The 72,089-nt window shown below is 41.2% G+C and overlaps 1 protein-coding gene and 6 non-coding genes across 7 annotated transcripts; all 7 read right to left on the reverse strand.

Moving 5' to 3' along the window:
• Window positions 1-10,714: 10,714 nt before the first annotated feature.
• trnaf-gaa (transfer RNA phenylalanine (anticodon GAA)) lies at window positions 10,715-10,787 on the reverse strand. Its single transcript has one exon. It is a non-coding gene; the product is annotated as a tRNA-Phe (tRNA).
• A 1,030-nt stretch (window positions 10,788-11,817) lies between these two features.
• Window positions 11,818-11,890, reverse strand: trnaf-gaa (transfer RNA phenylalanine (anticodon GAA)). The gene has a single exon. It is a non-coding gene; the product is annotated as a tRNA-Phe (tRNA).
• Window positions 11,891-12,493: 603 nt separating this feature from the next.
• trnaf-gaa (transfer RNA phenylalanine (anticodon GAA)) lies at window positions 12,494-12,566 on the reverse strand. Its single transcript has one exon. It is a non-coding gene; the product is annotated as a tRNA-Phe (tRNA).
• A 2,702-nt stretch (window positions 12,567-15,268) lies between these two features.
• trnaf-gaa (transfer RNA phenylalanine (anticodon GAA)) lies at window positions 15,269-15,341 on the reverse strand. Its single transcript has one exon. It is a non-coding gene; the product is annotated as a tRNA-Phe (tRNA).
• An 8,449-nt stretch (window positions 15,342-23,790) lies between these two features.
• On the reverse strand, window positions 23,791-23,863 carry trnaf-gaa (transfer RNA phenylalanine (anticodon GAA)). Its single transcript has one exon. It is a non-coding gene; the product is annotated as a tRNA-Phe (tRNA).
• Window positions 23,864-24,468: 605 nt separating this feature from the next.
• Window positions 24,469-24,541, reverse strand: trnaf-gaa (transfer RNA phenylalanine (anticodon GAA)). Its single transcript has one exon. It is a non-coding gene; the product is annotated as a tRNA-Phe (tRNA).
• Window positions 24,542-52,972: 28,431 nt separating this feature from the next.
• Window positions 52,973-54,076, reverse strand: LOC114461489 (serine/threonine-protein kinase pim-2-like). Its single transcript, XM_028443631.1, has 2 exons — window positions 53,915-54,076; window positions 52,973-53,749 (listed from the first exon to the last, which is right to left on the reverse strand). The coding sequence occupies exons 1-2, from the start codon at window positions 54,074-54,076 to the stop codon at window positions 52,973-52,975; spliced, it is 939 nt and encodes a 312-aa protein (XP_028299432.1).
• Window positions 54,077-72,089: the final 18,013 nt, after the last annotated feature.

Consider the following 72,089-nt stretch of genomic DNA (forward strand, 5'->3'; position numbering starts at 1 on the left):
TGGCATTCCTCCAACTTTCTCTCCCGTCAGTCTGCACACACATAACTTCCTCTTCCTCCCGGACATGCAGAGTGTCACTCTTCGTTCCCGGTTTTTTTATGGTTGTCTATCATGAGTTCCACACATAGTCTGGTCGAGTATCCGCTGTTGGGAACGTCAGCTCTTTACGTAGCGCCATTTTCTGTCTCATAAACGCCTTTCCTCTCTTCCTCTGAGCTCTGCGGAGCATGGACGATCTCTCATCCAAAGGTGCGCTGCTACCTCCTACATGTCACCTATTATTTAGCTATCTGGCTCACAGGCTGGGGGTATTTTGTACCCCCCTCCACACCACCCCTCCTCCCGACACGCAGGGATGACCCGTTTGGCCCGGTTAGTTGATGGTTTTATCTCACGATCACAACATTATCAATAATCCACTCAGGTCCACACATGTTCTGTGTTAGTATGTGGAGCTGTGAGCTGCTGGATACGTCACAATATCACTCTGTAGCGCCATAATCTCCCTTTTTCCTGCTTTGCTGGGTAGCATCAGTGGCTAATCTCACATCGAAAGGTGCACTGCTGCCATCTTCTGGGCACAGTTGGTCACTAAAACACCCCACAACTTAGATATTGATGAGGGACCTCCGCCAGGGTGTTTTCTCGTAATCCCCGTGAAAAAACGCAAATGACGAGTGTCTCGTCAATGGCACTGGGAGTTTGGATTTGAAATGACGAGATATCTCGTCAATGGCACTGAGTGAGTTAACGTGAAAAAGTTACTTAGTTCTGTTTTAACAATCTTTTTATCGATGAGTTTGTGTTCATCTGCTCTCTGTCCACGTCCTCAAACAAATAAAGTATAAGCTACCATTTTCATCAAAAATTCTATGACCAATGTGTATTGTGTTCGGGGTTTTGAGTTCATATTTGTAAAGGTCATGCCATACCTTTTGCCTGGGAGCAGGCCTGTTGCCTACACTTGACGGCCAGGCACCAGTGTTTGCAAACATTATGATGACCGTGACCGCCACTCGGAGTCGTCCATCACCTTGTGACTCTTCTTTGAAGCCATTTTCTGACACAAAACAAAACTAAAAAATGCTCAACTTTCAGCAATCCCAAATGTGCAACGAAGGAATAGCACACATAAGCTAATTCATAATTTTTTTGTAAATAATGATTTAACAGCAATGTTAAGGTGTTTGAGCTTAAAGGAGTCCTTTATGCGTGCACATGAACGACACTTTTGTCAGGTCTGATCATCAGCATCCTTTCTCTGAGGAAACACATTATCTATCTTAAAAGCAAGAAAAGTCTGTGTGTGCGTGCGTGTGTGCATGTGTGGAGCAAATATCTCCCCGACGCGGTGCGAGTTTGACCTGAAACTTGGTCAACAGGTTCCAAATACCCCAAGTGTGTGAATCTGTTATTTTGGAGTAATTTGGTCATTTCAAAATGTTTATTTTAATTTTATTTCACTTCTGGACGGCCCCAAAATGAAACCTATTCATCTTTTGACCTCAGAGTGTGAGGAGGGCGCTAGCACACCATCTATATCTATTTCACTGCACAGCTCCTCACCCGAGCAAGAGTCACGTGTGTGGCCAGAGCCAATCGCTGCACACACAGCCAAGCAGACACGGACTGTAAACACACGAGCGATAGGGAAGAAGATAGTTTAGACTGAGACACGTAAGCTCTCTGAATAGATCACTTTCCCAACCCGTTCAATACGCCATCTGGAAAACTGCGGTATCTCTGTGCATGGAAGCTAATCTCTGTCCATTCGGTTCAAAGATAAAAAATTACTCACAAAATGCACCACACAACTCACAAAATGCACCACACAACTCACAAAATGCACCACACACCAATACCCAACCCTTGGGGGGCTGGATGGTGGGGCTGGGGGTGGAGGGGGCCGCCACCTGTGTTACTATGTAGTGGCGTGGGGGCGGCCCTCCCACCTCTAGTTGCCCTACTAATCCCTCCAATTTTAATCGCATCTCAACATGTCACCCCCCGGAGGGTGTATCATCATTTACACCCTCCGGCCTATTACACCACATACACATAAATCCACAGAGGCTGGAGGGGGAGCACCGCTCCCCTCCATCCCCCTTCTTTTAATTACACCCCATACATTCACCAAACACACACATTCACACAGGGGATCGGGAAGTGCCTCTCCATTGGGGAATGGAGAGGCACCATAACAGGGTGGTGGGTTGGTACACATATTTGGGCCTCTCCGGTGGGGGCCTGGCCCCTCTGTTGATGCTGGGCCACTGCATAGAGTAAAAGCACATCAAGATGGTGCGGTCGGGCGTGGCGGTGGGTCTCGGGGGGGCTTTGCCGGGGGCTCTCCTTGCGGGGTCTTTCCGGCTGTGTCGGCGGGTGGGGCGCGGGGGTTGCCTCTCCCCCTTGGGTGTGGCTTGGTGCTTGCTTTGTCTCCTGGTGGCCTGGGGGCGGGCCCCGCGGTGTGCGGGCCCGGGGCGGCCTGCCTCGCCGGTTTGGGGGTGGGTTGTGCTGGGGGGGTGCTGGTGTCCTCGCGGGGGTTGGGGCGGGGTTGCTTGGCGCCTCGGGGGTGATGCTGTTTACTGGGGGGCGGCGCTAGCTGTTCCGGTGGTGGAGGTTGCTGTCGGCCTCCTGGTGGGTCTGTCCTGCCGTTTGCGGACTGGTGGGTGGGTCCGGGGCATCTTTGGCTGGGGGCTGCTGTCCCGCACTTGAATGTGTGCCGTTGGGTGCCTCCGTCCCCCGCGGTGGGGATAGCCGGTTGCTCGCGGGCCGGCGGGGGCGCGCTGCTCCGTGGCTGGCGCTGTCCGGGGGGGGCGGCGGGCCCTGGGCTGCTGGCCGTGGGGCTGTCCGGGGCTGTGCGGTCCTGCTGGGCGTGGCCGGGTCCCGGGCTGGGGTGGGGGATGCGTCCCGGGGGGCTTGCCCGGGGGCTTGCCTTTGGGGGGTCCTGGTCCCGGGGGGTGCTCCTGGGGCCCGGGTGCTTGGCCTGCTGGCCGGGCCGGTCCTGGCGGGGGTCTTTCGGGGCGGGTGTCGCGTGCCGCGCCCTTGCGTACCTACTGGTACGGCCCCGCTTGGGCAGTGCCCCGTGAGGTAGGGTGTCGGGGGCCGGAATAGGGGGCCACATCCGCGGGGCGGTCTGGCTTGGCCTTGGAGGGGGCCCTGGCTTTAAAAAAAAAAAAAAAAGAACTGAAGCTCGTGGCGCGGGCGGCATCAGGGAAGGGTGATCTGGGCGCCGTGGGGGGCTAGGTTGGGGTGCCTGGGGGCCGGCGGGGAGACTCCCAGCGGCCCCCTGGTGCCTTATGCGGCTTGGGGTGTGGTCGTCCTCCCTGGGCGGGCTGCTCCTGGTGCTGCATCCGTTCCGGGTCCTTCTTGGCCTGGGGTCGGGCTCCTGCTGGCTCTGGGCTCGCCGGCAGGTGCCCACTGGCTGCCTGTTCGGCGCGGTTCTGGTCGTCTGCTGGGTGTGGGCTTCGGCTCCTCCGCTGGGGCCTCGGGCAGGGAGTTCTCTGGGCCCTCCCCTCGGGGGGCTGGCGCGGGGGTGGGGTTGGGGGGGCGGGGGGGTCGATGGGGTGGGGGGTCTGGGGGTTGGGGGTGGGATCGGTGGCGTGGTGCGCTGGGTCCTTGGCTCCTTGGGGCTTTCTCGGGTGTTTGGGGGGGCGATGGCTGCCTCTCGGCTTGGGATCTTGGGGGCGTTCGGGGGACTGCTTGGCCGTGGGGTGGTCGCCGGGGGCCCTTAGGCTGCCTGCTCTTGCTGCTGGCCTGACTGCTTCTTCGGGCCCGGGGGCGGCTCTTGGGTTTTGCAGTGGCGGTACTTGGAAATACATTGTCATGGATGCACTGGCCTTGGGCTGTGGGATAACACTCATACTGGGCTCAACCTTAGACACGTTGTTCCAAATACCTGTTTTATGGAATTTCCACTCACCTCTTCCTCTGTTCACAGCCACCACCATTATTCCTAACCACACACTGGTCACCAAACTGGCTTGACAACACAACAATAAACACAATATACACAACCACAATTTCACATCGCATCACTTAAAACTATTCCTCACCCATTCCATATCCTATCTTGTATCCCTCTTCCCTGTTAACTTCCCCACCCCCCTCCAACCCCTCACCTTGGTGTAACACTGCCCTCTCTTTTTTACATCCTCCCTTTAATAAAGTATTTCTTACCCTTCCCTAGGGAGGGCTGGTGACGGTCACAATTATGCAATGAAATAAATAAATTTATTTAATTGCAATAATAAAATATGCATTGCTGTCAAAAGATTGCACTTCTTGTAGTGTTAACCTTCGAAAGCATGTGCAGACAAGGTAAAAAAAAAAAAAAAAAAAAAAAAAAAAAAAAAAAAAAGATAAAAAATTATTTTAGTTTTTTTTAAAAAAGACAGCCGAATTGTGCATAATACTTTAATTTACTTACTCACTCATATTGAGAATGAGGAGTTGTCGTCACGGCCTAGAGCCCCTCCCCCCGATCCTCCCCGCCGCCATGTTGGCATAAGTCCCGCGACAAAACAGATTGTTTACATGTGTTTGTAACGCGGTAGTAGCGGAGGTACTTGCTATTCTGCACTGTTTGACCATGCCTGGAAGTCACTGCTGCGTTAAGAACTGCTCCAATACCTCCCACGATAACCATGGAAGACGGAGGAACAATGGGATACAGTTTTTCAGGTTACCGAAATGGACACAGCATCTAGGAGAGCAAGTGTCTGACATGACGAGGAGACGTCGGATTGCTTGGTTGGCTGCAATTAGAAGAAAGGACCTTACTTTCGATCGCACACCCCCTTGGATGAGAGTGTGTTCTCTGCATTTTCACTCTGGAACGTTCTCTTAAAATGTCTTTATGTAGTTGTGTCTTAAAGCTAGGAAGTGTAGGTTACCTTATGTGATTGTGGACGCTGTAGTGCCTTTGTCTCAGACACACTAAAACACATATGTGAAGAAACTTACTTTTGCCAGTACAACGCTGTTTTTTTTTTTTTTTTTTTTTATTCAGTTTATTTCCGACATGGTTGCATTCACTTTTTTTTTTTTTTTTACATTGTTTTTTTTTTTTTTTTTTTTGTACATGCCGAAAAAGGAGACGAGAGAAGCAGTTTGCTTATCTGGGTCCCGTCCCCTGTTTTACCATCGCAAATTTACATGGGTTTACATGTCTCTCTGGTCAAACATTCTTGAGTTGTTCTGAACAGTCCTTTTTTGTGTATTCTCATCTGTAGTCAGTGTTGTCTTTTTTTTTTTCCTCCTCCTCTCTATCGTTGTTCATGTTGGCCTTGTTCCCTGCCAGACGTTGTTAGCATTCCTCCAGTGCAAGAATAGTTCCTCTTTCGAAGGTGTTTGGAAGTTTTTTTCCCTTTTCATCCATAGTGTCACCACTCAGGAATGTCTCTTTTGGACACACAAGTTTGCAGCTTGTTTTGTCTCTACATCAAGGTTAATCCAGCTGTTGTTAGTTCTATTGGCAGTGTTGTATTTTCCACTGTTAGATTTAATTTGTATGAACACATTATTATATCTTAGTTCATAAGCAAGGTATTCATTTCATTGTACAGGAAAACGTGTTTCTAACGGCACATATGACAATGAACACTTTGAATTTAAATTTAATGTAATCCTTAATCACCCCACCACCTAGCAATTGAAATGAATAAATGACAGACCTTTTTTACTCTTGGTTTCTTTAATTCAGTCTCCGTAAAATAATCACAGTCTGAGTTTTGTTTCCAGTGTTTATATAGATCTGGGTCCATATCCATGATTACCATCAGTAATGTTGTTGTTTAGGTGGATCCTTCGTATTTTCCCGTCTTCCATCGTTTTGATGAGGATTGGTTTTCCGTTCTGTTCTCCCAGTGGTGTGATGTAAATTCTGCAGTTCCTTGTCCACGTCTTTAAAAATCTTTCCTCCTTTTTTTATTTGGCGTGCCTTCCATGCGATGCTTGCATTTTTTTTTGTCAGGCTTTCATTAATAAAAACCTTCGTTTCCTTCAGCTTTCTTCCTTGCTTCAGTAGTTCTCCTTTGAATTTCATATTCGTGAAGGTTATTTTTACAGCTCTGTTATCATTTTTCTTTGGCAGGAGATGGCAGGAGTTGATGTTGTCAGGGTTCAGGATAATGTCCTTTGACTCCAGGTAGTCAATGACCTGTTGTTCAATCGATTTTGTTTCTTCGTCACTCGCGTAACTCCTGGGTTTTATCTTTAGGCCTGTGATGATGACATCTTTCTCTCTTTCCTTTTGTTCCAGCTGTTCAACCCTGGCGTTCAACAATTTTATCTCTTCAGCATTTCTTTCATTCTTTTCTTTCAGTACCTTTGCTTCGCTTTGTAGGTTTTCCAGTGAGTTTTCCAGCGTCTTTTCCAACGACTTTATCTCGGCAGATAGGTTTTGTAGACCCTCGCGTATCATCTCCTTGACCTCTTTCAAACCCAAATTGGGTTCTGAAGGGCCTCCCTGTGGTTTTTTCACCATTTTCCTTCAGTCTTGGGCCCAATTTTTCAGGCTGTTCAGCTGTAGCCAGCTGTAGCCAAGGTCGTGTTATCGGAGCAAATAAAAACACATCTGCTCTCTCCAAAGACCAGAGACTTATGTTTTCACCAGCTGGAGGCTTGTAGATGACCAAGTCCTGGACCCAGCCGCAGCAGAAAGTCGCGTAACTTTCCAGAGACTTCTGGCTTTAGAACTCCTGCATTGTGTAGTAACTTACACCAAAAACTAGGTAATTTACGATGTCCATGTATGTGCACGGAGGTAAAAGGTCCAGGTCTCTGTGCCATTCCGCTGCAGGTAGCTCGTACGGGTCGATGTTGCAAATGTCCACTAGCTTCTCCAAATACCTCTTTTTTGCGCTTGGTATCAGTTTGTCCCTGTAAGGTACCTTTTCTTTCGTCTTCTCTTTTTGCATTGCTTTTCTTCTTTTTCCTTGTCGTATTCAGAATCAGAATCAGAATCAGAAATGTTTTATTTGCCATGTACAGTTTTAAGGACGGTACAAGGAATTTGACTTGGTGGTTGGTGCACAAAACAAACAACAAAAAGAAATAGAAACAGTGGGTGACTTGGGGTGTGTTCATGTGGATGGTGGCAGAGGGAAAGAAGCTGTTTTTGTGTCTAGAGGTTCTGGTCCTGATGGACCGAAACCTCCTACCAGAAGGGAGAGATTGAAACAGTTTATGACCGGGGTGGGAGGGGTCGGCCACAATCTTTCCTGCACGCCTCAAAATCCTGGAGGCATACAGGTCCTGGAGGGAGGGCAGATTGCAGCCGATGACCTTCTCTGCAGAGTGGATGATACGCTGCAGTCTGGCCTTGTCCTTGGCCGTAGCTGCAGCATACCAAATGGTGATGGAGGAGCAGAGGATGGACTGATGATGATGGAGCTGTAGAAGTTCACCATCATCTTTGTTGGCAAATGTAAATGCGCAAAAAGTAAAGCTCTGGCAAATGCGTGAAATTCTGGGGGCGTCTACCACCATCATGGCTGACGGGCTCAGACCCCCCCCAAAAAACAACCCAACTCACCACGTGACTCCTCACTCTCAATAGTTTGGAGCTTTACGATTTGTTTTGCGCAGTTTTGTTACTTTTCTGATTGGCGCTACAATGTCTATGGAGTTTGGTTATCAGCGTCTCAAACATTTCACGGGAACACACACACACAAAGTATTTATTTATTTATAATAAAAATAAAAATAGAGACACACACACAGTATTATACTATCTCTATCTATTTGTACTACTATCGTATTATTAGGGTCCGATGTCCCAGAATGGGACAGAGGAACCTATTGTTTTCGCTTTTATTTCCTATTATTATTATACCCCGCCTACCTTTGATCGCTAATTCGACCCCCTGAAAATGCCCGAAAACTCACCGAAATTTGCACGCACCTCAGGCCTGGCGAAAAATTTGATAATTCGGTGTTTCGCCGCCAAAACAAACGATGGAACCACACGACCGCCAGGTCTGACCGATTTGCACGAAAATCGCCAAACGTAGTCTTCGCCCCAGAATGAGCAAAAAGTTACATTGTGACCCCGCCCAAAACCAAACAGGAAGTCAGCCATCTTGGGTCAAAGGTCAAAAATGGCGTTTCGCCCTCGAAACGCATTTGCGCGAACTAGTCTGAGGGGATTTATCCGATTCGCTAAAAACACCACATAGGACCCATTGAAGATGAAAAGTTATCGAAAGAATTTTCGTATCTGTCACGGTTTGGTTGTGGCGCCGCCACAAAAATGCAATGCTAATTTTCGTTAGTACGCAAAAAATTCCAAATCTCCATAACTCTGACACACAAACTTCGATCAGCTTCAAATTTCACTGCTTTGAAACATTTCCAATCATGCCTTGTGTTTTCGACCGGTGTCATTTAAGGTCATGTACACGGTTAGCATTTACAGGACGCCGTTCTAGGAAAAAGCTTATAACTCTAGAATGCAAAGTTCAAACTGCTTCATATTTGATACACATGATGACCGTACAGCCATAAACAAAACTCGAGAACCAATTTACCCATAATGCCTTGCGTTCTCAGAGGGCGCCGCTTCTGTGGTCGTCCTACACGAGCAGCTGTAGACGATATGTCGTGTTGACTTCAAAACACTGTAGGATGAACCTACACAGAGGGTAGCAAATTGCTATGGAAGAAAAAACAGGCTGTGATCAGTGGGAGGGGCCTATAATGACACGGGAGAATCCTTCGCCATCAGCACACTATAATAGGAAAATGCTTATAACGCTTCCATGCAAAGTTCAAACTGCTTCATATTTGATACACACGATGATTGTCCATCCATAAACAACGCTCGATGACCAAATTACCCATCATGGCCAGTGGGAGGGGCCTATAATGACACACAAAAATCCCTCGCCATAACTACGCCGTTATACGAAAACGCTTATAACTCTAGATTGCAAAGTTCAAACTGCTTCATATTTGATACACACGATCACTGTCCAGAGCTAAACAACAAACGATAACCAATTTACCCACAATGCCTTGCGTTCTCAGAGGGCGCCGCTTCTGTGGTCGTCCTACACGAGCAGCTGTAGCGGAGAGACGATATGTCGCGTTGACTTCAAAACACTGTAGGAAGAACCTACACAGAGGGGAGCACATTCCTATTGAAGAAACAACAGACTGTGGCCAGTGGGAGGGGCCTATAATCACACAGGAAAATCCTTTGCCATAACTACGCCGTTATACGAAAACGCTTACAACTCCAGAATGCAATGCAAAGTTCAAACTGCTTCATATTTGATACACACGATGATTGTCCATCCATAAACAATGCTCGATGACCAAATTACCCATCATGGCCAATGGGAGGGGCCTATAATCACACAGGAAAATCCTTCACCATAACTACGCTGTTATACGAAAACGCTTGCAACTCCAGAATGCAAAGTTCAAAGTGCTTCATATTTGATACACATGATGACCGTACAGCCCCAAACAACAAACGATAACCAAAAACACCCACAATGCCTTGCGCTCTCAGAGGGCGCCGCTTCTTGGGCCGTCCTACGCCAGCAGCTCTAGCGGCAAGACGACATGTCGTGTTGACTTCAAAACACTGTAGGATGAATCTTATTAGATGGAAGCACATTGCTATGGCAAATAGAGCAGGCTGTGAAAAGTGGAAGGGGCCTATCATGACACAGGAAAATACTTCGCCATAACTACGCCGTTATACGAAAACGCTTACAACTCCAGGCCAATTCCCAAATCCCCAACAGTGGTATACGTGACCGTGGGTTACTGCCCCCGGCCGCTTCATTGGACCCTATGACGCCGCTCGTGGCTTTAATTATTATTGCTATTACTTAATTATTTGATGTTGTTATTGTTTTTATTGTATTATAGTTACTGGATTTTCATTATATTATTTTGTTATTGTTATTGTATGAAAGTTATTGCTATTCTTTTAAATACCATTATATTCTTTTTCATGATTAATATTTTTTATTATAGTTACTAGTGTTCTCATTGTATTATTAGCATTGCTATATTATCATTACAATACCTTATAATTATTTAAAATTGTTTATTATTAATATTGTTTTTAGTGCATTATTATATTATTTTGTTATTGCAATTATTACCGTTAATATCATTACAACATTACTTTTATTACTATTACTACTTTAACTAATAATATTATATCCCTATAAACATTATTTATTATATTTTACTTTTCCCAAAATGCTATCTCAACACACTGGCTAGATAGCTTAAGCCATACCTTAGCTTGCATCAGTGACCTTGAGCTTGGTGACCGGTGGTAGCTAACATATTTTACTTTTGCTGAGTCACCAAAAGAATTCCATAACAATATACCCAAACAAATTCATACATCTGCCGTAGCCCAGGATCTAACCAGGGAGCCTTTGATCTTTAGTCTAAAGCTCTCCCAACAGAGCTATTCCAGCACAAAAATATATAAAAAAAAATCCAAAAATAAATAAATAAATAATGTTGTAATAACTATAAGATTGCACACCACAAATAGATTATTCACCATGTCATGAGTAATTTTTAAGAACTCAGACGAAACGCAACTCACTGGCTAGATTGCTTCAGTGGTTCCTTGGCTAGCATCAGTGACCGTGAGCTTGTTGACCGGTGGTAGCTAATGCATTTTACTTTTGCTGAGTCATCAGCACAACTCTTTTGTAGAAAACGATGGCATATCTGCCACAACCCGGGATCGAACCAGGGACCTTTTGATCTTCAGTCTAACGCTCTCCCAACTGAGCTATTCCGGCACAAACGGCCGGTAGAAATGTTTGAAAAAAAATATTTTATTAAACTGTGAAAAGGGACACATCAGAGAGTTGAGTCACCGTGTCATAAGTAATTTTTGAAAACTCAGACAAAATGCTATCTCAACACACTGGCTAGATAACTTGAGTGGTACCTTAGCTTGCATCAGTGACCTTGAGCTTGTTGACCAGTGGTAGCTAATTTATTTTACTTTTTTCTGAGTCATCAAAAGAATTCCATAACAATATACCCAAACAATTTCATTCATCTGCCGTAGCCCAGGATCTAACCAGGGAGCCTTTGATCTTTAGTCTAAAGCTCTCCCAACAGAGCTATTCCAGCACAAAAATCTAAAAAAAATGCAAAAAAAAAAATTTAAAAAAAAAAATGTTGTAATAACTATAAGATGGCACAACACAAATTGATTATTCACTGTGTCATGAGTAATTTTTAAGAACTCAGACGAAATGCAACTCAACTCACTGGCTGGATTGCTTCAGTGAGCTTGGTTACTAAAGCTTGCTAATGCATTTTACTTTTGCCAAAATGCTATCTCAACACACTGGCTAGATAACTTAAGTGGTACCTTAGCTTGCATCAGTGACCTTGCGCTTGGTGACCGGTGGTGGTAATGTATTTTACTATTGCTGAGTCATCAACAGAATTTCATAACAATATACCCAAACAAATTCATACATCTGCCGCAGCCCAGGATCTAACCAGGGAGCTTTTGATCTTTAGTTTTAAAGCTCTCCTAATTGAGCTATTCCAGCACAAAAATCTAAAAAAAAATTTAAAAAATGAAATAAAAAATGTTGTAATAACTATAAGATTGCACACCACAATTAGATTATTTACCGTGTCATGAGTAAATTTTAAGAACTCAGGTGAAACGCAACTCACTGGCTAGATTGCTTCAGTGGTTCCTTGGCTAGCATCAGTGAACTTGAGCTTGTTGACCGGTGGTAGCTAATGCATTTTACTTTTGCTGAGTCATCAGCACAACTCTTTTGCAGAAAACGATGGCATATCTGCCGCAACCCGGGATCGAACCAGGGACCTTTAGATCTTCAGTCTAACGTTCTCCCAACTGAGCTATTCTGGCACAAATGGACTGTAGAAATGTTTGAAAAAAAATATTTTATTAAACTGTGAAAAGGGATACATCAGAGAGTTGAGTCACCATGTCATAAGTAATTTTTGAAAACTCAGACAAAATGCTATCTCAACACACTGGCTAGATTACTTGAGTGGTACCTTAGCTTGCATCAGTGACCTTCAGCTTGTTGACCGGTGGTGGCTAATTTATTTTACTTTTTTCTGAGTCATCAAAAGAATTCCATAACAATATACCCAAACAATTTCATTCATCTGCCGTAGCCCAGGATCTAACCAGGGAGCCTTTGATCTTTAGTCTAAAGCTCTCCCAACAGAGCTATTCCAGCACAAAAATCTAAAAAAAAAAATCCAAAAAGAAATCAATAAATAATGTTGTAATAACTATAAGATGGCACACCACAAATAGATTATTCACCGTGACATGAGTCATTTTTAAGAACTCAGACGAAACGCAACTCACTGGCTAGATTGCTTCAGTGGTTCCTTGGCTAGCATCAGTGACCTTGAGCTTGTTGACCGGTGGTAGCTAATGCATTTTACTTTTGCTGAGTCATCAGCACAACTCTTTTGCAGAAAACGATGGCATATCTGCCGCAACCCGGGATCGAACCAGGGACCTTTAGATCTTCAGTCTAACGCTCTCCCAACTGAGCTATTCCGGCACAAACGGATGGTAGAAATGTTTGAAAAAATATATTTTATTAAACTGAGAAAAGGGACACATCAGAGAGTTGAGTCACCGTGTCATAAGTAATTTTTGAAAACTCAGACAAAATGCTATCTCAACACACTGGCTAGATAACTTGATTGGTACCTTAGCTTGCATCAGTGACCTTGAGCTTGTTGACCAGTGGTGGCTAATTTATTTTACTTTTTTCTGAGTCATCAAAAGAATTCCATAACAATATACCCAAACAATTTCATTCATCTGCCGTAGCCCAGGATCTAACCAGGGAGCCTTTGATCTTTAGTCTAAAGCTCTCCCAACAGAGCTATTCCAGCAAAAAAATCTAAAAAAAATGCAAAAAAAAAAATTTTTTAAAAAAAATGTTGTAATAACTATAAGATGGCACAACACAAATTGATTATTTACTGTGTCATGAGTAATTTTTAAGAACTCAGACGAAATGCAACTCAACTCACTGGCTGGATTGCTTCAGTGAGCTTGGTTACTAAAGCTTGCGAATGCATTTTACTTTTGCCAAAATGCTATCTCAACACACTGGCTAGATAGCTTAAGTGGTACCTTAGCTTGCATCAGTGACCTTGCGCTTGGTGACCGGTGGTGGTAATGTATTTTACTATTGCTGAGTCATCAACAGAATTCCATAACAATATACCCAAACAAATTCATACATCTGCCGCAGCCCAGGATCTAACCAGGGAGCCTTTGATCTTTAGTCTAAAGCTCTCCTAATTGAGCTATTCCAGCACAAAAATCTAAAAAAAATTTAAAAAATGAAATAAAAAATGTTGTAATAACTATAAGATTGCACACCACAATTAGATTATTTACCGTGTCATGAGTAAATTTTAAGAACTCAAGTGAAACGCAACTCACTGGCTAGATTGCTTCAGTGGTTCCTTGGCTAGCATCAGTGAACTTGAGCTTGTTGACCGGTGGTAGCTAATAGTGTTGGGGTGGTCAAGACCGGTCTTGGTCTCGAGACCGGTCTCGAGACCAAATTTTAAAGGTCTTGGTCTTGTCTCGGTCTCTGAAGCATTTTGACTCGGTCTTGTCTTGGACTCGGGCTGCCCGGACTCGGGATTTTCCGTCAAGACCGTTCGAGACCAGCACTAATTCCTGCTATTTTTAACCTTTTTTATAATGTGATAATAACACGGAGAAGAACGGGATAAAACAATCCTTTAGTCATTATTTAATCCACCCCGTATAATGACCGCAACCTTCCTTAATGTGACTGTGTGTGTGTGTGTGTGTGTGTGTGTGTGTGTGTGTGTGTGTGTGTGTGTGTGTGTGTGTGTGGCTGCGGTGTCAGTTTGGACCGCGGAGCAGAAGGTAGATATGAACTAATCACCGGTAAAAATCCCAGTAAAACTCCAGAAAACAATCACCAGTAATAAATATTATCTCCCTGGTAAAGACAGTAGCTCTAACAACTGGTAAAATGATAAACTGATGATATTACAGCCTGTGAAGGATGGATAGGTGACGCACTTACTCTGCTTCTGGGTCCTAGTGCCAGCCGAGCGGTGAAGCCTGTTCCTTTTACCGTGTGTACTGAGGTCCGTGTGTGTTTAATAAGTCCTTGTGTGTCCGTGTGAAAGTCTGAATGTTTATGCATCTGTCCATCCACTCTTTTCATTATATCCATGTCTTTTAAGGTTTTATTACATAATATCTGCTGTAGTCCGGGCCGCCGCCATCTTGGATTATGTCGTCACCAGCGCGTCATCGCCGCGCATCACAGAATGAGTCAAATAACTATAAAGAGGTCTTATATTAGTCTATTATCTTTTAAAGTGGTGTTTTTTTTTGTGTCTTTAGACTCCAATTACATGTATGTATACAATATGTTCCCCACAATATAAACAGGTTCACAATATAATTAATTTTTATAGTTTCTGTTTCCAGAATAATAATAATAATTCTCAACAAGAACTATTGATTAATTTGTTACATGAATGTTCCAGGGTTTGTTTGTTTTATTTAGTTTCACATCTACCTGTAGCTCTATGTTTTTTACACTGATGACAACTTGTTTTTAGTTTTATTTCAGAAAGTTTCACTTTTACAGTTACAGTTGGAAACCTTTGTTAATTGAATATCCTAGTTACATTACAGCAACCAAATTAAACTATATCAACTAAGTGAATTAATAAAAATGGCCTGTGTAAAGGCTTTTTCAAACTAAAAAATTATCTTGTGAAATCTGTGACCTGTTAAACCTGAACAACTGAAAGAATCAGAATCAAGAATCATTATTTCTTGGCAGAAATGCTTTTAAACACTTGCTGTACATTCAGCTGACATAAAAATCTTGTTTTCAAATATGTAGAATAATTGTGAATTTATCAGTAGTAGTAGTAGTTTTAATATTTTAGTTAATTTTTTGCAAGCACCTTTTTTGTCCGTCAAATGTATTTAAAATAAACTAAAATTAAAGAGAGATGTTATTTAACTGTTGAACCATGTCATAATTTTATTTATTTATATATTTTTTTAAATTGAAAAAAAAATGTTTATGGTCTTGGTCTCGGCTCCCGAAAGTCTTGGTCTTGTCTTGCTCTCGGTGCATTCTGGTCTCGGATAGTGCGGTCTTGAACACAACACTAGTAGCTAATGCATTTTACTTTTGCTGAGTCATCAGCACAACTCTTTTGCAGAAAACGATGGCATATCTGCCGCAACCCGGGATCGAACCAGGGACCTTTAGATCTTCAGTCTAACGCTCTCCCAACTGAGCTATTCTGGCACAAATGGACTGTAGAAATGTTTGAAAAAAAATATTTTATTAAACTGTGAAAAGGGATACATCAGAGAGTTGAGTCACCATGTCATAAGTAATTTTTGAAAACTCAGACAAAATGCTATCTCAACACACTGGCTAGATTACTTGAGTGGTACCTTAGCTTGCATCAGTGACCTTGCGCTTGGTGACCGGTGGTGGTAATGTATTTTACTATTGCTGAGTGTTATGGTCAATTATTATATTCATCATCATATCGTCAAATGTATGTTCATGTGTACAATTTGTCATGTTTTAATACATGACGACTCCATTACTCATTACACTTTTGAACATCTGATTAAACAGTACAGATCGTATTATTCTCAGTGCAGCACAGTCTCTGCCAAGGCCAGAATCTCTGCTCACATGCAGACATACACTGACGCACACACTTATCAAGACAGATAAAGACTGGAGCCAAACCTTCTCATAACATCTTCATCATCCTCCAACATTTCCACTATGGGCATCTGACTCCCTCCCTTTTGTCTCTCACTGTTGGGACCTTTTCTTATCTGTATAAAAAGCTTAAGCTTTGAAACTGTTGGAGCGGGGCGCGGCACTTCCTTCGGACGTCCGCCTGGACGGACGCTAATTTTGTTTCACTTTGTTCCATCTTGTACCTTTTTACTTAGCAATAGAATAAACTTTTTATATAAAATCATCAATGCTTCTCCTGGATTCCATCATTCAACCAGAGCAATGAATCATGTCACTAAATGAGGTCAACCGTAAATTCTGCCGTAACAATTGGCGTCGACGAACTGAATCCATCTTCTGCTCTGTGGGGCGTCGATCGTGGACCAGCACTGGGTCGACACATTTGAAGCCCCGGGGCTGGCCCGCGGTGGTCCGCCCTCGGACAGAGACTGGAACACGAACCATCGGTTGAACCTCAAACACCAATTCGGACTAAGGTAAAGCTGCCTTTATAAACATATATGTATAAATTTTCATTTACATATATATATATTCGCTCTGTGTTGATTTTTTTTTTGGAACCAGTCAAGCATTGTATTGATTTTCAGCTTTGAGCTTTGATTTTGATCCTCAGCTGTTCTGTGTTTTGACGCAGTGAATAGCCATGAGAAGGGCTCAAATGGTTGAGGTTCTATGCTTTTTAATGCTGTAGGTTCTCTCTGGTTTTCTTCGGGCTCGGATATTTTGTTTAGGCATAAAATACGGCTGGTCATTATTTACTTTGGTTTTGTTCGGACACCCACAGCCTGTGAGGTCCTGACCATAGATAGACGGGCAACCAAAGTTTCCAAAACATCCCAGCGGTGTCATGATCTGAGTTCACCTCTGTACCGAAAGCAAAATAGATTAAAACCCCGAACCTAACCTAAATTGTGTTTCTGTGAATCAAACAGATGAACAACCCAATAAACAAATAATATATGCATACGCATATACAATCTTGGTATGATGTGAACTCGGATCATGCTTTCAGGCGAGTTTTACTTTTTTTTATCTTTGTTTTTATTTTGTTTAAACGTGGAATCAGATTTCTCCCTTTGGCTTGGCTTTAATGCTTTCATTTGGACGAGTGTCAGCTTTTGAGAAAGGGAGAGAAAGACAGAGAGCCAAACACACACACGTCGCTGCTGTGTTTTTCTTTTTTTTGGACGTGTGACCACACACACACACACACACACACACACACACACACACACACACACACACACACACACACAGAGAGAGAGAGAAAGGGAGAGAGAGAGAGCACACACACAGGCACGCGCACGGGCGCACGCACACGCACAGCCACACCCATCCCAAGAGAGAGGTGTCGCCCCTCACTGGCCAGTTTAGTGCACTACACACTTGTGACACAACATTGTGATTTCTCACCTCTCCTGTGCCTACAGAATAGTGCCATTACACACAGACACTATTTTTATTTTATTTTGATTTCATGTTTGATGGGCAACACACACACACACACAGATGAATACAGTATTTCATTTTATTTTATTTTAATATTACTGTTACCATCATTATCATTATCATTTTTTATTATTTAAATTGTTAGTTTCTGTTGGCTTTGTGGTTGTCCCCTGAAGAAACGACATCTTCAATGAAAGAATGAAATCACCTTCAACTCTTACGCTAATGGAATGTCAACATCATTCAAAGGACCAAGCATCAGAAGGAAATGGACAATCAAAGGTGTGTGACCTTTCAGGACTCAAGGACTCAACTCCCATTCAGCAAAGCAATGCTGAAATAACTCGCTCAGTCCCAAGTCAACTCTTCATCGTCTATGAATGGGCCGCATGCCAATGCCCCATCATCAAAGACTGAGAACCTGTGGGCGTCGGAGTGGACACTCCCCCCACCAATGAGTTGCGAGTTAAACGCCACGACTACTGCCTGAATGATGGGCAGCAACTGCAGACTGGTCACACGTCTGCTGGAAATCTTCACCAAAAAGACACTGTTTCAAAAGCCACAAGGATACCAAGCAACAAGAAGTCCACCACAGCCTTTGGTGGTAGTGCTAAATCACTTTAGCCTTGAACTTTGGCATGGAGGGGGACAACTAGCAAATAGCCAACAAGCTTCTCCTTCGCACAATACTAACCCCTCTATCTTCTGACTGTGCACTAGATTATTTTGTTTTCATTTATTCTCTCACACGCAGACAGACCAGACATACAGTCACACACCCACATTCACAACTATGAGAAACACAGGACCACCAGAACTTCACACAGAACCCTTCTGTTTGCCACATGAGATCAAGTGTGCCCATCATTTATCTTTGCTTTTATTCATTATGTTGCTCATTTATTTACACTGCTTTGGCCTTTATGAGAAAACAACAAACAAAGGGGAAGAAAATAGTGTTACTGATAAGGTTGTTTTTGTTTGCTTTTCTTTCATTTATTTTCTTGATTGAGGGGAGGCCCCCCACAATGCAAGATATGGTTACATCCGCTGAAGACAGAGCCCTCTGTTGCCTCAGCTTTTGGAGCTGAAGTTTTAATTTTTATTGGCCATGATTTTTTTGAGCTCACACGTTTTTCTCCTTTGTTATTTCTGAACGATTCTTCTTTTTCTCTTTTGTTTTTACTCAATTTCAGGAAAATTGAGACAGAGATTGAGGACTGCAGCCTCAACAAGTTTAAATTTTGACATTTTTTTGACCGATACCCTCGTAAACAATCTGTACCTTACCCTTTTTGAAGCTGCTTGCGACAGACAGCCTAGTTCAACATTCATTGTTTTCATTTTGCGCGCCTCCCCCTTAACCGCGTCGGACTGTCTGGCCGGCCCAAAGCCACTCGACAGCATGGGGGGGGGTACCAAATTTTTCCTGAGAAAAAAATGTCCCATTAGTTGCTATGAGTACATAGGCAATTACTTTTCAAACAAGAAGTCCTGGTTTAATGTGCAGAAAAAGGATAAACCTTGCTAGGGAAAGCACTCTTCGGGGGATAGCAGTCCACCTGATTTGATACATGCTTGGTAACCGAATACCGTTCTGAACAAATTTCTACGTTCCCTTAGAGTGAGGGTTATTAGAGGTTGCGTGCTCCGTCCAATCTTAGAGGTGCCCAATAAAAGTCCTGACAGTTGTGCGATGTTTTCCTTCAATTTGGTACTGTTGTGAATTATCTCCCAAACTCTTATTTTCAAGAGCGGTGGTTGAGCCCCGCTGATTCAGAGATTCTTTTTATATCTTTGGAGACGGACGGCGGGTGAGTTTCCTTCAGGTTTGGTACCGGAGGTTGTGTTTTCCTTCAGTTTGGTACTGTTGTGAATTATTCTCCCAAACTCTTATTTTCAAGAGCGGTGGTTGAGCCCTGCTGATTCAGAGATTCTTTTTTACATTTCTGGAGACGGACGGCGGGTGAATTTCCCGCGGTTTGGTACCGCGGTTGAGTTTGTTGAGTTAGACACGGCTGTGCTATTCCTGCCTGATCAGCAGATGAGCAGACTGTCAGTACCACGGGCGATAATCTAAGACTCCGCAAAGGCGGAAGTAAAAAGGAGCGTACCTCTTAGTAATCAGATGATACCAGTGAAAAGCAATTAATTAACACTAAAAGGTTGCCAAGCATGGGGGGGCAATAAGAGCTCATTGACCCCGAGAGACGAGGTGGACTGGCTATCGCCGCTGGTGGGTTAGATGAGACCTATATTCTACTTAGACACTATGCAGCAAAACCTTGTGAATGCATGGACGTGAAAATTGAGGCATGAACGTGTGCGGTGTATGAATGACTGAATGATGACACGTTACGTATGCCTGAGAGCGTTGTGAGTGCGAATGTGCCGTGGACGTGTCATTGAGTGATTGACCGATGAATGGCTGTTTGACTACACATGTTCCTCTGTTTCACCTTCCTTTCCTCCTGGGTTTTGATGCACTAGATCTTCTCCCTGTTTTTGCCAATTATGTAGTGGGGTGTTCAGAAAACACTGCTGCTTGTTAAAAGAACTATGGTTTTAGGCCTTGGGCCTTCTAAAAAGTTTACCAGGTTTTAAAGGGTTTTTTCTGGGTGTTTAAAAACACCAAACGACGTTTTTATATATGATACCACTTTCAGTGGAATGACTGGCTTTGACCTTGACTGACCTTACTGTTCATGTTCAGTGTCCATGTTTTTTGTTGTTATATGTGTATACTCGTTGTGGTGTGCACTTGTCTACGTCTTCGTCTTAGTTGTTGTTATTATGTAGCTTTTTCCAAAATACAGGTCGCTGTAAGGAGACGAATCAGATCCAACTAAAGAAAAGAGATATTTTAAATTATCCAGTTAAGTCTTAATGGTTTCCTCTCTTTCTGTTTCTGAGTGTTTCCTAACAGAATGCCACCGCCTTCTCGACTCCGATCCTTCCTCTTCGCCGCCATGCCTGGTCACTGCTTCTTATGATGAAGGATGAGAATTAAAGGGAAGTATTGTCCATAACTGTAACTGGGAAGCAAAGGGGAAATAGATTGAAATAGACACGTGACAATATGACATATTGTGGATGTTCTAACATAATATCTATTCCAGAGACTACAGCGACTTCCAATCCAACTGCAAAAGTGGGGACAGATCTTCAAATTTCCAAAAGGAGCGTACAGTTGACCCTGGCTTTGACCTTTATGGCTGAGGAGAAGGAGGTCGAGGAGGTTGGAGGGCACAAAGGCAGGCGGACACAAGAGAGAGGAAAACGGAGACACATCCAAAATGATCAGATAAGTGATTTTCCAATGATATTTATCATATGGTTTTAAGAATCCAAATGTATTCTTATGTAAAAAAGGGAAGGGAGGGGCCAACGTCCCTCTGATTTTTGATTTATATTTTATCATAGGAAAATAATATACCCCAAAACCCTCCAACCATTTTCTTCTTGTTCCAACAGCACTTAGCGTGCAAGACCATAAAACACCTTCACTGGGTTTAGACACGTTTAAGGGAAAAATTAAGTGTTCTCAACATTGGGTTGGTGGCCCAATCTGGGTCGCCTGAGATTTAAAAAGGGTCCTCCTGAAATTCTTGATAATTGATTGAAATAAGAGATAGTTTAAAGTTAAGTAACTTCCAAGCATTTAAGGAAGCTCTCCAAACCGTGCTGGGGCTCGTCACCCCTACGAATGGGATAAATACAGAGAGCAAAAGACAATATGATTGTTCGACTCAACTTAACTTTAATTCTGTCTAACCTTAAAGGGCCAATAATCTTGCTAAACTCTGGTTCAGACACAGAATAGGAGACACTTTTGCCACCAATTGACCTTCAAAATTAAGTAAATTACATCTCAAATAATAATTATGAGGGAAATGAATGAAATAAATGAACTGACAAATTCAGCTCTATAAAAGAATTAGGCTATGTGAATAGGTGTGGAGTGTTAACACTATTCAGAATAAATAAAGGATAGAATAAGATTTCTCCTTCACAAATAAGAGATAGCAACGAAAAATGAAACAAACAATTTAAATAAATAAATAACATTATTTATTTATTTGGTTAAACTCATTTAGCCTTCTCACATCTCCATGTCTCCCAATTGTATGTATTCATCTTGAGAAGACATGTAATCACACTCCACACTTCTCCGTCTGACTTGCATGTCCTTCTCCGTCCGACTTGCATGTCCTTGTAAACAGTGGTTCTAAAATTGCTTCTCACCAGGTAAGTAGATGTACCACAGATAATCACTGCAACTCCAGCTATGCTTCTTCTTACTCCAGGAAAAGAAAATTGAATTAATACTTCCTGCTTTTCTTTCAGCCTCATATTTTCCCACTCGCGTGCGAATGGGCTACAGAGCTAGCATGGCTAAAAGCTCACTAACCCACACCTAACCATTGTGTGATTGTGCAGCAGCACCTTTTAGGATCTGAAAAGCTCTCAGATCCTGACCTCTGACCTGTCTCTGCCTTCCTGGCCATACTAACTATTCATTTAGTTAGTTAACTAAACCTAACACCCCTAAACTTCTATTCTATTCTATTCTATTCTATTCTATTCTATTCTATTTTATTCTATTTTATTTTATTTTATTTTATTTTATTTTATTTCATTTCGTTTTATTTTATTTTGTTTTGTTTTGTTCTGTTTTGTTTTTCCCCCCCCCCTTTTTTTCTGTCCAGGTACCAGCTAAAGCCTACCAGGTACCAGGTACCAGCTAAAGCCTCAGTAGTGGGATCGCGCCTGTGTTCAGGTACCAGCCAATCCCAAGAGTTCTGTTTCGGTGTTTTTCCCCCTCTTCTGTTCAGGTACCTTCCGATCCCAAGAGAGGTTGCCAGGTGTGTGGAGACTACCCTTCCTCAGACAACAACCAATCATCTACAACGCCGACCGGAAACGAACGACCCACACGGCAGTGAAGGTCGCGGAGCAGGCAACATGGATCCAAGATGATTGCCGACACCAGCTGATGCTGAGACGGAGGCTGACCGAACAATGAAGGGGGAACCGACAAGGCCACTGAGACACACACAAGAAAACGCTCTAGAACAAGGGCCTAGCTTTGTTTATAAGCCACACCAAATGCTCATAGCTAGGTTGAGGGAGGACAACCTCACACCTAGCTGCAGGAATACAGTCATAAACCCTTCTGCTACGATTGAGGAAAATACTCAAGGTTCTTCACTCATGATGCCGCCAATCAAGTGCAGTGATTCTAACCATGGCTATTGGTTACCCCAGTTACCACTGAACTCAGCCGATGAAGACGAGTGATGTCCTTGATGCAAATGATGATTTTTGCTTATCTAGATGTAATAAAGGATGATTTTTGATGATTCATGCCATTGATAATAATGATGAAGTTTTTTTTAAGGTTTATTTCCACATTTTTCTTGATATATCTATATCCAGGCCTCACAAAAGAAGAATATATCCAATGTATGACAATAACGATGCTAATGGTTAACCCTGACAGACAGCAAAGGTGGAATATAATAATTTTGTTTCTTGATTTGGTCGTTGATGCGACCAAAAGTGGGGAATGTTATGGTCAATTATTATATTCATCATCATATCGTCAAATGTATGTTCATGTATACAATTTGTCATGTTTTAATACATGACGACTCCATTACTCATTACACTTTTGAACATCTGATTAAACAGTACAGATCGTATTATTCTCAGTGCAGCACAGTCTCTGCCAAGGCCAGAATCTCTGCTCACATGCAGACATACACTGACGCACACACTTATCAAGACAGATAAAGACTGGAGCCAAACCTTCTCATAACATCTTCATCATCCTCCAACATTTCCACTATGGGCATCTGACTCCCTCCCTTTTGTCTCTCACTGTTGGGACCTTTTCTTATCTGTATAAAAAGCTTAAGCTTTGAAACTGTTGGAGCGGGGCGCGGCACTTCCTTCGGACGTCCGCCTGGACGGACGCTAATTTTGTTTCACTTTGTTCCATCTTGTACCTTTTTACTTAGCAATAGAATAAACTTTTTATATAAAATCATCAATGCTTCTCCTGGATTCCATCATTCAACCAGAGCAATGAATCATGTCACTAAATGAGGTCAACCGTAAATTCTGCCGTAACATGAGTCATCAACAGAATTCCATAACAATATACCCAAACAAATTCATACATCTGCCGCAGCCCAGGATCTAACCAGGGAGCCTTTGATCTTTAGTCTAAAGCTCTCCTAATTGAGCTATTCCAGCACAAAAATCTAAAAAAAAATTAAAAAAATAAAATAAAAAATGTTGTAATAACTATAAGATGGCACACCACAATTAGATTATTCACCGTGTCATGAGTAAATTTTAAGAACTCAGGCGAAACGCAACTCACTGGCTAGATTGCTTCAGTGGTTCCTTGGCTAGCATCAGTGACCTTGAGCTTGTTGACCGGTGGTAGCTAATGCGTTTTACTTTTGCTGAGTCATCAGCACAACTCTTTTGCAGAAAACGATGGCATATCTGCCGCAACCCGGGATCGAACCAGGGACCTTTATATCTTCAGTCTAACGCTCTCCCAACTGAGCTATTCCGGCACAAACGGCCAGTAGAAATGTTTGAAAAAAAATGTTTTATTAAACTGTGAAAAGGGACACATCAGAGAGTTGAGTCACCGTGTCATAAGTAATTTTTGAAAACTCAGACAAAATGCTATCTCAACACACTGGCTAGATAACTTGAGTGGTACCTTAGCTTGCATCAGTGACCTTGAGCTTGTTGACCGGTGGTGGCTAATTTATTTTACTTTTTTCTGAGTCATCAAAAGAATTCCATAACAATATACCCAAACAAATTCATACATCTGCCGTAGCCCAGGATCTAACCAGGGAGCCTTTGATCTTTAGTCTAAAGCTCTCCCAACAGAGCTATTCCAGCACAAAAATCTAAAAAAAAAAAAATCCAAAAATAAATCAATAAATAATGTTGTAATAACTATAAGATTGCACACCACAAATAGATTATTCACCGTGTCATGAGTAATTTTTAAGAACTCAGACGAAACGCAACTCACTGGCTAGATTGCTTCAGTGGTTCCTTGGCTAGCATCAGTGACCTTGAGCTTGTTGACCGGTGGTAGCTAATGCATTTTACTTTTGCTGAGTCATCAGCACAACTCTTTTGCAGAAAACGATGGCATATCTGCCGCAACCCGGGATCGAACCAGGGACCTTTAGATCTTCAGTCTAACGCTCTCCCAACTGAGCTATTCCGGCACAAACGGATGGTAGAAATGTTTGAAAAAATATATTTTATTAAACTGAGAAAAGGGACACATCAGAGAGTTGAGTCACCGTGTCATAAGTAATTTTTGAAAACTCAGACAAAATGCTATCTCAACACACTGGCTAGATAACTTGAGTGGTACCTTAGCTTGCATCAGTGACCTTGAGCTTGTTGACCAGTGGTGGCTAATTTATTTTACTTTTTTCTGAGTCATCAAAAGAATTCCATAACAATATACCCAAACAATTTCATTCATCTGCCGTAGCCCAGGATCTAACCAGGGAGCCTTTGATCTTTAGTCTAAAGCTCTCCCAACAGAGCTATTCCAGCAAAAAAATCTAAAAAAAATGCAAAAAAAAAAATTTAAAAAAAAAATGTTGTAATAACTATAAGATGGCACACCACAATTAGATTATTCACCGTGTCATGAGTAAATTTTAAGAACTCAGGCGAAACGCTACTCACTGGCTAGATTGCTTCAGTGGTTCCTTGGCTAGCATCAGTGACCTTGAGCTTGTTGACCGGTGGTGGCTAGTTTATTTTACTTTTTTCTGAGTCATCAAAAGAATTCCATAACAATATACCCAAACAAATTCATACATCTGCCGTAGCCCAGGATCTAACCAGGGAGCCTTTGATCTTTAGTCTAAAGCTCTCCCAACAGAGCTATTCCAGCTCAAAAATCTAAAAAAAATGCAAAAAAAAAAATTTTTTAAAATAATGTTGTAATAACTATAAGATGGCACAACACAAATTGATTATTCACTGTGTCATGAGTAATTTTTAAGAACTCAGACGAAATGCAACTCAACTCACTGGCTGGATTGCTTCAGTGAGCTTGGTTACTAAAGCTTGCTAATGCATTTTACTTTTGTCAAAATGCTATCTCAACACACTGGCTAGATAACTTAAGTGGTACCTTAGCTTGCATCAGTGACCTTGCGCTTGGTGACCGGTGGTGGTAATGTATTTTACTATTGCTGAGTCATCAACATAATTCCACAACAATATACCCAAACAAATTCATACATCTGCCGCAGCCCAGGATCTGACCAGGGAGCCTTTGATCTTTAGTCTATAGCTCTCCTAATTGAGCTATTCCAGCACAAAAATCTAAAAAAAAATTAAAATAAATAATGTTGTAATAACTATAAGATGTGTTGGGGCAGAATAATTAGTTATGCTAAATAATATAATTACTTATATATTTTAATCCTTAAGCCTTGGGGTGTAACTTTTCATTGTGTGATTTCTCATGTCTTCAACTTTAACTTGTCTTCACTCTGGGTCAGAACAGCCTGTCCAAAGTTCCAAAACAACCACAAGGACAGACACACACACTCACATAGCACACCCCATACACATTTATTCATTCACACAAACACATAGTTCGCACACACCTCCGTTTCCATAGCAATCAGATAACGGGGAGCGAACTGTTTTGACTCGAGGAGTAAACTGTCTCTCATTCCATCTCCTGCCCTCCCTCCTTCTCCCTGTCTCTATCCCTATCTCTCGGGGGGAGGAGGGAGGGGGGAACTAAGGGGAGATATACGTGGCTTTAATATTGTGTCTCGTCACTCTGTCTTTGGATCGCCTGGCCAGGGGTTCACCATTTTTGTTTCCATCTTGTACCTTTTTTCTTAGTTTAGAATAAACTTTTTTTTATATAAAATCATCAATGCTTCTCCTGGACTCCATCATTCAACCAGAGCAATAAATCATGTCTCCAAATGAGGTCAACCGTAAATTCAGCCGTAACAATTGGCGTCGACGAACAAGGACCATCTTCTGTCCACCCCTCGGACAGAGACTGGATCACGAACCATCGGTTGAACCTCAAACACCAATTCGGACCAAGGTAAAGCTGCCTTTATAAATATATATATATATATATGTAAATTTTCATTTACATATATATATATTCGCTCTGTGTTGATTTTTTTTTTGGAACCAGTCAAGCATTGTATTGATTTTCAGCTTTGAGCTTTGATTTTGATCCTCAGCTGTTCTGTGTTTTGATGCAGTGAACTGTGCCATGAGAAGGGCTCAAATGGTTGAGGTTCTTTGTTTTTTAATGCTGTAGGTTCCCTCTGGTTTTCTTCGGGCTCGGATATTTTGCTGGTCATTATTTACTTTGTTTTGTTCGGACACCCACAGACAGCCTGTGAGGTCCTGACCATAGATAGACGGGCAACCAAAGTTTCCAAAACATCCCAGCGGTGCCATGATCTGAGTTCACCTCTGTACCGAAAGCAAAATAGATTAAAACCCCGAACCTAACCTAAATTGTGTTTCTGTGAATCAAACAGATGAAGAATCCAATAAACAAATAATATATGCATACGCATATACAATCTTGGTATGATGTGAACTCAGATCATGCTTCAGTGAGTTTTACTTATTTTTTTATCTTTGTTTTTATTTTGTTTAAACGTGAATCAGATTTTTCCCTTTGGGTGTTTGGCTTTAATGCTTTCATTTGGACGAGTGTCAGCTTTTTGGCTTCTGTGCGCCTTGGTTTTTTCTCTCGCAGAGTCACACACACACACACACACACACACACACACACACACACACACACACACACACACACACACACACACACACACACACACACACACAAGAGAGAGAGGGAAGCACGCGCACGGGCGCACACGCACACGCACAGCCACACCCATCCCAAGAGAGGGAAAGTAAAGACACACACACACAGATGAATACAGTATTTCATTTTATTTTTTTTAATATTACTGTTATCATCATTATCATTTTTTTATTATTATTCTATTGTTGGCTTTGTGGTTGCCCCCCTGAAGAAACGACATCTTCAATGAAAGAATGAAATCACCTTCAACTCTTACGCTAATGAAATGTCAACATCATTCAAAGGACCAAGCATCAGAAGGAAATGGACAGTCAAAGGTCTGTGACCTTTCAGGACTCAAGGACTCAACTCCCATTCAGCAAAGCAATGCTGAAATAACTCGCTCAGTCCCAAGTCAACTCTTCATCGTCTATGAATGGGCTGGGATTAACACATCCTGCCCCATCATCAAAGACTGAGAACCTGTGGGCGTCGGAGTGATTCGACACTCCCCCACCAATGAGTTGCGAGTTAAACGCCACGACTACTGCCTGAACGATGGGCAGCAACTGCAGACTGGTCACACGTCTGATGGAATATCTTCACCAAAAAAGACACTGTTTCAAAAGCCACAAGGATACCAAGCCACAAGAAGTCCACCACAGCCTTTGGTGGTAGTGCTAAATCACTTTAGCCTTGAACTTTGGCATGGAGGGGGACAACTAGCAAATAGCCAACAAGCTTCTCCTTCGCACAATACTAACCCCTCTATCTTCTGACTGCACTAGATTATTTTGTTTTCATTTATTCTCTCACACGCAGACAGACCAGACATACAGTCACACACCCACATTCATAACTATGAGAAACACAGGACCACCAGAACTTCACACAGAACCCTTCTGTTTGCCACATGATACCATGTGTGCCCATCATTTATCTTTGCCTTTATTCATTATGTTGCTCATTTATTTACACTGCTTTTGCCTTTATGAGAAAAGAACAAACAAAGGGGAAGAAAATAGTGTTACTGATAAGGTTGTTCTTGTTTGCTTTTCTTTCATTTATTTTCTTGATTGAGGGGAGGCCCCCACAATGCAAGATATGGTTACATCCGCTGAAGAAAGAGTCCTCTGTTGCCTCAGCTTTTGGAGCTGAAGTTTTAATTTTTTATTATTTTATTGGCCATGATTTTTTTTTGAGCTCACACGTTTTTCTCCTTTGTTATTTCTGAACGATTCTTCTTTTTCTCTTTTGTTTTTACTCAATTTCAGGAAAATTGAGACAGAGATTGAGGACTGCAGCCTCAACCAAGTTTACATTTTGACATTTTTTGACCGATACCCTCGTAAACAATCTGTACCTTACCCTTTTTGAAGCTGCTTGCGACAGACAGCCTAGTTCAACATTCATTGTTTTCATTTTGCGCGCCTCCCCCTTACCGCGTCGGACTGTCTGGCCGGCCCAAAGTCACTCGACAGTAGGGGGGGTACCAAATTTTTCCTGAGAAAAAATGTCCCATTAGTTGCTATGAGTACATAGGCAATTACTTTTCAAACAAGAAGTCCTGGTTTAATGTGCAGAAAAAGGATAAACCTTGCTAGGGAAAGCGCTCTTTGGGGGATAGCGGTCCACCTGATTTGATACATGCTTGGTAACCGAATACCGTTCTGAACAAATTTCTACGTTCCCTTAGAGTGAGGGTTATTAGAGGTTGCGTACTCCGTTCAATCTTAGAGGTGCCCAGAAAGTCCTGACAGTTGAGTTTCCCTCAGGTTGCAGACCGAGGTTGAGTTTCCTGCCGATTCAGAGGTTTTTTTTCTTAGACTTCTGGAGTTTATGGTGGTTGAGTTATTCCCAAACTCTTATTCTTCAAGAGTGGAGGTTGAGTTTCCTGCTGATTCAGAGGTTTTTTCCTAGACTTCTGGAGTTTATGGTGGTTGAGTTATTCCCAAACTCTTATTTTTCAAGAGCGGTGGTTGAGTTTCCTGCTGATTCAGAGATTCTTTTTTACATTTCTGGAGATGGACAGCGGTTGAGTTTCCCCCAGGTTGGGTACCGGGGTTGAGTTTGGTTATTGTGCACGGCTGTGCGATTGCTGCCTGATCAGCAGCTAGTAGACTGTCAGTACTGCAAGGGACAATACTCTAAGTGTAGACTCCGCCAGGGCGGAAGTAAAAAGGAGCGTACCTCTTAGTAATCAGATGATACCAGTAAAAAAGCAATTAATTAACACTAAAAGGTTGCCAAGCATGGGGGGGCAATAAGAGCTCATTGACCCCGAGAGAGGAGGTGGACTGGCTATCGCCGTTGGTGGGTTAGATGAGACCTATATTCCACTTAGACACTGCAGCAAAACCTTGTGAATGCATGGACGTGAAAATTGAGGCATGAACGTGTGCGGTGTATGAATGACTGAATGATGACACGTTACGTATGCCTGAGAGAACCGCGTTGTGAGTGCGAATGTGCCGTGGACGTGTCATTGAGTGATTGACCGATGAATGGCTGTTTGACTACACATGTTCCTCTGTTTCACCTTCCTTTCCTCCTGGGTTTTGATGCACTAGATCTTCTCCCTGTTTTTGCCAATTATGTAGTGGGGTGTTCAGAAAACACTGCTGCTTGTTAAAAGAACTATGGTTTTAGGCCTTGGGCCTTCTAAAAAGTTTACCAGGTTTTAAAGGGTTTTTTCTGGGTGTTTAAAAAACACCAAACGACGTTTTTATATATGATACCACTTTCAGTGGAATGACTGGCTTTGACCTTGACTGACCTTACATGTTCAGTGTCCATGTTTTTTTGTTGTTATATGTGTATACTCGTTGTGGTGTGCACTTGTCTATGTCTTCGTTTTAGTTGTCGTTATTGTGTAGCTTTTTCCAAAATACAGGTCGCTGGCTGTATACTCAAAGGAGACGAATCAGATCCAACTAAAGAAAAGAGATATTTTAAATTATTCATTTAAGTCTTAATGTTTTCCTCTCTTTCTGTTTCTGAGTGTTTCCTAACAGACAAAGCCACCGCCTTCTCGACTCCGATCCTACCCCTTCGCCGCCATGCCTGGTCACTGCTCTTATGATGAAGGATGAGAATTAAAGGGAAGTATTGTCCATAACTATAACGGGGAAGCAAAGGGGAAATAGATTGAAATAGACACGTGTAGGGAACTAAACCCCCAAGTTGACCTGACTTAGAACACCGGCTTCACCAGTCCGTGGAGTCAGAGAGTCTACCTCTTGCTGTGAAATGCAAACGTGCCCCAAGGGGGGCCTTCTCCCCTTCCTGCCGAACAAAAAGATAGAAGGATCCCAGACCAGTTGTCTCCTGTTATCATCTCCCTGCTACATTACAATCAAAAGAAGAACATCCCTCTCCTTCCCCCTTTTTCAAACAGATACCTCTGGATGCTGTAACATCAAAGAACTGTCCCAATGACCCCTTTGACCCCCTGCAGATATTGTCACCTCCCGAACCCAAACCAATGGTTACACAGGACGATGGAATTATCCCAGTTCTCCCGCTCAAATGAGAACAAAGGACATGTGCTGGACTGAAAAGTTACAAATGAAAACATTATTGGAATGATTCATACAGAAATTGAAATTGCAAATATTGTCTGTTCGATCACACTCGTTTCATGTAATGCAATAACCAACAGAATGCTATTTTAAAGTGTTTATCATTCAAAAGTGCTTAAAAATACCAGAAAACATCACAAACGTTAGTTTGAGGTATCTACGGCAACCATATAGTTAAGAGGAGGCATAACATGATTTTTGATATTTATGTCTATGAGTAATTACAGGTAAAATGCATTAATTAGATCCTAAAGTGATTCGAGGCTATTTCCCAGTCGTGTTTGGTATCAAACTCTTTCGTAATACATGATATTTCAGGATATGATGTTGAAAAGATGTTTTGAAATATGTGGAATTAATTATTAGGCATTCTTTTATGTTTAGAATCATCCCCTGTCGTCTGTCTCTGTCTCACACTCATACACACCCAAGACACACCCACAAGCTGAAAGCAGAGACATTGACCAATCACCGACATGATCACAGAAGGATCCACCCAGACGCCTCCTCCAAAAGGCGTCACCAAACGTCCTTTAAAAAAAGACGCGCGACCAGAAACTATAGTTTTGGACGCGGGCGTTCATGCTCACCCGTGTTCCCTCATGTTCCAGCTTTCCTTTCATTTCATTTTTATTTTTAGTTGAAACAGTTAGATTTTGTAATCAACAGCTGCTTGGTTCGGACGAATTCCGCACCCAGTGACGTGCGTAACAGCCGTAAGGAAGCCCGGCCCGCGACCCTTGGGGTTAGCCAAGAGCCATTATCTAAGCCAGCTGCGAAGGCCTAACCGCCCGGATCGGCTGAAGGGGCTAAATTCTGTGGAACCGAAACAGAATCAACGGTGGCACATCCTGCTACATTGCTTCAACAGCACCTCCAGGTCCAGCCTGACCTCACCTCCAAGGTACAAGAATGAACTTTCATCAGCAACTTCATCCACAATAGATCACATACATATTTCCATAACTACAAACTTATACGCATTAACAACATGCTGCACACACAGTACATCTCATTCATGTTTGTTCGTCTCCCCCTTGTCCGTCCTCCTCTCTTTGTTATGAGCTCTCCTTATTTTATTCTTTGATTTTATGATCTTATTATTGAATATGTATCCTGCATTTTTATTCAATATTTAGTAGACTAGCATCCTCCTAGATTAGTGATTTCACTTTATTACATATAATCCTCACTTTTATTAGCCTAGAAATGCATTTTATCATGATTTAATTATCCCATTTCAATTGATATTTTGACTGTGTTAATTGTTGACTTTTGAATAAAAGGTTAAACATAATATTTGATTCCTCTGATTCATTAAAGCTGTGATGATGGTGTAGATGTCTGGTAGAATTCACTTTTCCCTGGTTTCACATTGATGAGTTTAGTCTAAAAACTTAGACATATTTCTCCTGTTAAAAGGAGTGGCACCCCGCAAATTTGAAGTAATATTAATAATCATAATTAATATTCTTAGTTATATAACCCATTAATAATAACTCATCTCATCTTCCTACACACGTGACAATATGACATATTGTGGATGTTCTAACATAATATCTATTCCAGAGACTACAGAGACTTCCAATCCAACTGCGAAAGTGGGGACAGATCTTCAAATTTCCAAAGGGAGCGTACAGTTGACCCTGGCTTTGACCTTTATGGCTGAGGAGGAGGAGGTCGAGGAGGTTGGAGGACACAAAGGCAGGCGGACACAAGAGAGAGGAAAACGGAGACACATCCAAAATGATCAGATAAGTGATTTTCCAATGATATTTATCATATGGTTTTAGGAATCCAAATGTATTCTTATGTAAAAAAGGGAAGGGAGGGGCCAACGTCCCTCTGATTTTTTATTTATATTTTATCATAGGAAAATAATATACCCCAAAACCCTCCAACCATTTTCTTCTTGTTCCAACAGCACTTAGCGTGCAAGACCATAAACACCTTCACTAGGTTTAGACACGTTTAAGGGAAAAATTAAGTGTTCTCAACATTGGGTTGGTGGCCCAATCTGGGTCGCCTGAGATTTAAAAAAGGGTCCTCCTGAAATTCTTGATAATTGATTGAAATAAGAGATAGTTTAAAGTTGAGTAACTTCCAGGAAGCTCTCCAAACCGTGCTGGGGCTCGTCACCCCTACGAATGGGATAAATACAGAGAGCAAAAGACAATATGATTGTTCGACTCAACTTAACTTTAATTCTGTCTAACCTTAAAGGGCCAATAATCTCGCTAAACTCTGGTTCAGACACAGAATAGGAGACACTTTTGCCACCAATTGACCTTCAAAATTAAGTAAATTACATCTCAAATAATAATTATGAGGGAAAATAATGAAATAAATGAACTGACAAATTCAGCTCTATAAAAGAATTAGGCTATGTAATTAGGTGTGGAGTGTTAACATTATTCAGAATAAATAAAGGATAGAATAAGATTTCTCCTTCACAAATAAGAGATAGAAAAAATAAAACAAACAATTTAAATAAATAAATAACATTATTTATTTATTTGGTTAAACTCATTTAGCTTTCTCACATCTCCATGTCTCCCAATTGTATGTATTCATCTTGAGAAGACATGTAATCACACCCCACACTTCTCCGTCTGACTTGCATGTCCTTCTCCGTCCGACTTGCATGTCCTTGTAAACAGTGGTTCTCAAATTGCTTCTCACCAGGTAAGTAGATGTACCACAGATAATCACTGCAACTCCAGCTATGCTTCTTCTTACTCCAGGAAAAGAAAATTGAATTAATACTTCCTGCTTTTCTTTCAAGCCTCATATTTTCCCACTCGCGTGCGAATGGGCTACAGAGCTAGCATGGCTAAAAGCTCACTAACCCACACCTAACCATTGTGTGATTGTGCAGCAGCACCTTTTAGGATCTGAAAAGCTCTCAGATCCTGACCTCTGACCTGTCTCTGCCTTCCTGGCCATACTAACTATTCATTTAGTTAGTTAACTAAACCTAACACCCCTAAAACTTCTATTCTGTTCTATTCTATTCTATTCTATTCTGTTCTGTTCTGTTCTGTTCTGTTCTGTTTTGTTTTGCAATAAAGGATGATTTTTGATGATTCATGCCATTGATAATAATGATGAAGTTTTTTTTAAGGTTTATTTCCACATTTTTCTTGATATATCTATATCCGTGCCTCACAAAAGAAGAATATATCCAATGTATGACAATAACGATGCTAATGGTTAACCCTGACAGACAGCAAAGGTGGAATATAATAATTTTGTTTCTTGATTTGGTCGTTGATGCGACCAAAAGTGGGGAATGTTATGGTCAATTATTATATTCATCATCATATCGTCAAATGTATGTTCATGTGTACAATTTGTCATGTTTTAATACATGAAGACTCCATTACTCTTTACACTTTCGAACAGCTGAATCATGATTAAACAGTACAGATCGTATTATTCTCAGTGCAGCACAGTCTCTGCCAAGGCCAGAATCTCTGCTCGCATGCAGCACACACTATCATGGAGATAAGGGTGGCGCCACATCTTCCTCATAACATACACATCTTCATCATCCTCAAATCTTTCCAATATTGGGCATCTGACTCCCTCCCTTTTGTCTCTCACTGTTGGGACCTTTTCTTATCTGTATAAAACCTTAAGCTGAAACTGTTGGGGAGGGCGCGGCACTTCCTTCGGACGTCCGCCTGGACGGACGCTAATTTTGTTTCACTTTGTTCCATCTTGTACCTTTTTTAATTAGCAATAGAATAAACTTTTTTATATAAAATCATCAATGCTTCTCCTGGACTCCATCATTCAACCAGAGCAATGAATCATGTCTCTAAATGAGGTCAACCGTAAATTCAGCCGTAACAAAATGTACGTCTAAAGGAAGGTGCAAACATGTTTCAGTTAAAAAAGAGCTTTAAAAACTTCATGTTTACAATGTAATGAAAAAAAAATGTTTAAATATCACTGTTCGTTAAACATTTTTTTTGTTGTTTATTTCAGGTATGGGTCAGCCCGAGGGTTGGATCGCAGGCTGGGCCGAACCCGAGGGTTGGGTCGCTTGCTGGGCCGAACCCGAGGGTTGGGTCACAGGCTGGGCCGAACCCGAGGGTTGGGTTGCTGGCTGGGCCGAACCCGAGGGTTTGGTCGCAGGATGGGCCGAACCCGAGGGTTGGGTCGCTGGCTGGGCCGAGCCCGAGGGTTGGGTCGCAGGCTGGGCCGAACCCGAGGGTTTGGTCTCTGGCTGGGCCGAACCCGAGGTTCGGGTCGCAGGCTGGGTCTCTGGCTGGGCCGAACCCGAGGGTCGGGTCGCTGGCTGGGCCGAACCCGAGGGTCGGGTCGCAGGCTGGGCCGAACCCGAGGGTCGGGTCGCTGGCTGGGCCGAACCCGAGGGTCTGGGCGCTGGCTGGGCCGAGCCCGAGGGTCGGGTCGCAGGCTGGTCCGAACCCGAGGGTTTGGTCGCTGGCTGGGCCGAGCCCGAGGGTTGGGTCGCAGGCTGGGCCGAACCCGAGGGTCGGGTCGCAGGCTGGGCCGAGCCCGAGGGTCGGGTCGCAGGCTGTGCCGAGCCCGAGGGTCGGGTCGCAGGCTGGGCCGAGCCCGAGGGTTCGGTCACAGGCCGGGCCGACCCTCCGGTTTTGTTTCCACCCTGGACAGACCCTCGCTGATCCGACCCTCCGGGCTCGGATGCAGGCTTGGATCCAGGCTGGACCGACCCTCGCTGGGCTGACCCTCTGGTTTTGGACCCAGGCTGGGCCACAGGTAAGTTCTGAGAATCCTCCATCGTTCGGCTCTGACTGTCGGTGTGAGTCTGGGACCAAGAGGCCTTGGTGAGTTGACAATTCTGACTCATCTTAGAGTCTTCTGTTTCTTGTTTTTTCTCGATGAGTTCCTTGTTTAAACATGTCTTTCACAGCTAGTCCTTGCGTCTGGCTGGATTAGTTTAGCCTTTGGTTACATTCACGCCAAGGCTTGTGTATATAATATCACCCTTTTGCCACAGTGGGCGTAATTCTCCCGTCACTCTCGTAAACAGGTCAGTATGTTTAGGTATAGTTAGGTTGTTAAGAATTTAGAGATTACGTTTTTATTCCCAGCATGTTAGAGACACAAGAGACATCAGCAGAGGATGAAGACGAAGGACGACTTCTATCAATCAAAACTATGTAAGTAAAGCGTCTCGTTTACACAGAAAGACACTGAACATTTTTTTATTGTAAAAATGCTGTCATTGGTAAAAAAAAAAAGAGAAATAGATGTTCCTTTACACTAAAACCTGTAAATTGTCCACCACAGTGTTCCACAATCAGCCCCAGGAGGAGACGCCAGCAGAGGAAAGAAACAATATTAACCAAAACAATGTAAGTAAAACTTCTCATTTCCACAGAAAGACACTGATCACATGTTTAATGTATAAATATACGTCACGTTTTACTAACTCCTGTAAAATGCTGGAGAGGAACGCCAACATCCACTGATGGAGGAGAAGAAAGATGGAGGACGGGAGTGCCAGCATCTACCAATGGAGGAGAACAAATACTTTTATTAACCAAAACAATGTAAGTAAAACCTCTCGTTTACACAGAAAGACACTGGACACGTTTATTGTAAAAAATGACTTTATAATAATGCCTGTAAAATGTTGGACTTGAACACCAGAATCCACTGATGGAGAACAAGGAAGATGGAAGAGTACCATCATCTACCAATGGAGGAGGAGGAGAAAAATGGGGGAGCACCAGCATCCAAAAGTGTCCCACAATCAGCCTCAGGAGGAGATATCAGCAGAGGAAAGAAACAATATTAACCAAAACAATGTAAGTAAAACTTCTCATTTCCACAGAAAGACACTGATCACATGTTTAATGTATAAATATACGTCACGTTTTACTAACTCCTGGAAAATGTCGGAGAGGAACGCCAACATCCACTGATGAAGGAGGGGAAGAAAGATGGAGGACGGGAGCGCCAGCATCTACCAATGGAGGAGAAGAAATACTTTTATTAACCAAAACAATGTAAGTAAAACCTCTCGTTTACACAGAAAGACACTAATCAGATATTTAATGTATAAATAGACGTCACGTTTTACTAACACCTGTAAAATGTTGGACTTGACCACCAGAATCCACTGATGGAGGAGGAGAAAGATGGAGGACAGGAGCACACAAACATCAGCACAAGACGGAGATGAAGAAAGACTTCTATCAATCAACCAAAAACAATGTAAGAAAAGCCTCTCGTTTGAACACACATTTAATATAAAAACAGATGTTAATTACTGTACTAGTGCCTGTAAAACGTCTTGTGTGTGATTACAGATTCACTTCAGAGGAGAATCAGACTGTTCCAGATGTTCATCACCACAGCACAGAATGAGACAGCAGTAGTAGTAGTAGTGTTTACTCTGACTGCTTTCATTTCAACTATAAATAAATAAAAAATACTATCTTAAGAAATCAAACTTGGTGAAATGCTTTGTGTGCTTTCCATCAGAACTTGAGATCATCTTAATCACTGGGATGTTTCTTCATCAGTTCACATGGAGATTATTTATATAATAAAAAATTTAAACAATGCAAACATTCCAAACCTGGTTTTGTGAAGATATGTTGACATATGACTACTTACCTAGATTTTCAAAAAATAATTTACAAAGTATTTATTTTTTTAATATTTAACTTGAGCCAGTTATTAATATTATTTTACACCAGAGCTTTGTCAGAGTTCATTTTTCCTATAATGATCCTTTACAATCTTAAGGTTCCCAGTGGTCTCACCAGTAGGTCTGACATGGTGGGGGACAAACACCCATCCTAATCCGATTCCATTCAAAGTGCATTTTTAACATTCATTTTTCAACATTTAAAGTTTTATCTGTAGAATACTGTGAGTGGCTTTTAGGAAACACATTCTCCTCACATTTCAAGCTTTTCCCTGTGAGGAACGTTGAGAAAATAACCATCTTTTTCTGAATCAATGAGATGGCAATGGAGTCTGAGATGCATGTCCGTTGTTGGTGTAGTTTTAGCTGAGAGTTCAACAAAAGCCAGTCTGATTACGTTTCAGAAGCACCCTCTAACACCCATGAAGCACACCATACTGGTACATCTGATCCTGGAGAAACAGCCCAATATTCAGCAAACAAACAGAAACCTGAGTCCAAAGGAGGCGCCAACAAACCTTTCACTGACCAAATAAACCACTTAGAGAATCAATCAATCGTTCAGTATGTTAAACCCTGGAAATGTAGAAAAACAGGTTCAATACTTACAAAGAACAAATATGTTTACTGTAACAGATCAAAATGCAGGATTGAAGTTAAAGCTGCTGGAAACGATCATTGTTTAACAGATAAATGCCGTGTTTCCACTGGCGGTATCAGCTCGGCTCTACTCTCTTTTTACGCGTTTCCACTGGGAAAAAGTACCTCCTCAGTGGCACCTGGTGCTGCATTTTTTAGTACCTTTTTTGTTGAGGTTCCAAAAAAAGCAGCCCTGGTCTGAAAATGTGACGTAGGCACAAAGCAGACACTGATTGGTTCAGAGAATCATCACAGCGTACAGTCATCAACTCACACACAGAGGAAGCTTTTGGCCACCATTGATTTTTGTTGGTGATCTTGTGAGGATGGCAGCAAAAAAGTGCAATCAGTGGAGTCGTTTTGTATATCAGGTTGGTGGTCAATGGAAATGCTGCAGAAAAACATTATGAGGTCCAGAAAGCGAGGAGCCCTGTAGAACCAATACCACCAATGGAAACGTGCCAAAAGATACAGTGTGGACCTCAAAGATCAATAAGTCGTTGAAAATACTCCTCGAAGCCTATTTTTGATCTCGGCTAAAAAGAGTCGTTTGTTGACATGTCGGAAAAGTTTTGCGCATTGCATTGTGGGATGTGGAGGCGCGTAAACGGATGCATAGAGGTCTTTTTAGTTCATTCATACTTGGAACAAACTAGAACAAAATTGGCAAACAAATCACTGTCCTCCTCGTCTGGCAAAGAAGCAGAACAACTCACGGTAAGAATGTAGTTGAATGTAATTATCTCTATCCGTTAATAATGATTTCCTCTTCCAGCTTTAAGGTCTCCTTTCAGTAACACTTTACTTTAGGGTTTATACATGAGGCTGACATTACACTGTCAATATGATGACATTAGCATGAATAACGTGTCATGATGGCAGACATTAAGTGTTGTTTGTTACCTTAACCTTAATCCTAACCAGGGTAGGGTTCAATTATGATTGTAATCACGTTATTGATAATTAATTGCCATTATGGCGTCGTTATAATTGTCATTGTAATTAAAAAACATGTTGCTGTCGTAATCATAATTACATTGTAATTGAGTTTAAATAATTGACTGTGTAATTGTAATTGCCATGAAAATTCTTTAAAAAAAGGCAATTATAATTTAACACAAAACTGGGGAACCATATTACATTTCTAACTACAGTTCTACACATATTTAGTTAACAATTAAAGTGTTTCATATTGAGCTTTCCCACATTTTACCATTTAAAAAAACAAATGAAATCTAGGGTATACTGACACAAAAAAGGCTCAGATGCTCACACCAAAATATTAAAACCTATATTTTCATTGATTAGGAAGCCTAACGAGGTTAGAAAAGACATTAGATATTTAAGATTAGATATTTGTTTTTAGTGTATTTTAGTCATTTACAGCTGATTTAGGACCTGCTATCATAAGAGATGCTAACAGAAAGCTAACACAAGAGGAAGGTTAACTTTTATTAGGTCATTTATTTCAGGCTCGGTAAGTGTGATTAACGGTAATTGAAAGTTAGTAATTGAGAAAGTAATTGTAATTGACTTTTGGAGGATACATTTTTTTGTAAATTCATTGTAATTGAAAAAAATGCTGGTCACTGTTGTTGTAATTGAATTACAATTTAACATGGGTAATTGAAAATGTAATTGTAACTGAAAAATGCAATTGACCCCAAACCTGATCCTAACCCTACCTAACCCCACTAGATCACACTACCTAACCCCAAAAACGCCAACATAGCTCTAAAAGTGTTATAATTTAGTGACGGACATTTAATGACAGCCTTCATAACACCTTATTCATGCTAATGACAGACAATGACAGCGTAATGTCAGCCTTATGTATAAAACTTCAGGTGTTACCCTCCTTTCAAATCATTTCAGTAAGAGTGGCATTAATACGTTTCCATTATTACTTATCTCATTCATCCAGAAAAACAAAGAGGTTGTTGAAGTAAATGTAATGTTTTTACATTAAAAGTTTCTAATAGTAAAACATACTGAAGCTGCTTTTGTGTAGCCCACCTCACAGTGAGGATGAGACATTGTTTTATGGAAAAAAATAAAAACACTAAAAAGGCAACTTTTAAAATGGTGCCTTTTACACTTGAGATGACAGAATATTTAGTTTTTTGCTTCAATTACACAATGATTCCATGTTATTTACTATATTGTAAAATACTCTTAACACACGTATTTGAGATTTTGAGATAAAGACTACATTAAGGACAGCCCATTCTGCATCACTGACCAGCACTGTATGCTTCTTTATGTAATATAGGCTTAATAATCCTACCATCACCACAGGATCTCATTCCAGTTGGTGTGCTGCAAACCACAGATAAAACAGTTGGATCACAGAGCTGATTTGACTCATATTCCACCATTCTCACACAGCAGGAGCCCCTTTTTTTTCCCTCTGTCCTTCATTTGTGCGATTTCACATGATGCACCACTTTGTCCTCAAACATCTTCCTCATTGTCTTTTCCACTTGTTTGAGGAAAACCTGAGGAATCCACCCACACAGAGTGTTGACCGTGTCTAGAAACTTTGTCTGGATGGGATAGAAGAGGGACTGGAACATGTTGTCCTCAAAGGGAAACTGCAGGGACAAAGATAACAGAACTGGTTTCACTTATAAGTTATATATATAAGACAAATCACTCTTTCAAAATGCCATTTATGTAATCTGTCAGTGTGGAAGAGGTGGAGTACTATATTAATCATCATTTACTCCAGGCTCAGTATTTAGGAAGATTATCTCAGCAGAGCAGGAAAAACAAACTCTGGAGTCAGAGGCAACAAACCCTGAATTTAAAAAGTGACCCAGATTGTGTAATCCCAGCAAGAGGAGAGAAACTGGATGGTAGAATAAATCACGTCTTTCTGAGACCTGCAAAGTCTGACGGCTTTCCTTCGCATTGTAATTTATTATTTTTTCAAAATGATTTTTAATCCTGGAGGTGTTTTAGACATCAGCCAGCTACAACATGACATCATCTGGTGAAGAATGATGAACTGTCTTGCAGCTCTGATGAAATCCAGGTAACAATTCTCTCCTGGCATTCAAGTGTTGTGTTGCAGCTGCAAGACTAAACCCGACTAAAACAGGAATAATCCCAGAATCAACTTTAGGCCCCGTTTTTTTTACCAAAAACTAGGAATCAAAAATCCCGGGAGTTGAATCTGGGCCGTCCTCTGGCTCTACGTCACCATGCACCCTCCGACCACCACCAACACTCACACACTACATTTATACTAGGCAATGTGGGTGAAGTGTCTTGCCCAAGGACACAATGACAGATACCACTGGAGTGACTGTCCCCCACTGTGGCACCTGGAATTCTCAGTGGTCTCCCATCCAACTACTAACTAGGCCCAGCCTGCTTAGCTTCTGAGATCTAATGGGATCGGGCAATGACAGGCTGTTAAGTTATGATATCAGACCTTTAAGAACACCACATCAGCAGTTTCCCAAGTCACGACTCAGCAACTTGTCTCTGATTGAGTGAAGACTTGTCACAAATCATCAAATGGTATTTTGTCTTTATTAGAAAAAATATTGAGATATTAACATTGGTCCATATTGCCCAGCTCTACCTCAAAATACATTCAATAAATATGAGGGGCACCTATTATAATGATAACAGTACGTATGATTTAGTTAAACAGTCCGAGGGGACACACAGGGCAAAAGGATAGGAACCACTGCTTGTAGACTACGGGTGGATACTTACATCCCGTATTGCATCATAGATGACCTTGAAGGCTGGTTGCTTGTCGTCATGTACACGCCGCGATTACCGTGAAGAATGGACACGCCCTCCTCCTCAGCCGCCTTACAGTTACTCCCATACATGCAGTGGTCAGGTCTGTAGTTCCACTGGCATGGAAAGATGAGGAGACATTCTGTGGGGTGGAAACAGATTAGACATCAGTACTCAGCAAAGCTATCAACAAAGATGATAGCAAGACATGGGCTGTGTTGAAAATGTCATACTAACGTACTACTCATACTAAGTCTGACGTCAAAATTAGTACGTAGTGCGTTCACAAGATTGAATGCGCAAAATATACCCAGATGTATAATGTATGGGGACATTCCCTAAGTATGCACGGTAGGCACACACCCCATGATGCACTGCGAGCATAAAAATCATTCTGGGACTGGTTTCAGGCTAAAAGTCAAACATCCCTTTTCAAAACAAAAGCATTGTTTCTTGTCTCTGATTAGTTTTTTATCTCTTTCGTAAATAGGGCTCTTGTTCTGAAGTTTACCGGAAGTTTTGTCAGTAGCTCGATGGTGAGTCTAAAAATCTCCGAAATGTCGGCATGAAATGTCTTTCTGCCAATTTGATGAATCAAATGACCACATGTTGATATTCTACACTGTAAATAGTCCTTCAATGGTGTTGTCTGTAGGAATTAATTTTAAAAAGTACATCTCTCCTAATAAATTAATTTCCTTTTCTTTTTTAATTCAATTAAGTTACACATGAGTAAAAAGTTTGAATGTTTTGGTAACTTATTATTAGCTATCATAAAATAGATTTTCCTGAACTTTACAATAAATTGCTTCTACAAAACTCAATTTATTTATTTATATCAAAAGTAAAATTTCATGACCAGGTCACGACCCGCCCACATGTAGCGGCGGAACAAGGCGACCGTTGGTCAGCTCAGCCATTTTTGGGTTTGTGTGAAGACTTTGACGGCAACAACGCCCACAGCACATGTAAATAACTATTTACATCGTTTAAAGTTAGGTTTTAGTCGAATCAGCACGCATTTTTTTACCCTGTAAAATGTAAAAGCGTCCCCCGGTTTCAGGCAAGTTTAGTTTGCAGGTCCCATGAGGCTTCACCGAAGGTGTTACATTAACGTTAATGTCACACGACCATCGCTAACATTAGCATAGGATAGGTTTATGTGAGATATATTGCCAAACACTGTTTCTACTTGGTTTGCAGCCTTTTTTTTCTTCTAAAAACAAAAAACAAATGTCGTTATTTTGTTTAAGGAGTCGACTAAATTAATCGACCATTTTTTCCCCTGTGGGAGCAAAACCTGGGCTTTGGAAGGCAGCGTCATTTGAGATATGTTAACGTTAGCCTCGGTGAATGTGAATTATTCTGTCTCGTGTTGTTTCACAGACGAATTGCAGAAAAAATACTCAATGTTCAGTCTTGTTTCGCTTATAAACTTCTATACTATGACCCGGTATAATGTCTGTGTGGTGTCCACATCTGAACCGGCTGTGCAGGTAGTGGGTTGCAAACATGGCGCTTTTTGGCGCCTCTCGCTTTTTTTCACGTCAGTTTGGGTGACTTGTGTGAATCGTGCAGATCCGAAGAATTTTTTATTTGGGGTGGTGTTACACAGTTTATGGTTTTTGTGTATGTGTAACGTCTTAGCTTCATCAAATTCACCTATAAAATACATGGTGCAAGCTAGGATTCAGTCGGATGACGGATAAAGCATTTTTGACGAGTACGAGCATGATATGAGTATTACTGGTCAATGTGCGGAGGGAAAATCCTCATTGGATAACCCGACTGTCTTCATGCTCTGTGATTGTTCAGTCACACACAGCGCCCGCATCCCTCTCTCGCACAGAGACAGACGTTGGCTGAGGTGAGAGACAGAAACGAGCTGAGTGACTAGCTCACGTTGCTCTTTTCAGTCCTCCTCAGGCTTTCTTCAGCTCGCCTCTATTTCTCTATGATATTTAAACTTGGCGAACTTGTTTCGTAACGTACGCGGTGCATTTGACAAGGCAGAACTGAAAATGGCTCGTGCAGCGTCAGTCACTGCCTCCACTCCAGTCGGGGTTTTTTTTTTGGCTGGTGATGTAAAGTTGGAAAACTTTTCTCGTCCTGAACACGGTGCTTTTTTTTTCATTTAGCAACAACGCCGATGAATTATTGTCCAAAGTTTTCACCGATAATCATTTGACACCGAGACGCAGCGGTATAAACAGTTTGACTTTGTATCAATATTTCATCCTTCTCCAGTGATCAATTAAATCATATTTAGTATCAGTTGATATCTATGGATCTCAGGATTATAAAGATGGTACTGTCATTGCTCTATCTGAAAAACTGAACGCAATAGATCTAAAAATAAATAAATGTTATCATTAAGTGATCTTCGGTAAAGTAGAACAAATAAAACAGAATATTCCAATTTAAAGACATAATGAATGATGGAAAAGTCAGATTATTATGATCTAATGTTGGTGCATATGAGACAGATGTTTTAATATAAACTATATTATCTTGAAAAATTTTTCTGCAAATATGAATAAACATTATTTAGTTTATTTGATTAATTATGGTGGTTTTTCTCAACAAACCTTCAAATTCATGTGAGAGAGATGAAAATTACATCTGACTGCATTTACCTCAACAATCTGATATTAGATTGAGTATTTTCTATCTTGAATCCATATTAATTTATAGATTTGAGTTTGGTCGTTAGTCACGCCCATGCTGGGGAGGGTGTCCTCCTTTTGGATTCTCAGAATATGGTCACCCTATTTAACTGCTAAGTTTGTAGTCACTGTTTGTCGTCCTTGCGTGATTGAAAACGATGAAGACATAATGTACTTCTGGCGTCTCTATCTGCAACCTGTTGTCATAATTGCATATGCCTAAACTTAATCTGTTGATGTATTAGTCTGAAATATATTGAAACCATATGTTTGAGTAGAAATGTTAACGTTTTTCTTTTACATTGCAATAACATCAATTATCTTGATATTTTCTAAAATAAACTCTTTCATTCCTGTTGCCTTTTCAGAAGACCATCAGCTCTACTGGGAGGAACAGTTCATGAAGTAGGTAAGCTCTTGGTGGAACAATGTTTCAGAAGTTTGAGATATGTCATTCCGATGAATTAAAGTATCCAAAACTGTTTGTGGGGAGCCAGCAACAACAGTTATTGAGGGTCGGCTATTGGCATCCCTAACTGTTTCTTTCTCATCCCTTTTTTTTATGACAGATGGGATGGCCTTGTAAATTATGCAGCACTGTTGTACCAGCAAAGACTGATATTCTAAAACATTATAAACTGCATCATGGGACCTTTGGACACAGCTATGCCTTGCCTTGTATACATATAGACTGCCCATGCTCTTTTAAAAACTGGAGTAGCCTCCAGTGTCACTTGTCAAGACAACATCCAGCTGTCGACTCACTTAGTTCACCTCAAGTAACTCTTTTGTTCACCTGCCTATTATGTGAAAAATCTGGATTCCCTGGTGAAAAGGATTTTTTTGAACACATTGGTCATCATCTGAAGAATAATGAAACTGTAAATTGCGTTTTTGCAGGGTGTGATCACCAAACAAATGTGTATGGGACTTTTGCGACACACAAATATAGGAAGCATACTCCACATACTTCACAAGATTTCAAACCAGGCATTATTTGTGAAAGGCATTTGACTGAACAGGAGGAACCACCGGTTTTTGAAGCCTCTGAAGAGGACGATGACCACAATGATGCCAATTATGAAGTCTCAGCCTCAAATGCTCACCATGAAGAGGATGATGGAAGCAACGTGGTTGTAGAGTACATAGCATCCATCCTTTTGAAATTAGAAAGTGTTCATAACGTTTCAGTTCGGTGGCTAAATGAACTGGTAGATGCTCTTCACTTCATAGCAAGTTCTGCATCCATAACTACAATAAGAGATATTGTTGTTTCACATCTAAAGAAAAATAATCAAACAACTGATGACACGTTTGTAACATCTCTAGTAGAAGAATTGTGCAAACACAATCCGCTAAGCACAGCACTTAGTGCTGGTGGTCCTCTTTCATCATCATTTAGGAGGCGAAAATATTATAAAGAAAAATTTGAAGTTGTTGAGCCTGTTGAATATATCCTTGAACCAAATGAAAAGAGAAGTTTCCAGTATATCCCAATTCTTCAGTCCTTAGTTCAGATTTTGGGTAAAGAAAATCTTAGAGAAAAAGTTCTGAATAAAGAACAGGACCACTTGTCATCTATTCAATATGGATCATATCGTGATGGCGCAGTCTATAAAGAGAATTCCTTTTATTCTGAAGAGCTAAGACTTGCACTTGTGCTTTATGTCGATGACTTTGAAATTTGTAACCCTCTGGGAACATCACCCCAGTGGGGTGGCAGTCACCCAGTGGTATCTGTCATTGTGCCCTTGGGCAAGGCACTTCACCTACATTGCCTAGTATGAATGTAGTGTGTGAGTGAGTGTTGGTGGTGGTCGGAGGGGCCGATGGCGCACTATGGCAGCCTCGCTTCCGTCAGTCTGCCCCAGGGCAGCTGTGGCTACAATAGTAGTTTACCACCACTAAGTGTGGAGTGAAAGAATAATGCCTTAATTCTGTAAAGCGACTTTGAGTGTCTATGATAAAGCTCTATATAAAACTGATGCATTATTATTATTATTATTATTATTATTATTATTATTATTATCAAGAAAAAAGCAAAAAATCACAGCTATATACTGGGTGTTTGGCAACGTCCCTCATTCATCTTGATCCACTCTTAACTCAGTATACCTGGCCCTTTTATGCAAAGCAGTTGATATCAAAAGATTTGGCTACGCTGAAGTGCTCGCTCCTTTGTTAAAGGACATTGCCATTTTGGAGCGTGACGGCGTCTATATTTCCAGTGTTGGACAACATGTTAAAGGCTCCGTGTTTTCTGTCGTCGCTGATAATCTTGGGGCACATTCGATTTGTGGACTTGTGGAAAATTTTTGTGGACCATTCATTTGTAGATTTTGTCTTGGAGAGCGATTAGAAATTCAAACAAAGGAGGTGAGGTCAGGTGCATTTCCTGCCCGGACCAAAAATAATCATTCCAGTCATATATTGGCTGTTAAAGAAAATCCTGCTTAGACACACTGTTATGGTGTAAAAAATGCTTGTCCGTTGACTGAAAATCTGAGCTATTTCCACTGCATCACTGGCTATCCACCCGATATATTGCACAACATTTTTGAAGGCATTGTTCCCTTGGAATTGGGTCTATGCTTCAGTTTTTTTATCTCAAAGAAATATTTCACTTTCAGTGAACTAAACAGTGCCATCACACAATTTCCGTACAAATGGGCTGACAAAACTGATTGTCCTCAGCCATTGCCTTCAACCTTTTATTTAAAAAAGAAGATCGGAGGAAACGCACATGAAAATTGGGCCCTCATACGACTGCTGACATTCATGATTGGACACAGAATACCTTTGAATGATCCAGCATGGCTTCTACTCATGTCTTTAAAAGACATTGTTGAACTTGTTGTTGCCCCAGTCCACAATGAGGAAAGCGTTGCATATCTTGACTCAAAAATTTCCGAACACCGACACAGATTCCAAGAAGTATTTCCTAATGAACGGTTCATCCCAAAGCATCACTTCTTGGAACACTACCCTGCATTAATAAATGCTTTTGGACCTCTGATTGCTTTCTGGACAATGAGGTTTGAAGCCAAACACAGCCAATTTAAGCAGATTGTAAGACACACTGGCAACTTTAAGAACATTCTCCTTTATCTGGCCACAAAGCATCAGCTTATGATAAGCCATCACCTGCATTCCACAACAGTTGTGCCTGCCCTGAGTGTTGTAAGAGTCGCATCAGTCTCATTAGATGTCCAGCATGTAAATGTTCAGGAATCAATCAAGCGTCTGTTTCCTTGTCAGTCTCAAGTACAGCTGGCTGATACAGTCACCTTCCATGGAACAAGGTACTCAAAAGGCATGATTGTGGCCTATGGTTGTACTGCTGGTCTTCCTGATTTTGCTGAGATTGTTCAAATTGCCCTTTTTGGAAGAAAGGTGCATTTTATTGTGAAAACACTCATGTCCTGGTATGATGAACACTATCGTGGATTTCATCTGGAGAACACAGATCACATAAATCTTGTTGAACAACAAAGCCTAAATGATGTTTGTCCTCTGTCAGCCTATATTGTTGCAGGAAAGCGCATGGTGACATTAAAGCGCCACATCTGCCTCCAGTGCTGAATATGACTTTATTTAACATATTTGTTTTTTCTGGCTTCCTAGACATGGAACCAACTGTCAGATTCTGGGTCCTCATTGATCATGAAGTCAAAAAACTTACACTCAACAGCGGGATACCCTCAACTGTGGATGACTTGGTTGCAGCCATTAAAGAGCAATTTAACATCACCACAGAAATCAGTCTTCAGTACAAAGATGAAGACTTTGATGACTTTTTCACCCTAATGACCACAAATGAACTCAAAGATAAAGACACACTGAAAGTAGTGTATGTGCCACAAAACAAAACACTGACCCTCGAGTCCCTGGAAAGCACCCCTGATCCCGCCAGTGTGTACTCTTTATCTGAATCTGTGACACACTCTGAGGGCTCAGATGATACTGTGATTCTTCCTCTTTCCCCCTCTGTAAGGCAAAACCCATGGCCTGCTGTATTTCCAATTCCAACCTTTTCATACAACACTGAGCTTGCTTTGAGTCAAGGGCAATGAGATCTATTTAAGAGATGGCACCCCACTGACATCACCCAGTGTGAAAGCGGACATCTTGGAGCGCCTGGCAGAGGCCATGTTTTGCTACACAGCGTACCCCAATGATGCCCAGAGGTGTGAAGTAGCACAGGCACTAATAGATAAGCATCCCTGCTTGAAGGAGCCTGGCTCTTTCAATGGAATTTATGGGTGGCAACAAAGCCTGAAATACAAATGTGGAAACTATCGTACCAAACGTAAAGCATTGGGAAGCCCTGAAATCTTGATAAACTCCATGAAAAACAAAATGGAGGATGAAAAAAAACCTGCTAAAAACATCAAGAAACCAAAGAGGGCAGAAGTAAATTACCTGCCTCAGCACCTTCCTGGTGAAACAGACAGCAGCCTTGAGAATGTGAGGCTTGACCTAATTGAAGCCAGCAAGAAAAGGGACGCCAAAAGCATAAATGACATGATGGCCAGGACATATAGCTGGAGAAGAGTGGAAGTGGTTACCCAGTCCCCAGATGTGGCAAAATTTAAAGAAAGATGGCCTGCCCTCTTTGAACCATTCCAAGTAAATGATTTCTCATTGATGTTTTCTAAAGTGTCAGATTGGCAACCTTTCATTATTATGCAATCTTTACATCTTGAGTGTTCCAAATATGATGTATTAAATGTGTACAATTGATGTATTAAAGGTAAATGAAGAATTCTGAAGGTGTGCTGCAGTTCCACTAGAATCAGTGTTCATGTCCCAGCTGGACAAGTACACTCCAAAACTTCTCGAGCTGTTTAGTGCAAAGGGTGGAGCAGTTGGTCAACGCATCAAAAACTTGTTAATGGAACTGATACAGGTGAGGCAAAAGTGGTAACAATGTTGCAGGGGCATTAATGAGTACTTTATTCTCCTGTCTTGCCTAATTGGGTGAATATTGCTAAAAACAAAAACATTTTTGTTCATCGCTCTTTATTAATTTGAACTTTAAATTTTAATTTATTTATATATATATATATATATATATATTTTATATATATATATTATATATATATACAGTATATATATATATATATATATATATATATATATATATATATATATATATATATATATATATAATTTGAACTGAGTCGAAAAATTGTTGGAATCGGTAATACATAAATGGTATTGTATGTTTGTAGTTATATTGCCTGTAGGAATCAGTTTTTCATTATTCACTTGTCAACTATAGGATCCAAGTACCTGTGTGGTGAAGAAGAGAGATGTGACTCTGAGATGCCTCATTGAATACATGGGAGAGAGTGGACAAGAGCTCATTTCTGACTACTATGTAAGTAGTATTTGAAAAGCATAGTTTGACTTTTTGGGAAAAGCACATATATTTTTCAGATATCAATCTTATATTTGCCTGAGTTTAGTACAGAAGTGTAACTTACAACTGTAAGAGTGGCATTTTCAGATATTTTTACTTCATCATACCTATGTGTTACCAGCCAAGCCCCTCTCCCCTTTAAGGATTTTATTTAGGGCTTGGAGAGGACTTGTGTATGTGATACACTGTAGCAGGTTTGTTATGGGAACTGAGTCTTTACTAGGGATGGGCATTTGATTAAATTGGCTTCATCGATCATCAGGAGAATTAACGATCGATTATTGATTAATCATTGATATTTTTATATTAAAATTCAGTGTGGGGGCGGTGCGTGGTGCAGTAGGTTGGGCGCCCGCCTCATGTACAGAGGCTGTAGTTCCTCACTTGCAGACGGTCCAGGTTTGACTCCCAGCCTGAGACCCTTTGCTACATGCCATTCCCTGCTCTCTCTGATCCCTTTCCTGTCAAGCAACTGTCATAAAGGCCCCTAGAGCCCCAAAAAATCCTTAAAAAAAAAAAAAAAAAAAAATTCAGTGTGTATAGGCTATATTTAGGGGATATGCCGTGAGGATAAAAAAAACAACAGTGTGTATCATTTAAATCTTTAGGCTATTACAAGTTGGACACCTCATGAGTCAGTAACTGGATTAATTCATGGTTTAATGTTGCACTTGAAAATATGTGCTATAAACAGTGGAGTCTACAGCTAAAAGATGGTGCTTATAAACACAACAAACCCTAGTTTTTTTTTCTCTGTTAAACAATAACCTAATAAAAAAAAATCTAATATTTATAGGTCTGATAGTTTTATGTTACACTTGGAAAAACCAAGCAAAAAAGACAGTCGAGAAAGAGGGTGTGAGAGAGATCAGCTGCTAAGTCTGAAACTTATAAACTTGATGAAGCTGATTTAAACATTATACTCAGGAACTGCATTTGGTCTAACACTTCCCTACGAAGTCGCTTTAGTCTACGGCCAAATCAAAGTGAATTGTTTTATTGATGGGATAATAAAGAACTTAGAAAAATTCTGTTGTATTATATTTGCTTTAATACTAGCCATGTAAAACACACTAAAATTTTATTGAAGGCTTTTGAAGATTGTTCTCTGTTCTCACTTACTGTTCCGCTTTTTTGTCATACAGGGAAAAACGGAAAGCAGTGTCCATGAGGACTTGAAAATGCAGAGTATGCAGATATATGTCTGCCGTGATCCAGATGCAGTTGGCATCATCATTGAGGGAATCCCAGTGCTTACTGATCTTGGCAATCTGGCCAGGGCATGTTGCCTCCTTCTGGGGATGACATATACTTTGAACCTGCAGTATCCACCTCAACTCTGCAAAACATTTGAGGTATTCCAAAGACTTTTTATGGGACTCGAAACACTGCGCCCAAAACCCTCCTCCAGATTCATGACACTCAAAAACAAACTGCTGAGCTAGTTGGTCACATGCCGGCCTCACACTCATAAACGCCCATTTTGTTCTGTTTTCCAGAGCTTAAGTAATGATTAGGATTGTCCTAAATGTTCAATTGTTAATTTCTGCAGTTAAGAAGTTCAAGTATTTTATGGTAAAAGGTTTTAATACACACTGTGCACTTCAGGTTTGAAGCTGAAGTCAATTCTCTCATGTCAAATGCTGTGATCAGGATTCCCTGTGTTTTATTTTAATGTCAAATAGTGGAGATACTGTACGTTGAAAGTGTGCTTGTAAGGATTTATTTAAGATTAGAATTTTTTTTTGTTTGCTTCACCACTGTTGCTCGGTGGGCAGTTTATTTGAGAAGAACAGCAGTCAAGCACAGACTTCCTCAGTTTCTGGGCCTGCCTCCAGCTGCTGAGCACTTGATGAGCTGAAGTCAGTTCTATTATGTCAAATGCTGAGGTCAGAGGCCCTTCATTTTATTTTAATGTCAAATGTTTTAATAGAATATAACACAGATTATACTTTTAAGGCGTTCCAGTATGTGTTACCATGTTTTAATACATATGAAAAGGTACTGTACTGTCAACTTAAGCTTAAGTCAGTTCTATTATGCAAATCGTTCAGGTCAAGAGTCACTGTGTTTTAATGTCAGTGTTATAATTATACAGAATGCACTTTGAATGTTCAATGCAGCACTTAAAGATAAGGTCATTATCGTAGAAATGTTAACATAAAAATTGATTACAGTAACAAAGTTGTTTGTATATGGCGGCTGTTATACAGTAATAAACGTTGAAAACAAACATCTATCATTCCTTCATTAAAGTTATCATTGCTAAATAATTATTTGTAGTGGATTGCAGAAATAATTTGTTCAAATTGTTGAGTAAATTAATTTATTCAAATCAAAAATTTTGATTTTAATTTTAAATGTTACTTATTTTAATTAAGTATGATGTGGTCAATATCCTGCTCTTTTTCACATTGGTAAAACTCAAATGTTTTGCTTTCTCTTGTAGACTCTACTTAATTTTTTAACATACAGTAAAATGTATAATTCTGATTTTTACCAACTAAAAATACCAAGAAGTTCACTAAACTTACAAAAATTAGTTGGAAAATGTTGCCTTAATTTTTTTGAGTTGAGTCTAAGAAACAGTTTTTACAGTGTACACAGTGTTTTACAAATGTATTATAAACATGTAACAGATAGTGCATCAGTGTTTTCTTATTTGCAGTTATGATGATGATTATGTTGGAGATTTTTAATTCATTTACTGTAAGTGTGCATGAGAGAATAGATCAGAAAAATGTATATTTCAACAATATTAATATTTTTATTTCAACAAATGTAATTTAAACAAATACATATAAGCCAGAGGTTTATCAATCAGTCGGTTAGAGATGAGCCAGTTTGTGTTATTCTGTATGAAACTTCAGGAAGTAGATGCTGGTGAATGTGAAACAGAGGTGGGTGATAAACCCATGTCCTGTTTGCATCCTTGAACCCTGCAGCTCCCTTTCTATTCATCCATTACCATCCAGTAAGTCATCTGGGATTGGAATGGGTGTAGTAGGTTCTCTTCTCCTTCTGAGATAATCCAGCAGATCCTCCCTATTTTTTTAATTGTACTCTCTCACCACAGCGAGGTGGGGGGAGCGTGGAGTGGCGGGGGAGATTTTTACACCAGCCAGGGATGACGCTGTAGCTCCACCAATTGTGGTCGCTGCTTTGGGGAGATGGTCAAGCACTGGTTCATGAAGTCGTTGCATTCATGAGACAGACAGTCAAAGGGGGGGTTTGGTCCTTCCATGTATTTTCTGGTTTCAAATGCTTCTTCAGCGTAGAGGTCACGCAGCAGGGCCCCTATTTGCCACACTGTTGTTGGTTCTGCGTAGTACTGTCTCTGCAAAAGCTTCTCTGGTGGTGCAAAGTCAAAAGTGCCAGAAAACCGCGTGTATGGCTCATTTTTTATGATATCGCCACAGCCAAAGTCAATGATCTTTACAGAGAGGTCTCCTTGGTCCAGGTAAACCAGGACGTTCTCTGCCTTTATGTCCCGGTGAAAAATCCCATTCTCATGCATTAGCACTGCAGCATCTACAAGTTGTTTAAATATGCTCTTGACCTCGTGCTCTGGGATACGTCCCTCTCTGAGGATATTGAAGTTGTGCATGTCCATTGATTTCAAGGGTAACTCCATAACTATCAGGATTTCTGTTCTTAGCTGATAGAGATCCAATAAGCTGATGACCCCTTGGTTTGCCACACTGCCATCGTAGAGGAGGCCGGCTGCCTGGGCCATGAGGGCCACCTCGGTTACCACCTTGTACTCATAACCTTGGCGTTTCACCAACATGTATCGGACCAAGCCTTTTGGAATATGCTTTATTGCCACGGGTTTTGAGTCGGAACGACGTATTCCTGACATGACGGATCCGAAGCCTCCTTTGCCAATCTTTTTGAATTCACAATATTTTGCTTTAAATTCCTTTTTTCTTTTTTTAATGATGTTATGGCATGTGTGGTATTCCTCACAGCACACCAAGGAACCAATGCTTCGGAGTTTCTTTTTTTGGACTGACCTTTTTCTGGCTTTGAGGATTTTTCTTGTTTTCCTCACCTCCTGATCTCTGCTGTCCAAGCAGCTCTGTTTGCTTGGCCTTTCATCCTCCAGCTCGTCCTCAGCCTTCCTTTTCCTACTGTTCATGATTCCAAACAGCACTTCTTTTGCCTTTCTTTCCTCCTTCAGTGGGATGGATCCTTTGTGGTTCTCCTCAGCCATCATGTGATGCACACGTCTGAAACACTTCTTCACTTTGGAGTTTATCATTTGCAAAGTTGTACTGTCAAGATGAAAGTCACTCTACCACAGGGTGAGTGTGTAGAAAGAATGTTTTGATGATTGCCATGGAGATGAAAGAACCTATTCTACACATGCGCTTTCATGTTCTGTTCTTTATATTTTAATGGCAACATTGCTGTCCCAAGGCCGAAAAACACAGTTTATTAAACTTTGTACACTATAAATGCACAGTTTTTACATTTTTTACACGGGCCTATATACTGCACATGAACACAAAACTAAAACAATAAGTATGGAATCAACTCATATTGAACTTACAGGCCACTGATCAGTATACATTAGTCTTCATTCAGTCTTCATAATAGAGGTAAAGGTTACATTATCCAACAGTTAATTCTAACCAAGTAATTTGATTGGATAAGAGACGTTCCATGGGTGCGTCAACTTTCTAATAATGTTAGTCAACTTTCAGTTAGGAAATGTTCATGTGTTGCCTGGCAACAGCCTTGTCTCCCTTCCAGTTGTGGACCTATTTGTTTTTTGTGGAGCCAAATAAATGATTAAATAAAAATAATAATAATTTCTTGTCGTTTAATACTGTTGACTAATAAAATGCACTTTTAGAACTGTTGCGTAAGAGTAATATCACACGGGAGGAAGTGATGCTGTGCTGATATTTGACAGCTTCCTACGTTGCTCACTGTTCATTCTCACGACAATAAGTCAATAAAGTTGAATCAAGTCGAGTAAAACTGATGGAAACGGCATGAGAGTAAGAGTCAGAGGAGAGACAGAGATAGACAGAAGCAGCATGTATGAATGTGGGTGTAAAACTGCATTTGGTATACAGAAATGCACAGATATTCTCATATCTGGGAAAAAGACACAGTGAAAGAGAAAAAGCAATATTGTTGGTTTTTAAATGTTTTATTATAATTTTGTGATATTTGACATCCTGTAATAACAAAGGAATGAAAACCAAATAGAAACATATAAACTGACACGAAAATGGATAAACTCTGAAACAGAACTGGGAAAATTTTTGAAGCTGAAAAGTCTCTACATAAGTGAGTGATAATCTGCATGTGTATCATGTCAGTGAGGTATGAAGGTTCCTGTGAGTGTAGTGGATAGTGTGATTGTGTTGATAGTGATTATCAGGGTTTCAGAGTCTTTGATTAGTTTTCAGAAGCTGTTGAAGAAAATCCATCAAATATTGGCCTAAAAGCTGTTTGTATTCCTCCCTCACAGGTTGTTGACCAGGTTACTGTGTGAGGGGATTTTCTTTCTCCTAATACCAGGGCTTCAAATTAACGTTTTAGATCACCAGCCAACATGGCTAGTAGATTCTTAAAGTTACCAGCCAACCAGATTTTCCACCAGCCTCATTTTTTCCTGCGTCTGCGTGTTGTTTCGCACTTGTAGTCAAGGAGCAGCTGGCATGTGTGTGTGTGTGCGTGTGTGTGTGTGTGTATGTTTCTTTTCCTCTCTCTCTGCTTCTCGCGCTGTGCTGAGGAGTAGAGTTTTTAACTTTGAGAAGCAGTTTACTACTTGTTTGAATATTTATTCCCGTTAAATGTTGATGCAATTTAGAACAGAAACTTGAACAGTTTGTTCTTTAATGCACATCTAACATCACATTATTTTCCTCTGTTAATTTATGTTCTGGGCAGTGTTGTGCTTTTTTAATCTTATTTTAGTTCTCTTCTTAGGTCGTGTCGTGTTAGTGCACATGTGGCAATACCAATTTTCTGTATGTGGAGTTCCTTTTAGTCCTGCACAACTATAATGAATTGCTCAGAAATCTACATGTGTCCTTTTCTCAAAACACCAGTAATATGTTACACATTTGCAGCCGTAAAATGTCCCATTTCTATATTTTTTGGTTTATATGGGTTAATATACCAGTAATGTGTTTATATGCATGTTTATACCCTCAAAATTACCATGGAATTTTGGGTTTTACTCAAGCTCCTCATCATCACGTCTCTGCAGAAGAAGACCCTCCGCTGCACCTCAGCACTTTAACAACTCACTAATTTCATAATTTAAATAAACTATTTCTACCTTTGTTTTTCTGTTTACATGTCGTTTGCTTTGTATTTAATAAAATGGTTTCTCCAACAGTTGGTTAAATCTACACATTTATACTGTATATAATGCACATGCAGGATGATGTGTAACAATAATCGGTCAAATGAGCTGTAAACACATTTTGTAGAACTAAATATAAGGTTATGCTGTGAACAGAAAGAAAGGAAGACGAGCCAGATAATTCTAAACTTTAGAATATATTACAATCATAACTTTTAATCATAAATATGACTCTTCTCAAAACAACAAACTTTGATATCTTTGTCACACAATATCTAAGCTTCCAGTGAATAATTTATACCATCAGTGAACTTTTTTTTTATTTGTAAATTACTCACTGGAAGCTTCTCTGGTGGCGTGTGCAGTGGTTGTTGTTATTATTATTATTGTATGAAGCCAACATTACTGCAGCTCTGCACATCATTGTTGTCCTGTTAAAGGATTTTTAAACAAAGACTTAAAAACAATCTGTAATTAGTGATGACTCAAGTAAATCACCTTTATCATGCATTATAACAATCTGTTCCTTAAGTCTCTAAATTATTGAAACAATTAAAAACATCTCTTAAAATATAAAATTACAGAAAATTAAATAATCATTTAATATACATTTCAATAAATAAGTGCATCCCATGTTCCTATGTTGACTCTGAGCTTTATTCTGTCTGTTGTCTGTAGAAGTGATGGGTCTAGATCAGATGATGGAAACTAGGATCAGCTCATGGTTTAATGTCCAGGGAGGGGCGTGTCCACTCTGCATGGACTTAAAGAAGAAGAAATAAAAGAAGAGTTAGATAATGTCATGTTCATCAAAAGGAAAACTGAATGTGATGGAGATAAATATGCTCAGATGGACACACAGACACACACACAAAGTTTAAACAAACACACAAATACTCTGTCCTAAATTGTCTCACACATTAAAATCATCTATTTACACTTATATTAATGTACACAAAGACTAGCTCCACAAAATCAGAAGAACATTTATTGATCCAGAAATTAAACTGATCTTACCTTTATAGGCTCAGTTTCCTCCTTTGTTTTCAAATCCATTTGAACCTCCATTCATGGTGACGTAACGCCATAAGTGTGTCATAAATTAACGTGATGATGTGTTTCTCTGTGGGAACCGAGTTGAGCTGGTGATCACGTCTGTTCTACAGTGCCAGAAAAGGGACAGGGAGTTGGGGATTCCTGCTGTGAGCTTGGAACGGCCCCAGTTGCCAGTGTGAGTACACCCAATGTGTCTTTCCACCTCTCTGCTCTGGTTCAGAACTGGTTTCAACAACATCCACATTTCACCATTTTATATCTTCCACCATACTCTCCATTCCTCAACCCTATAGAAGAGTTTTTCTCGGCATGGCGGTGGAAGGTATATGACCTCCGTTTCCAGGCTGAGGTACCCCTCATCCAATCCATGGAGGAGGCCTGTGACCAGATGGAGGTAGCAGCAATGCAAGGGTGGATTCGTCATTCAAGACGTTTCTTTCCAAGGTGTCTTGGTAATGACGACATTGCCTGTGATGTAGATGAAATTCTCTGGCCAGATCCAGCTAGACGAAGAGACGATGTCTATTTTTTTTTTGTCACATTTTGTTTCAGTATTATGAATCTCCATTAGGGATGTAACGATTAATCGTAAGGCAGTTAAAAATCGATTCATAGGTATCACGGTTGATATTGATTTTCTGAAAATTGAATCGCAGTACTTTTTTTGACCAGCAAGTGTAGGCGGCGTGCGGAGTCTGCTAACCCTTTCTTTCTGGCTGCCTTCTACTCTTAAATATGTTAATAAATGATTCATTACCCCTTTAGCACTGAAAGAATATCTGTAATATTACTTGAATATCTGTAAAAGTCACGTTTTTCTATTAGCTCTGTCTGCTAGCATAGCTTCTCTTCTTCACTGCAAGATATCTGCATGCCAACTTACCACTGTGTTACCAGCGCCCTCTGCTGGTCCAAACAAATATGACGTAATTTTTTTTTTTTAAAGTCCAATTGTTAAGGCACAAAATACATTTTCAGTTGCACTTTTAAAAAGAAAAATAACTATTATGCAGTTTTGCATTGTTTATTATAGAACCAGAATTTAAATTAATAGGCTTCATTTTCATTTGTATTATTCCTTTATTTATTTCATTCAAGATTTATTTTTAGTTAAATTGCATTGTTTTGTTTATCAAGGAATTCTTTTGACAATGAAAAATAAAAGGAAAATAGTACCGTATTTTATAGTTTTTTTCCCAGAAAAAAAATTTGTCTACGGTCCCATTTTGTAAAATAAATCGTGAGAGAATCGTATCGTGAACCCAGTATCGTGAATCAAATCGTATCGGGAGTTGAGTGAATCGTTACATCCCTAATCTCCATATCAACATTTTGGGCGTGTTGAGAAATAAATTAGTTTCTTCAGTCTGCAACATTGGTCTTGTGTAGTGTTTGGTGAATTTACATTACAGTTTTTCTCAATTGTTTACACACAGAAACTGGTACTTGAGACACAATGACCACAACATGTAACTCATGCACCAACCCCCTGAACCAATTCTGCTAAACACTACACACAATTCTCTGCATTTGGCACAATTTTCATGACATAAATCTTGTTTACACAAGGAACACACTACCATTCAAATTCTAAAGTTAAGTTGTCCTACTATGCACACTGACTCATCACATGGTTAAAAACCTGTCACACAGGTTTACAATTTGCAATCAGAGCTTTAGCATAAAAAGGGCAACAGATGAGCTCTGTTTTGGAGCAATGGATACCAACATTGGAAACTGAGGGAGAACCAGAGCCAGAGCCAGAGGAGTGAGAGTAAAAGGAGGAGGACTATTTACAATAGTGACCACTCCCATGTCTATTTCCGATATAATATTGAATTAAAGCAACTTTATCTAAATGAACCTAGTTCACTCACTGATGCTTAATGTTTTAAACGTTTTTTTTCTTCAGATGCATGTTTCAATTTTCAAAAAAAACATCAAACCTGAGGTGAGCTGCTGCACAACGTGCTGCAAGCAGTATCACTGCCCCATTTGCCCAAAACTACAGTGATTTAAGTTATTTAAATTGGAAAAGCACTTTGATGCTCATGTGAAAAATGCAGTAACATTTAAAGGTAAGATTCATATGCACGCAGACAGCCTATTGTGTAAATGCACATCTGATATCAATGCTGATTTAAAAAAATGCTCCTATGAGTTATACAAGTTTATACAAGTTTTGTTCTATTCTTTGTCTGTAGTAATAATTTTATTTTGCTTCTATTTGTTTTAGATATGTTGATTTGCTGTTGCACTTTGCAGTGCAGAGATGTGGGTCATGTGGAAATACACCTCAATATGTGCAGCCGTGCCCAATGCCTCCCTTCCTCTACTGAACCTATCCTAGTCACTCCTTCTCCTTCCCAACCTGCTTCTACAGCTGCACTATTTCCCCCAACTCTTTCACCTAAAGTACAGTCTAAAATGGTCAAATATCTTCACTGTAGCCTTTTATTGTACCATAAAAAATGTCCCTACACATATCAAAAAGAAACACACCATCACCTTCAGGAGGAACCCGGTAGACTACACTCCTCTCATCATCAATGGTGACCTGGTGGAGAAAGTTTTTTAGTATGATATATTTATACGTCTTTTCTTTTCCAGTATTTTATTTAGGTGTGTCTTTTATGTCATTCTTGGAGAGCACCTTAATGTTGTACAATGACAATAAAGCTTGTATTCTAAAAGGGAGTTTTTTTCTCCACTGTAGCTGATGCTTGTTTATGTGGAAATGTTTTTTTTCTTCATTTTTGGTTTTGTTTTGAGCACTATGATGTGACTTTTTCTTTTAGTTGGCTTTTTATGAATAAAGTTGAATTGAAGTTTTTGTGGTTCAAATGTAAATGTATTTGTATCTGGCATTGTATCAGAATCAGAATCAGAATCAGAAATGTTTTATTTGCCATGTACAGTTTTAAGGACAGTACAAGGAATTTGACTTGGTGGTTGGTGCACAAAAACAAGCAACAAAAAGAAATAAAAGAAATAAAAACAAAACAACAAAGAACAACGAACAACCCAGCAACAATAATAATAATAATAATAATAATGATAAATATAAAGGATGAGGGATAAATAAAGAATAGATAGAGAATAAAGGATAAATAGGATAAATATAAATATATATATACAGTGCAGCAGATATCAAGCTGGTGGAGGTGGTGATCGGGTGGGGGGGGGGGGTTCAGTGGGTGACTTGGGGTGTGTTCATGTGGATGGTGGCAGAGGGAAAGAAGCTGTTTTTGTGTCTGGAGGTTCTGGTCCTGATGGACCGAAACCTCCTACCAGAAGGGAGAGATTGAAACAGTTTATGACCGGGGTGGGAGGGGTCGGCCACAATCTTTCCTGCACGCCTCAAAATCCTGGAGGCGTACAGGTCCTGGAGGGAGGGCAGATTGCAGCCGATGACCTTCTCTGCAGAGTGGATGATACGCTGCAGTCTGGCCTTGTCCTTGGCCGTAGCTGCAGCGTACCAAATGGTGATGGAGGAGCAGAGGATGGACTGGATGATGGAGCTGTAGAAGTTCACCATCATCTTTGTTGGCAGACTGAACTTCTTCAGCTGCCGCAGAAAGTACATCCTCTGCTGAGCTTTTTTGATAAGGGAGCTGATGTTCAGCTCCCACTTGAGGTCCTGAGTGATGATGGTCCCCAGGAAGCAGAAGTACTCTACAGAGCTCACTGTAGAGTCTCCCAGGGTGAGGGGGGTGAGGGGGGCTGGGTTCTTCCTGAAGTCTGCTATCATCTCCACTGTCTTTAAAGCATTGAGCTCCAGGTTGTTCTGGCTGCACCAGGACACCAGCCGGTCTGTCTCCCACCTGTAGTCAGACTCGTCTCCATCAGCGATGAGACCGATGATGGTCGTGTCGTCTGCAAACTTCAGGAGTTTGACCGACTGGTGAGAGGAGGTGCAGCTGTTGGTGTACAGGGAGAAGAGCAGAGGAGAAAGAACACAGCCCTGAGGAGATCCAGTGCTGATGGTCCGGGGAGCAGAGATGGTTTTTCCCAGCTTCACGTGCTGCTTCCTGTCAGACAGGAAGTCTGTGATCCACCTGCAGGTGGAGTCTGGCACGTTCAGCTGGGAAAGCTTGTCCTGAAGGAGAGCTGGGATTATTGTATTAAAAGCAGAGCTGAAGTCCACAAACAGGATCCTGGCGTAGGAGCCTGGGGAGTCCAGGTGCTGGAGGATGAAGTGGAGAGCCAGGTTTACAGCATCGTCTACGGACCTGTTGGATCTGTAGGCAAACTGCAGGGGGTCCAGGTGGGGGTCGGTGATGTCCTTGATGTGGGAGAGCATGAGGCGTTCAAAGGACTTCATGACCACAGATGTCAGAGCGATGGGTCTGTAGTCATTAAGTCCTGTGATCCTCAGCTTTTTAGGGACAGGAACGATGGTGGAGACCTTAAAACAGGCTGGTACGGTGCATGTCTCCAGTGAGGTGTTAAAAATGTCTGTGAACACTGGAGACAGCTGATCAGCACAGTGCTTTAAGGTAGAAGGAGAGACAGAGTCCGGTCCACAAGCCTTACGGGGGTTTTGTCTCCTGAAAAGTCTATTCACATCTCTCTCTTTGATGGAGAAAGGTGTCTCTGTAGGAGGGGGGGAAGATAGGGGAGAGAGCCTCTGTAGGCAGCTGGGGTGAAACTGTAGCTTTGATGTGGGGGGTGAAGGTGTTGGAGTGAGGCTGGTCAGAGGTGTGAGGGGGGTTGGAGTCAGGTCTGTCCCATACTTAATAGGTTAATAACAGTATGCCTATTCACAACTGTAACAAAATGTGATTTTTTGTATATTTTACTGATGTTATTAATATTAGATTTATGATAGATAGCAATAACTATATATCTTGAAGTCTACTTTTACTAGATCTGTGCTATAAGCTGTGCTTTTACTTAAAGACGATATACAGTGATTATCAAGCCACGTGATTCTGCATATGGTTAATTATTTCTAGTGTAATGTTAATGCAATTGTGCATAAATTATGAGCACATGAGACACCATCCTAGTGAAACCTTAAAATTGCAAATTTAAAAAAAAATAACATACGCAATACATTAACACAAATTGTCTAACGTAAAACCACGTCTTGAACGTTTTGATATTGTTTCATAAAACAATTAGCTCTGGACTGTAACAATTACTTTAATCACAAAAGAATAATATAAAGAGGTTGTGATAGGACTACAGCACAAATAAAACAATTGTGTCTCTAGAGGATATCCAAACGATCGAAATCATTCACGGAAATTCTGATCAATTTATATGTGGTTGATGAGGTGCATTATACTTTGTTTTTTTCAATGTAACACTGCTGAGAAATCCGGTTATCAAAGGTATTAAAACACAGAGAAATCTTTGGTTAACAATGGTATTAAAACGCAGATAAACTTTGCAAAAATGCCTAGCCGACATGGCTATGCTATCGGTTTTATTTTGTATATTTTTCTTCATTTCCTGATGTCACGTCCTTAGCAGGGCATGGAGGAGCGGGGAACCCTCTTGGTAAATACTGGTGCTATCTACTTCAGACTACTACTACAAAAAAAAACAAAAAACATACATTGGTGGTACTTAGTGTATCACCATTAGTATGCCAAGTACTTTGGGGCAGTCCATGTCATAAGTTCCTACTCCTGATAGGCCGACTGCTGTGCTGTCAGCTCTGCTGATGATGTCATAGGTTCCATCTCCTGATAGGCTGGCTGCTGTGCTGTCAGCTCTGCTGATGATGTCATAGGTTCTATATCTTGATAGGCTGGCTGCTGTGCTTTCATCTCTACAGCGGAGTCACAGGTTCCTTTGATGTGCTCTGCATTCTATAACACTTAGTGGCCAACTGCTGTAGAACTACACAGAGGAAGAAGAAGAAGGTACTTATATGCAGTTGGACTACTTGAGCATTTTATAACTCCTGATCCTATTTCCTTCAGTATTAGAGAATGATGGAGACAGTTGCACCTCAGCAGTCTTCTCAGGAAGAGACAGGGGAGAGTTGCCATGAACCTCCTTGTAATGCTGAACCGGAACCTCTTTGTAATGCAGAACAGGAAAATCCTGGTGATGCGGAAAAAGGAACCCCTGGTATGGAGGGACATGTACTTCCTTGTGATGCAGAACAGAGGCCTCCTGGTGATGTGGAAGAGGAACCTCCTGGTTATGCAGAACAGGAATTTCCTGGTAATGTGGAACAGAAATCTCCCGGTGATGTGGACCAGGGACCTCCTGGTGATGCAGATCAGGAACTTCCTGGTGATGTGGAACAGGGATCTCTCAACATAGCAGAACAGGAACCCCTTGGTGAATCACCACCAGGTACTGGAAAACAAGCACTACCAAGTACTGGGAAAAAAGTTGCCCCTGTTGTTGAGAAGAAAGCATCCCCTGGTACTAGGAAACAAGCAGCCCCTGGTAATGGCAAACAAGCAGCCCCAGGTACTGGAAAAAAATCAGCCCCTGGAACTGGGAAAAAGGACGCCCCTGGTACTGAGAAACAAGCAGCTCTGGTACTGGGAAATAAGCAGCCCCTGGTACAGGGAAACAAGAAGCCCCTGGTAGTGGGAAACAAGCAGCCCCTGGTACTGGGAAAAAAAGCAGTCCCTGGTACTGGCAAAGAAGCAGCCCCTGGTACAGGGAAACAAGCAGCCCTTCTTACTGGGAAAAAAGCAGTCCCTGGAACTGGGGAAAAAGCACCCCCTGGTACTGGGAAAAAACAGCCCCTGGTACTAGGAAACAAGCAGCCCCTCTTACTGGGAAAAAAACAGCCCCTGGTACTTGGAAATAAGCAGCCCCTGGTAATGGGAAACAAGCAGCCCCGAGTACTGGAAAAACAAGCAGCCCCTGGTACTGGGAAACAAGCATCGCCAGGTACTGGAAAAAAACCAGCCCCTGGTACTGAGAAACAAGCAGCTCTGGTACTGGGAAATAAGCAGCCCCTGGTACTGGGAAAAAAGCAGCCCCTGGTAGTGGGAAACAAGAAGCCCCTGGTACTGGGAAAAAAAGCAGTCCCTGGTACTGGCAAAGAAAAAGCCCCTTGTACTAGCAAACTAGCAGCCCCTGGTACAGGGAAACAAGCAGCCCCTCTTACTGGGAAAAAAGCAGCCCCTGGTACTGGGGAAAAAGCACCCCCTGGTACTGGGAAAAAACAGCCCCTGGTACTAGGGAAAAAGCAGCCCCTGGTACTGGGAAAAAAGCAGCCCCAAGTACTAGAAAACAAGCAGCCCCTGGTACTTGGAAATAAGCAGCCCATGGTAATGGGAAACAAGCAGCCCCTTGTACTGGAAAAAAAAGCAGCCACTGGGACTGGAAAAAAAGCAGCTCCTGGTACTGGGAAACAAGCAGCCCTTAGCACCTGGAAACAAGCAGCCTCCAGTACTTGGAAAAATGCTGATCACAAAGTTCTTGGTGATGTGAATCAAAAATTTCCTGGTAATGTGGAACAGGAACCACTTGCTGATGCGGAACATAAACCACCTGGTTATGCAGAACATGAACCCCCTCGTTATGAGGAACAGAAACTTCCTGGTGATGTGGACCAGGGACTTCCTGGTGATGTGGACCAGGAACTTCCTTGTGATGTGGATCAGGAACTTCCTGGTGATGTGTACCAGGATCCTCCTGGTGATGCGGATCAAGAACTTCTTGGTGATGTGGAACAGGAACCCCAAGCTGATCCAGAACAAGAACCACCTGGTTATGGGGAACAGGAATTTCCTGGTGATGTGGAACAGGAAGCTCCCATTGATGTGGACCAGGAACCTCCGGTTGATGCGGATCAGAAACTACCCGATGATGTGGAACAGGGACCTCCTAGTGATGTGAATCAAGAATTTCCTAGTGATGCAGAACAGGAACCTCCTGGTGAATCACCACCAAGTACTGGAAAACAAGTAGCTGCTGTTGCTAAGAAGAAAGCAGAACCTGGTACTGTTAAAAAACAAGCCCCTGGTACTAGGAAACAAACAGCTCCTGCTACTGGAAAACAAGCAACACCTGGTACTGGGAAACAAGCAACCCCTAGTACTAGGAAACAAGCAGCCCCTCTTACTGGGAAAAAAGCAGCCCCTGGTACTGGAGAAAAAGCACCCCCTGGTACTGGGAAAAAACAGCCCCTGGTACTAGGGAAAGAGCAGCCCCTGGTACTGGGAAAAAAGCAGCCCCAAGTACTAGGAAACAAGCAGCTCCTCTTACTGGGAAAAAAGCAGCCCCTGGTTCTTGGAAATAAGCAGCCCATGGTAATGGGAAACAAGCAGCCCCTCGTACTGGAAAAAAAAGCAGCCCCTGGTACTGGAAAAAAAGCAGCTCCTGGTACTGGGAAACAAGCAGCCCTTAGCACCTGGAAACAAGCAGCCTCCAGTACTTGGAAAAATGCTGATCACAAACTTCTTGGTGATGTGAATCAAAAATTTCCTGGTAATGTGGAACAGGAACCACCTGCTGATGCGGAACATGAACCACCTGGTTATGCAGAACATGAACCCCCTCGTTATGCGGAACAGAAACTTCCTGGTGATGTGGACCAGGAACTTCCTTGTGATGTGGATCAGGAACTTCCTGGTGATGTGGATCAGGAACTTCCTGGTGATGTGTACCAGGATCCTCCTGGTGATGCGGATCAAGAACTTCTTGGTGATGTGGAACAGGAACCCCAAGCTGATCCAGAACAAGAACCACCTGGTTATGGGGAACAGGAATTTCCTGGTGATGTGGAACAGGAAGCTCCCATTGATGTGGACCAGGAATCTCCTGGTCATGCGGATCAGAAACTTCCCGATGATGTGGAACAGGGACCTCCTAGTGATGTGAATCAAGAATTTCCTAGTGATGCAGAACAGGAACCTCCTGGTGAATCACCACCAAGTACTGGAAAACAAGTAGCTGCTGTTGCTAAGAAGAAAGCAGAACCTGGTACTGTTAAAAAACAAGCCCCTGGTACTAGGAAACAAACAGCTCCTGCTACTGGGAAACAAGCAACACCTGGTACTGGGAAACAAGCAACCCCTAGTACTAGGAAACAAGCAGCTCCTGCTACTGGGAAACAAGCAACCCCTAGTACTAGGAAACAAGCAGCCCCTCTTACTGGGAAAAAAGCAGCCCCTGGTACTGGAGAAAAAGCAGCCCCTGCTACTGGGAAAAAACAGCCCCTGGTACTTGGAAACAAGCAGCCCCTGGTAGTGGGAAACAAGCAGCCCCTAGTACTGGGAAAACAAGCAGCCCCTGGTACTGGAGAAAAAGCAGCCCCTGCTACTGGGAAAAAACAGCCCCTGGTACTTGGAAACAAGCATCCCCTACTCCTGGGAAAACAAGGAGCCCCTGGTACTGAAAAAAATGCAGCCCCTGGTACAGGGAAAAAAGCAGCCATTTATACTGAGATACCATTGCACCCCTCAACCCCAAAAGGACAACAGGGAGCTAACCACGCCCCCCCAGCATTCCAGGGCGCGATCACCGCCCCAGACTGGCCCAGAGCAGCCCGCTTTGCCACCACAACGAGCGTCACGCACCAGGACCAACACAGGCCCCAGGCACCAGGACCAACACAGGCCCCCTCCCAACGAGAGAGAGCACCACCAACCGCCCAAGCAGGGCCACTCCGCCAGCCACAGACTGACAAGCAAGCGCACCGAAGCCCCCCCAACCAGGCGCCACCACCCAACACCAAAGCCCATGCCACCAATACAGCAAATTGCAGCAACCCCCAGCATCCAGTGACCCAGGACACAGGAGCCACCCCCAGAGCTGCCCCCAGACCGCTTGCTCCTTTTTTCAGGGGGTCTGCTGGTGCCTACTATACAAAAACAAATAAATTTCTCAAAAGCAGAATTAAAAATTCCATGATAATGTACATTTCAAAATTATCCAAATAAGCCTTTTTCAGGAACCCAAAGTGTGTTAATAATTTAAAGCTTGATTTAAAGGTTTAAAGGTTGAATCAGCCTTGAACGCTGGTGCTACTAATTCCTACAGGTGTTCCAACTTTTGTTGAATGAATGCCACGAGTGTGTTCAGCTGTTTTATCTACTAAAGGTGGCTACTTAGATAAGTCAAAATTAGAGAATACATTTTGGTCTATAAATTGATTTCATGATTTCTTTTTCAACTCAAATTGCTTATTTGTTCTATGCTTTCATATCAGAATGCAATGACACAATAAACAGAATAATTTTCAGTAAAAAAGTGGAAAAAGTGTGGTGTTCTAAAACACACACATATATAGTCATTGTTGGGAACACTGGTTGATGTCCAAAAGGCGGTAAAAACACTGTCGCACATTTGGAATTGATCACACTTTTATGACTCAAAAACAGACACCGAAAGAGGATCAAGGAAAATTTCTTCAAACCCCAGCCATTCTTCACCCTGCTCTCATCCAGCAGACCACCTACCGACGACCTGCAGGCCTCAGGAAAGAGACTCATCGTGTGCCTCCATCTGACATGTTTAATCACTAATGTAATCATCTTTCAAAGGAAATGTTTATAACTCTTCATATTCCATGATCATTGATCAAAGTGTATTATCCTCTTTTGTTATGGTTAAAGCTAGAAATAATTCAAATCAGTCCTTTAAGGGATAATCAACTGAAAGTCATTTTTCAAGGGTTAATACATTCTGCACACACCCATCCTCCATTTTAGACTTAACATGGTAACACCCTATCTAGTTTTATAACTCTTTGTTTAAAAAGCACATGAGGGATAGCCTCACCATCTTGTCTTCTTTACAGGAAAGTTAAGCCTCCCGCTTCTTTCTGCCAACCAATCAGGTCTCACTCACTCCTGCACTGCAGATGTGTTTGAACCAATCAGATAACCTCCTGACATGTTTATAAAAGGCCTTGCTACGTCTTATCACTCCCAGTTCCACCTCTCTTACTCAAGCTCTCTTACGCTCTCTCAACTCTCATCCAGTCCTCTTCTTTGCCTCTGATTTAAACAGTCAGAAGTTTTTAGTTTAGCAATGAAGAAATTTTGAGAAATTATTTGATCTTCTCTCCAGTCAGGAAGTGGCTACAAGCCACTTCCACAATGACTAACTTTACAGTTTTTTTGGATTGCTTCCACACTAAAATTAAAAGTAGTACACTATTAGCAAAACCTTACACTCAAGAAGCAAAACATAAGCCCATATTTGCACAACTATAAGCACATTGTCAACTTCACACTTGTTGCAAAACTCTACACACAGTGATTTGCAAAACACTAAACACACTTAACATACATTACACACAAAAATCTATCATGAAGTCACTTCCTTGCAATACCAAAGCACTGACTGTCAAATTACCACATCGTCCAACCAATTGGTTCAACACAGTCATCAGGTGTGCAAACACTCATTTGCTTAATTGTAGACACACCAATCAGGTGTGTAAGCCCTATAAAAAGCAGCAGGTGAGTTTATCGGTCTTCAAGTACAATGGAAAGAGTCAGAGAAAGAATAAGACGAGGAGGAGGAGCAGGAGGAGGAGGAGGAGAAAGAGGAAAAGGAGGAGAAAGAGGAATCAACAGAGGACGAGAAGGAGGACATGCTGGAGGTAGAGGAAGACAAGAAGGTTCTCAAAGAGGACCGAATCTGACAAATGAGATCCACGCAACACTGGTTGACCACGTTGTCAACCACGGGCTGACACTGAGGGAGGCTGGACTGCAAGTACAGCCAAATCTAAGCCGATATACAGTGGCAAGTGTGATAATTTCGACTGGAAAATAGGTATTGTAAAAATATCATATCAAAAACATCTGCACGGTTTCAGTAACTGCTTACAGTACTGTAATCTATGCACTATCAGCACTTCTGTTACCTTTTCCTGTGAAAGTACTTGTATTATATACTGTTCTTTTTTTTCTACATAGGATTGAGGGTCGGGAACGACAAGGGGGAAGGCCTCCCATGTTCACAGAACAGCAAGAGAGGGAGATAGTAAACATGGTTTTGGCCAACAATGCAATAACACTCAATCAGCTCCAAGCTAACATTGTCAATAATCACGCCATATTCAAAAATGTCCATCAGGTCTCGACATCAACACTGGCACGCACCCTAAAAAAGAACCATATTCGAATGAAGACAATTTATCGAGTGCCTTTCGAGCGCAATTCCGAAAGGGTGAAACGACTGTGACATGATTATGCAGAGGTATGTATAATCTCATAATCTTTTAGTGTACTGTAATATTTATATACTAGATCTACACTGATACTGTTCTTCAGAGAGTTCTACAAATGGATGGAGAGGAGATCCAGCATGAGTTAATGTACGTAGATGCGGCTGGGTTCAACCTGACGAGAACACAAAGGAGGGGCTGAAACGTCATTGGCCACAGGGCTATAGGCAATGTCCCAGGGCAACGTGGGGGTAATATAACACTGCAGCCATTACACAGAATGGGGTCCTCCACCGCCATGCCCATTGGGCTCGTACAACACAGCATTCATACTTACATTCTTGGACCAATTGCACAACATAACAGCAGCAAATCAAATCAATCATATGCAATACATTGTTGTCTGGGACTTAGGGTGTACTCACACTGGCAACCAGGGCCATTCCTAGCCAGCTCTGTACCGCGCGACACTTTACGGAACATAAACATCCGCATTCCGCAATGATAGCGGTGTCAGAAGTGCTCGTTAGCAGATGAAAAGTTCAGAGTTGGCGTTACCTGATATATATGAACAACACCACAAAGAACTCATGGAGGAAGAGGACAACATGATCGTCAGGACTTCTCTTTGTTCAGCCGACAGCGGGACAGTAACGGAGTGTAGCAGCTCATCATCAGGTCCGGGTATTTCCAAGGGTATAAATATACATATAAACACATATTACTGGTATATTAACCCATATAAACCAGAAAATATGGAAATGGGACATTTTACTGCTGCAAATGTGTAACATATTACTGGTATTTTGTGGAAAGGACACATGTGGTTGGCTATTATAGAACCCAGAAAAAAATGGAAATTGGACATTGTACTGCTGCTAATGTATAAATAATATAAATATATATATATATGGTGTTTCAGTGTTCTGGGACACATACTCACAAACTCTGTAGAATGAAAACAAACAGTGTCTTGGGGAGCAAAGTGTAGTGTATTAATTTATTCATCTAAATGTAACCAAAAACAGAACATCACAAATACACGCCCAAATAAATGAAAGGGTAATAATTTTCCAAACAAAAATCAATAAGCCAGAAATAAAGTGCAACCTTTTGCAAAATGTAACATGAACCTTAAAGACAAAACATTTAAACATTGGAAGTACAAGGATGGGAATATTATGACAACAGAACCTGGAACAAGACTGCAAATTGTTGCAACTATTTATTTATTTTTAATTATTTTAGTTCTCTTCTTAGGTCGTGTCGTGTTAGTGCACATGTGGCAATACCAATTTTCTGTATGTGGAGTTCCTGTTAGTCCTGCACAACTATAATGAATTGCTCAGAAATCTACAAGTGTCCTTTTCTCAAAACACCAGTAATATGTTACACATTTGCAGCCGTAAAATGTCCCATTTCTATATTTTTTGGTTTATATGGGTTAATATACCAGTAATGTGTTTATATGCATGTTTATACCCTCAAAATTACCATGGAATTTTGGGTTTACTCGGACCCCTCATCATCACGTCTCTGCAGAAGAAGACCCTCCGCTGCACCTCAGCACTTTAACAACTCACTAATTTCATAATTTAAATACACTATTTCTACCTTTGTTTTTCTGTTTACATGTCGTTTGCTTTGTATTTAATAAAATGGTTTCTCCAACAGTTGGTTAAATCTACACATTTATACTGTATATAATGCACATGCAGGATGATGTGTAACAATAATCAGTAAAATTAACTGTAAACACATTTTGTAGAACTAAATATAAGGTTATGCTGTGAACAGAAAGAAAGGAAGATGAGCCAGATAATTCTAAACTTTAGAATATAATACAATCATAACTTTTAATCATAAATATGACTTTTCTCAAAACAACAAACTTTGATATCGTTGTCACACAATATCTATGCTTCCAGTGAATAATTTACAAAAGAAAGAAATTCACTGATGGTGACATTGAGATCTCAATGTCACCATCAGTGAACTTTTTTTTTTTTGTAAATTATTCACTGGAAGCTTCTCTGGTGGTGTGTGCAGTGGTTGTTATTATTATTATTGTATGAAGCCAACATTACTGCAGCTCTGCACATCATTGTTGTCCTGTTAAAGCATTTTTATACAAAGACTTAAAAACAATCTGTAATTAGTGATGACTCAAGTAAATCACCTTTATCATGCATTATAACAATCTGTTCCTTAAGTAAATTATTGAAACAATTAAAAACATCTCTTAAAAAATAAAACTACAGAAAATGAAATAATCATTTAATATACATTTCAATAAATAAGTGCATCCCATGTTCCTATGTTGACTCTGAGCTTTATTCTGTCTGTTGTCTGTAGAAGTGATGGGTCTAGATCACATGATGGAAACTAGGATCAGCTCATGGTTTTAATGTCCAGGGAGGGGCGTGTCCACTCTGCATGGACTTAAAGAAGAAGAAATAAAAGAAGAGTTAGATAATGTCATGTTCATCAAAAGGAAAACTGAAAGTGATGGAGATAAATATGCTCAGATGGACACACAGACACACACACAAAGTTTAAACAAACACACAAATACTCTGTCCTAAATTGACTCACATTAAAAGCATCTATTTACACTTATATTAATGTACACAAAGACTAGCTCCACAAAATCAGAAGAACATTTATTGAGCCAAAAATTAAACTGATCTTACCTTTATAGGCTCAGTTTCCTCCTTTGTTTTCAAATCCATT

The sequence above is a fragment of the Gouania willdenowi genome, chromosome 1 (genome assembly GCF_900634775.1).
Source record: "Gouania willdenowi chromosome 1, fGouWil2.1, whole genome shotgun sequence".
Taxonomy (NCBI): domain Eukaryota; kingdom Metazoa; phylum Chordata; class Actinopteri; order Blenniiformes; family Gobiesocidae; genus Gouania; species Gouania willdenowi.

Coding starts and splice junctions, on each gene's coding strand:
- LOC114461489 (XM_028443631.1), bottom strand. CDS start 54,076: ATGGCTGAGGAGAACCACAAAGGATCCATCCCACTGAAGGAGGAAAGA. Junction 53,750..53,914: donor TGGACAGCAGAGATCAGGAG/GTGAGGAAAACA, acceptor GAATTCAAAAAG/ATTGGCAAAGGAGGCTTCGG.